The 60,882-nt window shown below is 43.2% G+C and overlaps 2 protein-coding genes across 30 annotated transcripts; one reads left to right on the forward strand and one right to left on the reverse strand.

The window, feature by feature from the left end:
• The first annotated feature begins 2,843 nt into the window (after positions 1–2,843).
• LOC137125800 (fibronectin type III domain-containing protein 5-like) lies at positions 2,844–18,844 on the forward strand. Of its 2 annotated transcripts, XM_067501855.1 has the most exons (7): positions 2,853–3,678; positions 10,336–10,451; positions 14,261–14,362; positions 15,561–15,663; positions 15,757–15,846; positions 16,718–16,884; positions 18,189–18,844. In XM_067501855.1, the coding sequence occupies exons 1-7, from the start codon at positions 3,588–3,590 to the stop codon at positions 18,228–18,230; spliced, it is 711 nt and encodes a 236-aa protein (XP_067357956.1). In that variant the 5' UTR covers positions 2,853–3,587; the 3' UTR covers positions 18,231–18,844. The 2 variants fall into 2 exon arrangements, with proteins under 2 accessions (XP_067357957.1, XP_067357956.1); XM_067501856.1 differs by lacking the exons at positions 16,718–16,884; positions 18,189–18,844 and adding an exon at positions 16,362–16,711 and having other exon boundaries at positions 2,844–3,678.
• Positions 18,845–19,834: 990 nt separating this feature from the next.
• Positions 19,835–60,607, reverse strand: LOC137125799 (protein unc-80 homolog). 28 transcript variants are annotated; one of them, XM_067501834.1, is made up of 67 exons: positions 60,121–60,604; positions 59,553–59,601; positions 59,054–59,210; positions 58,021–58,361; positions 57,622–57,745; positions 57,456–57,520; positions 57,031–57,173; positions 54,318–54,591; positions 54,023–54,157; positions 53,576–53,876; positions 53,218–53,358; positions 52,076–52,344; positions 51,647–51,979; positions 51,422–51,553; positions 50,861–51,008; positions 49,657–49,707; positions 49,014–49,162; positions 48,025–48,188; positions 46,195–46,293; positions 45,720–45,928; positions 44,467–44,573; positions 44,008–44,101; positions 42,196–42,368; positions 41,900–42,112; positions 41,666–41,801; positions 41,301–41,434; positions 40,911–41,085; positions 40,593–40,832; positions 40,214–40,311; positions 39,924–40,127; positions 39,731–39,838; positions 39,378–39,516; positions 38,932–39,113; positions 38,638–38,769; positions 37,519–37,551; positions 36,586–36,772; positions 36,302–36,433; positions 36,046–36,189; positions 35,731–35,831; positions 34,202–34,288; positions 33,904–34,087; positions 33,609–33,703; positions 33,331–33,420; positions 33,126–33,227; positions 32,831–33,011; positions 32,440–32,705; positions 32,143–32,277; positions 31,893–32,031; positions 31,562–31,658; positions 31,273–31,443; positions 31,069–31,161; positions 30,723–30,941; positions 30,392–30,622; positions 29,192–29,315; positions 28,977–29,102; positions 28,764–28,887; positions 28,016–28,222; positions 27,753–27,937; positions 27,462–27,627; positions 27,124–27,303; positions 26,882–27,029; positions 26,038–26,094; positions 24,980–25,061; positions 24,541–24,646; positions 24,156–24,176; positions 23,710–23,924; positions 19,835–22,914 (listed from the first exon to the last, which is right to left on the reverse strand). In XM_067501834.1, exons 1-67 carry the CDS (start codon positions 60,210–60,212, stop codon positions 22,426–22,428), a joined length of 10,428 nt encoding a protein of 3,475 aa, XP_067357935.1. In that variant the 5' UTR covers positions 60,213–60,604; the 3' UTR covers positions 19,835–22,425. The 28 variants fall into 28 exon arrangements, with proteins under 28 accessions (XP_067357935.1, XP_067357930.1, XP_067357926.1 ...); XM_067501829.1 differs by having other exon boundaries at positions 40,593–40,802; positions 43,948–44,101; XM_067501825.1 differs by having other exon boundaries at positions 36,302–36,430; positions 43,948–44,101.
• Between the last annotated feature and the right edge of the window lie 275 nt (positions 60,608–60,882).

Raw genomic sequence — 60,882 nt, forward strand, 5'->3', positions numbered from 1 at the left:
TTTGCAGACAGTAAAACGTGCAAACCATCTATGAGACGATGTATTTCAGCACGGATTCCTACACGAGATCCTGCTTTTGAGCCTGTGTTCAGTGATTCAAATTGGAAGCCAATAAAAATAGAAACAAGCGCACCAGCGTCATTTCTCCTCCACTGTGTGCTACTCAAAGCAGACGCACCATTAATCCTGTTCCTCCGCATCGTGTCTTCGGGGCTTTGGCTTTGTGCTCTTCGTCAGCACCAAGCCATTTGCATAGTGCAGTAAACAGGGGGAAGTAAAACCTGATCGTTGCCAGCAAGTTGTACTGGGAGCAGAGGAAGTGGAACGTTGAGCACCGTTGTTCCTTCAGCCACAATCCAAATGTGGCTTCCTTTAACAAACCATTTAGCTTTTTGCAGGGTGGGATCCTGAGGCAATCCCACACCAGATGGGACACTGGAAACCTTCCGGCATGTTCTCGATCCCCCGCCCCCCCGCCCCACTCCCGTCTTCTCTTCCCAGTTGCTCAAAATAACCGCCACGGGGAGGCGTCCAGAGCAGATGCTTAAACCACAAGAAGTGGTCGTGGCAAACGGGGGACAGAGAGGCTCAGCAGCCGGCTCCCCCTGGTTAATTCATTTAATTTATCCAGTGACTTACTTATGGAGAGCAGCGTGCAAACTCAACGCCGCCCGAGTTTTGGGATGTGAGGCTGCGGCGCAGGACGAGCTGCTCACAGCTGCAGACAGCTGTGATGAGACGCCAATAAAAACGGCTTTGTGTGAATGGCAGCGATACGCCACCCTGCACCAGCTGTGTGTGCATTTAGCTTCTGATGTTTTGCTTCATAAACTGCGCAGAAAGTGAAACAGTACGTTCGGTGCAGAAGGCAAATGTGGAGCTTGGGCACAGCAACGTTTTTGTTTGCAGCCGGACTTTGGCAGCCCCAAGTGGCAGCAAGAAGGAATGGCTGCATTTGGGTTGTTTCATTTTTAGGACCTAATCTTATGAACCTTTTTTAAAAAAAATGGGACGGGAATATTGCAGGAGCGTGAACACTGAAGGAATCGTAAAAACATGTATTCCTGCACCAGTGGTTGCATTTTACTAGATTTCTGACTAATCCAGGCCGTTTCAAGTCTCTAAAGACTTGATAACAACCAGGAGACGTATACAGATGGTAGAGAGATTTATGTTGTGTCCCCGAGCCAAAATGCATTGGAAGCACTGGAAATCAGTAACCTGCAGCTGTCTCTCCTTTTAGTTTGTGGTTGTCTGGAGATACATTCATGATTATGCAGATGATATGAGCATTTATTATTAAAATAGGAAAAAAAGGGCCACTGACAAAATGTATGTGCGACATCTGAAATTCAAGATATATAAAAAAAAACTTCACATCTAAAACTTTAACCGGGATCTTGAATCAATATTTAGTGTCACGGGTGTCAAATCGATGCTTAAAATGGGTGAAAAGGGAATCGAAAGCTTCAACGCAAGATTGATGACAGGTGAAAACTGTCCCAGTCACTGCTGTCTAAAAGGTTTAAAGAAGGACTCTGTTACATGAGTGTCTTAATTTGACACCAGCACACAGCAGATGGCAGTTTATGCCGCTGAAAAGTTGCCATAAGAGCAAAGATGAAATAACACATTGGCCATTATGTTCACATAACTCCAGGACAAAAAAATAAATTTCAAAGAGTATCTTATTATTATTATTATTATTATTAGGCCTTGTGATGGGTCAATAATTGGCACCAACATTGATTTTCATGCATTGTTTTTTTTTTTTGGCAGTGTCAGATTTAAAAACAAAAACAAAAATTGTTACTAATGACTAAAACTGCTTGAAAAATATTCTATATTAATATTTTTTTCCTCCTTAAACAAGTCAATCTTTTAAAACCCCTTCAGCCTGAAATATACATATCAAATATTAAATACATTTGTTAACTTGGTACAAGCCATTATGTTGACATAACTGCTGACACAGTTTAAAAAAAAAAAATCAAAACAAATATGGTTTTCTAAGAAAAGAAAAAGTTTATTCGGACACACATGCGCACACACTACACACACACACACATTATGAATCCAACTTCAGCAGTGACACAGGTATCATTTCATTAGCAAGGCACCTTTGCTGAAAAGTTGCTGCATGCTGTGAATAGGACAACGTGGCGCCATCCGGTGGACAAATTTACAAATGAGTGCAGAAAGCCAGCAGTTCAAATACTGACGCTGCAATTCTAGACTTTTTCAAAATGTGTATCCTCTGGCAAATTTGAGATATGTTGATTCAAAACAGCCATAATGGCTTTAAAATGATGGGCTGATACTTAGCAGGTACAATGTTCGTCCATCTGTGTCTGAATGCAAAGTGCCACTGCGCGTAATGGAAACGTGGTCAGGGCCAATGGAAATGTCACCACTGTCATTAGGGTTTATCCTCTGGGGGACATGCACATCAGTGAATGATGTTTCTCGGGGGAGATTCCATAAAGTGGGCTCATATGTTTCGTGAACTATAAAGAACAATGTTTGCACCTCGCATGTAGCAGAGCATGCGGTGGTGAAGCTGTGGCGCTTCGCATTTCAACTGACCAAAGTGTAAAGTGTGTGAAAACAGTGAATTCACGTAATCCGCACGTCGCACTGAACGGTCTCACGCTGAGATTGACACGTTTTTGTTCACATGTGGTGTGTGAGATAAACAAGGCTCATTATTGCTGACATATGTAATCTGATTACATAACCAACAGTTGGCTCTGAAGAGTGAGGATCAGTGGCAACACGCAGGTAATTCAGTGATGAAATGCGCCCCCCCCCCCCCCCCCCCCCACTCCCTCCTCCTCCTTCCATCCATCCTTTGTGTAGTGACGGGTTTTGGAGCGTCAGTCTGGAAGAAGCAGCGTGCAGGTTCTCCTGTGTGAGTGCGGTTGCCTGGACTGAAGCTCCAGCGGGCTGTGACCTTTTCCGAGGGGCTTCCTAATAATCCGTCGGATAAACGCAGCCTGCGCGCTGGAGGAGACGGACCCCCTTTGCGCTCCACGCTCCCTTAAACATCACGTCGTGGTCTTGTCCTTCAGTTTTGATTCATCAAAAATCCTCAAATCAAAACGTCGTTTTCTTCCTTTTTCTTCTTGGCCGAAATGACAGCCGAGCTGTCTGAGCTCTGACCGCGGTGCTGAAACCACGGCGCGGCGAATTTCTCGGCGTCTCCGTTTGACGCAAAACCCGAGGCGGAGAGGGTCGAATTACCTGTTGGCGTCTCCTGGCTGCGGGATCATGCTGCACGTATGAAACCCAGGCAGCGATGAGTGTTGGTGGTGGTGGCGGCGGTGGTGGTGGGGGGCTGACACGTTTCATTTTTCATTGAGCATTTGCAGCTGCAATACCTACTGACCTAGTTGGTGCCAGGTGCAACCAGGAGCAGCGCGGTGCAGGTTCCGAAAATTGTCCCTGAGGGCGAAGATGGGAGTGAAAGCAGCGGTGACTCTGTGGGGAAACCTCCTGTAAAACGCAGCGGAGTTTTTGATTTTTTTTTTTTTTTCAAAGAGGGGGTTTTGAGAGGAAGAGGTGCCTGCGCTGACACGGAGAAGGTTATGATCGCGTTGCTTCACCTGGACCTCGGGCTGCTGCTGCTGCTGCTGCTGCTGCTGGCCTGCTGGCAAACACCGGGCATGGTGGAAGCAAGTGAGTGTCTGTTGACCCTTTTTCTGTCTCTGTCCAACCGTGTCCTCAGATTTAGTGTCTGTCCTTGCATGAAAGTTGAAGCACTGCACGCCGGGGACAGGGATCATATGAACCCTAAAAACACACTCAATGCTGCCAGGTGATCACTCCGTTTTCCCCTTGTCTCAAAGAAAAAAAAAAGCACAATTCCATTTTTGAAGATTTGAAAACCTTAAATCTTCATATTGGGTTGCGGACAAAAGCAGGTAATTCTGCTCATTTACAGTGTTCACAGAGCAACATACCTGGTTTTTATCTTCAAGTAAATGCAATTGTGTGTTTTCATCCTTTTTTTTTTGTTTGTTGTTTTCAAGCTTGATGATAGTAGCTTCTTAATATATTTGTAATACATGAAGAATCTACAGCGTTCGTACTATGTTTTGGACAAAACTTTGAATGTTCTCAGTTCATCTTTTGTGTTTCTCTTGTTGGGCCCAGGCAGGTTAAAAACCAGATATTGTTCAAACTTGTGGGTTGTCAAATGTTTGCAAATATACCAAATATGTCAAGCTGAACTTAGTGGAAGTATGTGTAAAATGTGATGCACAGGGGCAAAAAAAAAAAAAAAACATTCAAAAATCATCATGGCATCATGCAATGACTTGAAACGCACAACATGGCTGTGATGCTTCATCCTCGTGATCTGAGGTGAGTGGGGGTCGCTATGCTGTATTTACGCCTTTCCTGTCAACAAGACGGACAGCTGTTGTAAAAGCGTCAAGTAGAATTTCTGAGCCATCTTCACAGCTCACTCTCCGGCCTGTTTAATTAGCTGTAGTGGGAATTCGCTGGCACCTAAATCATCCACACGGCTGGTCAGGTTTGGGCCCCTCTGTTCCTTTTGCACACATCAACATCCTTCTCCCAGGCCGGAGACCAGGGGGGGCAGCCGGTGTGTGTTTACGAGCCTCCGCATTGATTTAGCTAATTAACTTTTCATACTTCTCCTGCTCATCTTTACAGGAGCTCATCAGCCACTCTGCAGCCGGCTGCTCTTTGCTGCATGAAGGCTTGTTCTTGCTAAGCGTTTGTAAAGTCAGTAGCTGGAGGAGCAATTCGCAGCGGTTCAGGGTCGGATTTTAAAAGTCTGGCTCGGCTTGGATCTGAGCTCCTAAGGTCCCAGTGCGACTATACTAACTGTTTTCTTTTTGTTTCCTTTTAATCATTCACGCTCGTCTTTAAGAGAGAAAAACTTGGCTGACAAAAAGTTTTTCTCAATTTTGGTCCATTTAGTAGCTGTTCTGAAAGTTGCCTGATGGTAAATCGGTCAATAATGAAGTTAAAAATCAACTTTTAAGCCAACACGAATCAGAAAATATGCTTCACCTTATATTTTAAATATAATAATTATTATTGTATATTTTGGGGGGGGGGGTCATTATGGAGAATTGGCAACGAACACGGGGCAAATAATGTTCACAGAGTTATTTCAATTTTTAAATCAAAGATTTTCTCAACATTGCTCATTTCTATCGAGATATGTGTTTGATTTTGATCATAGAATTAGTTTTAGAGCAGTTCGGACAAGTCTCACATCTGTTGCAGCTTTTGCAACCTGTGTAAAAAAAAAAACGAGTGTGTAGCTAACTCAGTGGGCCCTGCACTTAGAACATCTCCCTGCTGTGTGTGTGTGTGTGTGTGTGTGTGTGTGTGTGTGTGTGTGTGTTAACAAGGTCAAGAAGGATTCTCTGTGCTCAAGTAGTCGTCGTTTTTCACATCTGGTTTGACTGCTCCCTAATGAAATCCGTCCCAGTTTCAGGCTAAAGTTTCCGCAGAGATCCTCGCAAAAGGCGCCGTGCTTCTCTATCCATGCACGGGAGCCTCTATTCCTGCTCTTCACATCTCTACTCAGCTCTTTGTTGATTGTTACTGTTTATTGTCTTTGCTCAGATTTTTCCTGGCAACCGTTTTTATGATCTCTGTGTCTCATCTTTTGTTTCTCTCCCACCTGGGGTGCATTGTGTTTCTCTCTCATTCACTTTAATTAGCATCGTTTCCACGCTGCAGCTCAAAACATTAACTCAGTTTGATGTTTTCTTGCGCGACGTGAGCAGCTTGACCAACCACAGGCACATTGCACTTCTCACCCTACTGCTGGCATTTTGAGTCCGGTCGCAAAATGTTGGTGCATGATGTGGTCGTTTGTCAGGCGATGATTAGGGAGCTTTTAGTTCATGCGAGAAACAGTAAATCATCTCAACGATGTGCAAAATGACCACAGAGACAAATTAATGTAAAGGAGACAAAATGACCACAAATACACGCAAAGTGACCAGAAAGAGATCATCGCAGATCACAATTAGCACGAAGAGATGTCAAATGACTCAAAGAGAGACTAAATGAGTGCAAAGAAACAAAGTATCACCACGAATACATGCAAAATGACCACAAAGAGATGCAAAATGATCAAAGAGAAATCAAAAAACAGCAAAGGGATGTCAAATGATCACAAAGTGGGACACAATGAGCACAAAGAGAGACAAAATGTCCACAGAGATGCGCTAGGACCAGATAGGGATGCAAAATCACCACGGAGAGAAACCACCCCAAAGAGATGCTGTATGACTACAAAATGATCACAAAAAGAAAAAAAAGACCAAAACGCCACGAAGGCACTCAAACCGACCTCAAGGAGTCCAAATGAGGAGACGCACGCTGGGACACAATGTGGCTACAAGTTGATGCCGAATAACAACAGGGATGTAAAGCAGCTACAAAGACACGAAGAGAATTTGAACAAGTTAGCGGCAAAGGGAGAGAATAAAAGTCAAAGATCTGAATACGTGAGCCCATTGTTTGACAATCCACACATGACGATGCTGTATTGTAGTCAGCAAACAAAGGTTGTTAATGTGTCGAGAGCACACACACACACACACACACACACACACACACACACACACACAGTATAAATCACACAGCGTGCTAGAGAACCATTAGCCAGATTAGGATGAGTCTATCAGCAAACTGTTACTTGACTGTGATTTACAGTCGTACATCACGGGCCACTCCTGCACACGCACGCGGACACACACACACACACACACACGCACACACCCACACATGCACACGCGCAGTGTAAATGACTGTCACGAGGCTCGGCTTTGTTTCTGTTGCTGGTGGAGGCGCCGTCATTGGTGTTTCTCTGAAGCGCGGGGCAACACAACAGACTAGAAATGTGCTCCAAAGTGGATCAATGCATCCTGAAATATGAACGGGGCCCAAATAAATGAAGTCCAGCCTCAAACATGAAGGACAAACAAGGACACACGTGAGAACGTTGAATCAATAAGCTCCTTTTTACTTCTGTCTGCCCTCCACCCTCTCTCCACCTCTCACTTTTTCCTGCCACTCCCTCCATCAAGGATCTGTGTCTCACTTTGCCCTTTCGTCCATCTTTTCTCTCCGACTCTGTCTTCCTGACTCCATTTAAGCCCCCGTCCTCTCATCTCTTCTGTTGAGGGTGCAGAAGTCTGTTCACGGTGTGTGCGTGCACTCCATCAGAGCTGTGGCGGATGAAAGCGGTGGGGTTTTAGACGCCGTAACAAGGCGGGAGTCTCGTGAGGGTATGTGGGTGTAGGTGCATGAAGGGATTTTTATTGTTTGTTTTTATTAAAATAATACACATCCTGAACTCTCTTGTCATCTTCAGGGAAAAGTCCTTTGTAAATCTTTCTAAAAATAGTCCTGTGCTTCAAAGGTACGACACTATAGGGCCAAAACGTGCCTCCCTTTCCTGTTTGCGAATGAAAATGTCCTCAAATGTTGCTCGGTCAGAACTTCTGGTACTAATAATCATAAAAATGTAACTATAACTTTTGTCAAAGTCTGTCAGGACGTCACATTTCCCATTGCAGTTTCACAATAAGAGCTACCTGGCGGTTTAAAAATGGAACGCTTTTAGCGTGGAGGAAAATGAGGAACGTGTCCTCGTGTGGTGCTGTGCTCGGTGGGTGGGGCAGGGCAGCAGCTTGTCAACTCAGATGTGTGAATAAGCTGTCGATGTGCGGAGCTAACAACCAGTGACTGATCCCCACAGTCTGTCCACGATCCCCGTTCACCACAGTCTGTACAGCAACTTTCAGAAAAAAAAGGGTTTGGGGACATTTAGATGATGCAGCACTGGTTATAGGAAAAAAAGTTGGGCCAGCATTTTTGTTGGACCCACCCACCCAGTCTGTGGAGGGGTCTCTACAGGTGTGAGACTTGTCCGAACTGCTCTAAAACTAATTCTATGATCAAAATCAAACACATATCTCGATAGAAATGAGCAATGTTGAGAAAATCTTTGATTTAAAAATTGAAATAACTCTGTGAACATTATTTGCCCCGTGTTCGTTGCCAATTCTCCATAATGACCCCCCCCCCCAAAATATACAATAATAATTATTATATTTAAAATATAAGGTGAAGCATATTTTCTGATTCGTGTTGGCTTAAATGTTGATTTTTAACTTCATTATTGACCGATTTACCATCAGGCAACTTTCAGAACAGCTACTAAATGGACCAAAATTGAGAAAAACATTTTGTCGGCCAAGTTTTTCACTCTTAAAGACGAGCGTGAATGATTAAAAGGAAACAAAAGAAAACAGTTAGTAAGGTCTGTGGATGCATAAAGCCTTAACCTGGAGCTCTTGTCACATCCACCCATGTTTCCATTGACACTTATTAACTGATCGTGCCGTAAAGTTTTTGTGTTGCGTGGCCAAAAAGACTGTGTAAACTTGAGGTTTGGAGTCGCAGGGTGTCTTTCCGCGGCCCTCGCTTAGCACAGCTCGGTAATTACGCAGGCAGGAGGACTTTGCCAGGGAACAGTCACAGTGGCCAATTTTTACACCCACTGCATTCGGAAATGGACCAGCATGCATTGCAGCCTCAGGACAGGTTGGTGCTCAAATGCTGCTTCTTTTTCCTAACTCCCACCTGGCTGCACTCGCTATGCCTTCATTCAGTCCGCCTACGCACGCTGGATGGATTATTATGCTTCGCTGTGAGCTGTCAAAGGGCATTCTGGGAAATGTAGGAGGTCACAAAGTGAAGCAGAAACAACAGACTGAAGGGAGTCGACGCAATCCATCACAGCTCGACGAACCTTTTTGTATAACTGTGTTAACGTACACGTATCTTCCCTGTAAAAGCTCTGAGGCAGTTTTGGCAGATATGTACTGTGAAGAACAGGGATATCTGGATCGGATAATGAGCTGTGGTCGTCTTGTTAGTCGGAGATGGACCTCGACCTTCACACTCACACTCCACAGAGCCTTACTGGACGCCTTGAGTTTGAAATTATACTTTAATTACATTTTTGAAAAATCTGTCATATAATATTTGGAGAGCTGGTGTCGGAGCAGTTGGAAATGAGCTGTTTTCCTTTACTTTTACAGCCAAGAACAGGTGATACTGTCACTTCTGTTTCACTTGTCACTACTCCAAACTAAGTAACCAAGAACAATCAGGCCAAAAAATAAGACTGTAAAAAAGTGACAGTTATAGCACCATTTTAAAAATTTCATAATTAAGGGGGGGGAAGGACCCATGGTTTGAATAAAAAAAAGAAAACATTTTTGAATAATAATTTTTGAAAAGGCAGGATTATTCCAAAAGGTTGTTAAAAGTATTAAAGTGTTGAAACATGTAGTGGATTATATGTTAAAGCATAGAAAACATTATGGCTAATGATGCTAAAAGCTGTAGAAAAATGGCTAAAATTAGCCAAGAAAAATCTAGCTAAAGGTTATGGATAGTGTTGGAGTAATGGATGAAATACAGCAAAAAGTCATAATAATTATAACAAACTCAAGTGATGTAATTTCAAAAGGTCATGATTAATTACTAAAAGTCATTGAGAAATGGCTAGAAAACAGCAAAAGGTTGCGGGAATATCATAAAGTATAGGTAAAATGATCGAATATTGGCTCAAATCCAGGCTGATTGGCCTGCAGGTAACCAGAAGGACCAGGTTGGTGGTACCTGCTGTAGAACCTTCAGCACGAGGAGATCAGAGCCGATCTGAAGCTGAACGAAATCACTGTCACTCTCAATAGATGTGAATTCTTCTTCTTCTTCTTCTTCTTCTTCTTCTTCGTAGAAGGTTTCAGTTAACTGAACGTGAAGTTCCCCAGACTCGCAGCAAAAATCCAGTTATTGATTCCATTAGCTCTTAAATCGTTGCCCGAGAGAAAAGCTGTAAAAAGACGCCAGGCTCGTCTCTTTTTCGGCCTGTTTCTTTATCTCCGTCTCGTCTTATCAACACTCTCAACAAACGGCAGGACAGAAGACAAAAAAGGGAACTTATTGGTACCTTTGTGCTGCTGTTTCCTCTTCCTTTGCAGCTTTTACTGGTGGTTTAATGATATAAAAACACCTCTTTGACATGACAGTAGACGGGTTACGTGTCTTTAGCTGAACTAGATGAGTTTTTCCTCAGATACACGCAAATACCGGAAACGTTCCAGATTTTTGGAAATGCTAAAAGATAACATCATCCCGACTGCTGGGAAGCAGCAGATTAGCCCCAGTGTGTGTCTAACCTTGTAGTGTCCACATAATTGTGTCCATTTAGTCCAAAATGTAAAGGTTCTTGTGTCTGACATTAACACGTGTGCATATTTACAGCTGTGCCAGCAGCCCCAGTGAACGTGTCTGTGACCCAGCTGAGGGCGCACTCGGCCATGGTGACCTGGAACGTCCCCCAGGGAGACACCGTCATTGGATACGCCATCTCACAGCAGGTAGAGTACAGCATCTACTGCGTGTGTGTGTGTGTGTGTGTGTGTGTGTGTGTGTTCTGCAAATGCAGCTCAAAGATGGATTTTTCCTAATTGATTTAATCCTCAAAAGAAAAAAAAAGAGCTCGAAAAATCCTTTCTCAGCGTCGCCATTAAACTGAGTCAATCTGTCTCACGTCACGTTTAACCTGCTCCAACCCTTCCCCCGCCCGCGCTCTCATTTGGTTGACGGCCAATTAATTTTGCAGGGATGCAAATTGAAGGGGTATAAATTACGAAAAGCCTGGATCGCTGCCATGAGCGGGGCTAAAAGCGAGCTCATCTTTACTCTCTCGAGGAGTCCAATCCATTTTTTATTTATAACCCTCGTTTCCTCCTACATGGTTTGTCGCTCGTGTGCCGTTCAGGCGACGCCTCCTTACAAAGCTTTGCAGATGTCAGGGCTGTCTGCTGGCTCGCGTAGGTACTTTTAAATGAAAAAAAAAAAGCCAAAACAAATCTCCTGATTACAAACGTGTCCAGCCAAAAAAGTCTTGGACCTAAATGTCCAACGAGCAAGAAAAAGCTGACTAATTATAATGGAAGCCGTCCATTCAGGTTCCAAATTTGTTAGCCCTAATTGAATTTAAACTGGATGTTATTGAGCTCTATTCATTACACGAAACCTTTCAAGCGTTTTCACGGAGTCCAGTGTTTAAGGATTTTGAGATGCTCGATGCAACACTGCATCTGATGACCCTCCGGTGGATTGGATCGACTCTTCTCAGGCTCATCCTGACTTGCAGACTTGTTAGTTGTTCACCATTGTGATGGGGTTCCATTTAATTTGCACATCTTACAATTTGAGCTTTAGCTACTACTACTGTACTGCAGCAGTTGCCACTGCTTGAACATTCATATCTGTATCAGTACTTTCCTCTGCTGATATGTGCTTTGCTCCACATGTCTCATCCCTTCTGCTCATCTCTCACCACATTTTGTCCGTCTCACATGCTGTGAAACCTCGGGCTGCAAACTCTGCTCGCCTCCCTCTAATCACTTCTCACCGCCCACAAGTTTGGCAAAGAGGAGAGTCAGACATGAGGTGAGCCCTGAGTGGGAGCCGGCTCCATTAGAGCAAATTATTTTGGCTGGGACTCGTCTCGTGGCGAGAACATCCACGGTGGCGGCGCTGCCAAACGAGTCTGGTATCTGACTCAGAATCAATCAAGCGCGTGGCATTTTCAGGGAAATGGAGTCACCTGCTGTAACCTCACAAATGCTCTTATGAAAACGTTGTCCCAGCATTAACGAGAAGGGGGAGCAGGTAGGTGTTTTTTTTCCGCTGTTAATCAGCAAAAGTAAGAAAAAAAAGAGAAGCACAAATGCAGTGAAATATGATTCTGTCACCGGCAGTTGTTCCAGACCCCAGAGGTGACTTAATTAAGACCACACGCCTGATATTCCCAATATGTGAATTGGTGATAAATGTATAAATGAGTATTGTGAGCCTGAGGTTTGTTTCTCAATTGGGCCGCAAACACCGTCCTTTTTGTGTTATATTGTGAAATTATAGTGAAAACTCAATAAAACCAAATATAAAACAAAGAACAAAGAAATAAATTTGCTTTTGCTTTTTGAATCAACAGAATATTTTAAATAATGCGACCAATGCCAAACCAAACAGCACTTTTCTCCGATTTAGATGGACCCAAACAAATTGTGATGTGTTTGTTTTATTATTGTGTAAAATGTAATAATAATAATGAAATAGAATTTCCGAGAAACTTCTTCGGAAGTTCGCTGAGAGAATGGCTGAAATTGCAAACGTCACTGTCCAGGGCTGAGACGCACACTTCACCTCCTGTGCAAACAAAAGTTTTTGGCTTTTTGTGCTCTCAGTTTCCAGACAGCAGTTTGTTTTGGCAGCGTTTTTTTCTACATTTGTACAAAAAAGAATCTGATAATCTTGCAGTCTTGTATCGATCAACTAGCCCTTTAAACCCCATAACAGATCTTGTGAGTTTTGGTCATAAAGTACTGACCCTGTTGCCTGTGGCCTGCCGGACGGGCAGAAGGCACCGCCTTGGCTGTGATTCAGTCTCTGATTCAGACGTCTGAAGTAACCTCTAGTGTCCTGCCAGCCTCCCATTTATTGACATTTCCTCAGTTTTCTTCAGCTTTACAGCCACATTCACTCACTGGGAAGCTGATCTCATACTAAAGGGGACTTTAACACCGACAGTTGGCTCGATAATGGACTTAAATCCAGAGGCAAAACAGTTTGTGGAGATTTACGTCGTGCTTACCAAGCAGCAGTTGAACACTTTTGCATTTAAATGCAATAAACGTGAAAGAATTGACTGGAGCCACATATAATAGTGTGCACTGACAGGCTTGCTGTATATTACCGGCTGTACACTGTTGTCACACTCAAACTATGAGAAAGGTTGCGTTGTTGGTCATTTGAGAACTATTTTTTATACGGGTTCTCACGGTTTTTGAACACTTTGCGTCAGTCTTTGTCGTATTCTGTCTCTTGTCTGGACATTTTGTGTCAGTTTATGCGGATTTTGAGCCTCATTGGGATGTTGTTTCATGTTGTCCATAATTTGTGAGTCCTTTTGCAACATGCCTACATATAGAAGACCTCATAGTAACATATCATCCCAGTAGACCACTTTGATCCCACAATGCAGGCCTACTTGTGGTTCCCAGAATTTCCAAAGGTAGAATGGGAGGCAGAGCCTTTAGCTATCAAGCTCCTCTACTGTGGAACCAGCTCCCAGTTCAGATTCAGGAAGCAGACGCCCTCTCTACTTTTATGTCTCGGCTTAAAACCCTCTCTTTAATAAAGCTTATAGTTAGTTATAGTTATGCTGCTATAGGCTTAGACTGCTGATAGACCCACCCCCCCATGCACTGAGCTCCTTTCCTCCTCTTATCACTCTCTCCTCTCCTCTCACCCCACACTTGTAACAAATGCAAAATTAACTGTGTGTTTTCTCCCGTAGTTGTCTTTCTCCTCCTTGTCCCCCTCTCTCTGTCCCTTTCTGCAGGTGTCCCCGGCATTTGGAGCTGTGTGTTTTCCAGTGTGCAGCTACTGGTGCAGCAACCTGCCCGATGTTTTGTTGTTGCTTTTTGTTGTTCTTTTTCTTTTATCTCTCCACTTTCCACTCACCCCAACCGATCAAGGCAGATGGCCGCCCACCCTGAGCCTGGTTCTGCTGGAAGTTTCTTCCGTTAAAGGGAGTTTTCACTCTCCAGTGTTGCCTAGGGATTGCTTAAGGGGGAATCGTTGGGTTTTCTCTATACATCTTTATAGTCTTGACTTTATTCTGTAAAGTGCCTTGAGATGACTTTGTTGTGAATTGGCTCTATATAAATAAAGTTGAATTAAAACTGATCCTTCCTATTCTGGGTGAGCACAGTGATGCCCTGAGGACACATGGTTTGCAGCTTTGTTATCAATGTAGCTCCTCAGCTCGAACACTTTTTACTTATTGTGGCGCATGCATGGGGGTAACTACACATAACAATTGTATGAGCATGAACCCGGAAGGCAGTATTAGTACATGTAGTCTCTCTTTGAGGCAATTGTTTTGCAGTATCTGCCTGCACATGGCTTTTCCCTCAGCAGTGGGACAAGAAGCATTTGAATTTATACGAGGTGCAGCTGCTTGTTACGGCAGCAAAGTTATTTGGTTTTACAGTTGATACCGTGTTGATATAAAGACGCATCGATTTGACAAATATATTCTGCAGCGATTTAGTTGGTTAGTAGAAGACACTATGGGCTGTCCGTCACGCGTTTGAATGTGTCTTGTCTCCAGAGGCAAGACGGCCTGATGCAGCGCTCCATCCGAGAGGTGAACACGTCCAGCCGCTGGTGTGTCCTGTGGGACCTGGACGAGGACACGCACTACAGCGTCCAGGTGAGAACGACACACAAACACTCCGATGTTGTAAAAGTACACAGAGTCAGCCCTCTAAAGTCCAAGTATTTGTCTAAAAATACTCCAGTGCGAGTAGTACTCAAAGTAAATCAGAAATACTTGGATTGTAGTAATATTTCAAAGGAAAAAAATATATTCATCAACATACATGAGAACTTGTTTTGTAACACATCCGTCCTACAATCACACTGCATTTATTAACAGATACACATGTCTCGTGCAGCTGCAAATGACCAACATTGTCGAAGAACTCTGGTCACGCTTTCTTTAGCCGATTACTCATTACAGTCCGAAGTCGCTTAAATCAAAAGCCTCTCGTCTAATGTGACTCTATTAAAGTTTTTCTAATCCATTACAGCTTAATAGACGGATGCAGATTGTCCTTCAGTTAGAGGACACTGCTAAATGTGCTCGTCAGCAAGCAGATGCCCTGCGGAAGTGTCACTGAGCAAAGCACGGGAGTGTGACCTCTCCTACGAGGGCAGGGAAAGTTTGGGGAGGGGGGGTTGAAAAACGGTGAATTTCCCTGTGGAGTCTGGTGAAGAGTTTTATCATTAGTGGACAGATTAGGGCCTTTTTGCTCGAGGACAGTTTGAAGAGACCAGCTAATCCGAGGACTGATTTTACAAAGAAGAGCTGTGATTAACTTTTGCACTGGACCAACGTCTGCTCTCATTCTTCCTTTGAATGACTTGCAACAAACTCCGCTGAAAACTTTGTGCGGCAAACTTTGAGGTTCAGTGTGTGGGCGGAGACGGCGCTGTCTCAAGCCCAGTGAGACCTCTCGGTTGCCTCTGTGGCGGATGTTTCTGTTATGTCAAGCTCCACTGTAGCTCAGTTTGAGAAATTTATTGCAAAAATGATTCATTTTTCTGTGGGCTGCAACTGAAAATATTCCAAATCAAGGGTTTAGCTCCTGTCTGAATTCCCTCTGTTGTCTTCATTTACAGCACAATTTGTCCCGCAGTGATCGCTCGGGAGCCCGGCCGAAAGCCAAAGCACCATTTCGCTCACTAAATACACCCTCGCCAGCCAGTTTCTTCTCGTGGTTACATAATGTCAGGCTGGGAACGCACCCAGTGCTTATTCTGCTGATGTGGATTCAGTATATCTTTTTAAAAAATTTGACATCTAGATCCAAGTTTCTTTCTACTTTCTCGTCTCCTTCGGGTTGCAGGTGCAGTCCGTGGGGCTGCACGGCGACAGCCAGCCCAGCCGCGTCGTTCACTTCAGGACTCTGGAGAGGACGGACCACTATCCCGCCGGAGTCCTGGACCACCGTAAGAAAATGAGAATAAGATGCGCTTAAATGTCATGTTGTGCGTGTGGACGTTCACAAAAAGTTTCCTGACGCCGCTGAATCTTGTCCTCAGACGAACCAGCCATGGAAGGTCTAGGGATGACTCCTCATCTCCAGACGGGAGAGCTTCTCATTATCACCACAGTGCTGCTGCTGTGGGCGGGTAAGCCTGGATGTGCGTGTCCGTGTGTGTGTGTTTGTGTGTGTTTGTGCTGATGTGTGGGTGGATAGGGATCTGAGACAGTGGGACCCTGGGGACAGACATGGAGAAGGTGCAGGAGCAAGAGCTGCAGATTAAAAAAAAAAAAACACTGAATCCTCGAGTGGTTACTTTATATCTTCTGTTGTGTTTTGCATCATTTTATAGTCATTTTGCATCTTCTTTGTTTTGCTTGACTTGCGTTTTGTGTGTCTTTCTGTTAATTTAGCCTCAATTTTGGCCTTTTTTTCCCATCTCTTATTGGACATTTTGTGGTCATATTAACACTACTCTGTCTTTGTGATGGTGTTTTTTTACATGTCTTTGTCATAATTTTACATTTTAATATTTGTTTCATTCATGAGTCATTGTGTTTTGGTTATTATTCATACACTTATTTTAGTTTCGTGGTCCGTTTTTAACCATATTGTGTGTCTTTGTTTCCATTAAGTGGTAAAGTGCTTTATTTGTCATACAAGGTGTCCAACAAAATTGCGTCAAATGGTCAGATGGAGGGTTAGTCCTGAGCCGCTGCGACCGAGCGCGTCGCCGAGCGCGTCGCCGCTAAGGCACACATGTTTTTAGCGGTAGGGACCCGGAGGAACCCTACGCAAACACTGGTCCGGGGATTGAACCCACGACCTTCTTGCTGTGAGGCAAGAGTGCTAACCACTCTGCCACCGTGCTACCTAAGGTGTCTTTCTTCTTGATATAAATTTGTTTCAGGTCTCAACAACAGATCGGTCCATCCATGATTGTTCTGAATGTCGACGTAATAACCTCTCTTGCATGTTTGACGTTGTCTTCTCTGAATTCTCCTCCCACCGCACGCCAGCCGTCATCGCCCTCTTCTGCCGACAGTACGACATCATAAAAGACAATGACTCCAACAGCACTAAGGACAAAGCCAAGAGGCCGCTGGTCCGCACAGCTTCCCCATACTACAACGCCTCAGCCGACAGCTCACCCATCTACCACAACGGAGCCGTGCGCAGCAGCAGGGTGACTCATTTCTCCTCCAACTGATAAACTTCATTTAGCAAACTTCTTCCTCATCCTCCCCCGCCTTAGCCCTCATTTTGTTGCGGCACATCTCTATAATGCATGATCATTCTTGGCTGCCAAGAATATTTAGTTTCCTCTGAAGAGCCTTTGTAGTTGCATCAGGGATCTCCTAGCAACCAGAGCTGCTGCCATCACGGCTAAATATAAAACAGCCAGAGAGCTATTTTTTTTTTTTTTTTTTTTTTTTTTTTTTAATTGCACCTATTCGGTGACTTGCTCAGTAAAAGTGAGCAGTCTGATAGTGTAGATTTGTTTCCAAATGCAAATGAAAAAGTGACAATAAACTGGAGTTTTAATCTTGACTATGGGAGGCAGCCAGCTGGAGCTTATACAAACATCAAACTGCAAAATTCCACTGCGTTATTCAGTTGTCATGCTTTGTTGGTTTTGCGTTACCTTGAGAAGTTAAGGAAGAAGGGAAGTATCACTTTCTGTCATGTTGTGTTTTGTTATCCTTTCCTCTTGCACGGACAGGGCTCATCCAAAGCCACAAAGAGCCTGATTTTACATAGTTTTGTGTAGCAATTTTAGACAATTCTTCAAACAATATTTCATTAAGTATCTCGTTTAAGGCAAATTGAATAAACACTTTAACCCAGGATGGCAAACAGTTTATTATTAACATCGTCCATTAACCATCATAAAAGGGGAAACTTGCATGTACACACTGTCTTTCTCATGCTCTGATTCAAAACCCCCTTTTGCTGCACATGTATGTCCCAGAATCAGCATCAAATTAATTATCTCCCTTAACAATAAGTGGAACTTTTATTTTGTTTTTTGTTTTTTCTGGAATGTTTGTTTGTGCACTTTTTTTTTTAATACTTTTTCTCAAAAAAATACACTGAAACGTGAAATATGTTTAAGTGTACTGTGGGTATTTGGTATTTGCTGTGGGACAGAGACAAGTTGTAAGTATCAAGACAATGATTTTGTTTTTTTGACATTTTGTAGCAAAAACACAACCCCAAACTTGAGGGCAGTTAAATGAGAACTTCAGGTGAACCTGACCTGAACCCGCTGGGAGCAGCTAGGAACCATTAGATTTGCATATTAAATGTCAGACTCATACATGTTGGTGGAACAGCTCATTGATTAGTACGTAAATCTCTGACAGGCACGTGGCAGCGCACGTGAACCCCGTGTGCTGCTCGTTCATGTCTCTTTCTGTTTATGACTCATGTGTTTAAGCATCCATCTCACTGTTTTGTGTTGTGTGTTTTTTTTTTTTTTTTTTCCAGCTCCACAGAGCCTCCTCCTCCATCAGCATCATTAGAGTGTGAGTTTGGATGCAGAGTCTTGCTGTACAGCAGCACAGCACAAGACAGGAGTGGAGCCAGTGATGTGGGAGACATTTGCCTGAGGAACATCAGTTGGATTATTTATTGTAAATATGGGCAAACTGAAAGCGCTGTAAGCAGATGAACTGTGACACTGTGAATGTAATGGATGACTACTGCCCTATAGTGGCAGAAAGACTTTAGTGTTTGTACAACTGTGCATCGGCCTCTTGTTGTGTTGTACAATTCCCAGCTGCCTGGATGAGCTGATATGAACTAGCCTGGCGCAAGAACATACATGTTGACTAGCTTCCAGTTGTACTGCGTTTTCTGTCAAAGATTACTTGTGAATATTTGCCAGCATGACAGCCAAGTCCCGTCTGCCTCAAATGTATTCATTTTTCCCAACATGTCTATGTTAAAGACAACATGCTTTAATTCGTTTGTGTAATTAAAATATGAGCAGAAACGGAGAGCAGGTCAGTTAAAGGTAAAAGTCGTTTAAATGTAATTTAAATATGTTTGAATGTATGTGATGATGAAAACTCTGAATTTACCAAGTGTCATTATTTTATTTGTTTTATTCCTTTCTCACAATAAATTGTTTTTGATTCTTAGGAGACCTTATTAGCAACTCCCATACAACCATGAACCACAAATACACTATGTAGTATTAATGTAGTCAAAATATGACATTCTAACTTTATAACACTATAATTACATTATGGTATTATGCATTCATACTATATAAAAAAACTATATAGCTTTACTATAATTTAAAAACATGAAATGACTACATATGATATGTAGTTAAAACTACAGTTTCAACCGTATAGTATATGTAATAGCATCTGTAATAACAATTATGTAATAGCACGTGTAATAATGTGTGTAATGAGATGCAAATTTTATGCACTTTTACTGTACTTTTTTCTGCATTTCATTACACGCGTGTTATTACATGGTTATAAATGCACTATTACACGTGTTATTACAATGTAATAATAGAGTAATAACATGTGCGTAATGAGATGCGAAAAAAAAGTCCACCATCTCATAAAAATTGCATAAAATTTGCATCTCATTACGCCCGTGTTATTACGTGGTTATAAATGTGCTATTACACAAGTTATTACATTGTAATAATAGAGTAATAACATGTGTGTAATGCGATGCGAAAAAAAAAGTCCACTATCTCAATTAAAATTGCATAAAATTTGCATCTCATTACGCTCGTGTTATTACCTGTTTATAAATGCGCTATTAGATGTGTTATTACATTCTAATAATAGAGTAATAAATTATGCGTAACGATATGCGAAAAAGTACAGTAAAATTGCATATCATTTGCATCTAATTACACGTGTTATTACATGCTTGTTATAGGTGGTGTGTCTGTGTTTTCACATCCTTTATTACAAGGGACAAAAAAACAGAGGAAATATTTGTAGACAATATCCATTTATTTATGTTTCTGAAATATTCTGATATACTGTAGCTGTATTGTAACTTTACACAAACACATAATTTGACACAGACATGTTACACATTTGAAACGTTTGACTTTGTTTTGTATATCTTATTAAGAGAAGAAAAGGAAACTGATGCAGAGGTATAATTTGTGTTTTATAACATTAAAAAAAAAAAACCAAAAAAACTCAACAAGACAACAGGGACACAATGCATTGCAGAAACATTGTCCAACGTGTGCACATCTACTGCACTCTATCAGCTAAGACTTATCCAACAGGGAGAACAGTTACTTGTATTCTCAGTCTATGCGATGCAGTAATTTAACAGAGCACTAACAGGTGTTTTTCTTAAACCAATTAACACTTTTAGCACTGTGTTGGACTTCAAGCACTAAAACACCACTGTTTTCTCTACACTCCCCCAAAGAATAGTGACAAACAGAGACATAATTAAAATACAGCAGAAGCTAATAAGAACACACTCACAGTGCATTGGTGTGAATTATGGCACGTATCATCGGCTTTCACGTACAGCAATCGTTATTATAGATAATATTTAATGTCTGTTTGACTGTGGGGCCAAGTGAACAGCTGTGTACGAGCAGGGCAGATAAAAGCAAAATCAGTATGTTTTACATACAAAACGTGTTTTATCCTAACAAACGCGTTAGAATACCGGGAATCCAGACCTGTTCACAATTTCCCACAGTTGTAGTTTCGGCTCCATTAAACAGCTAATAAATCAGTAAAAGCTCAATAAAGCAATATGCATATCTTAATCCTGGTATCGAAAAAAGTTTCCAATCGCTGTTTTAAAGAAGCTTTAAATGTGGGCAAGCTGTTGGTGGATCTGGATACAGGTAAACGTTTTAGAGGTATGGAGTTTTCACTAGACACAATAAGCTCATGTAAACTGACACATTAATATAGACAAATATCTTAATGTCTCCGTTAAGGCATGGAATGAGCAATGAGGTACTGTAACCGCTATCTACCGCATCATTTCATTACAGGAAAAAAAATAAAGTAAAAATCTCTTTGTCCCACTGTTGTGTACATTAGACATCACAAACAGAACAACACAGAAACATCATGACAAGTGACCGAGTCTTTTAGAAATGTTGTAGATGCGCTTGGCTGATATAACTGGAGATCACAGAAATACAAGATAAAGAAACTTTTTGGTCACAAAATAATCTGCAGACACACAGAGCGGCACAAGACACGCTGCAGAATCAGTTATTGGATATATTTATATATATATATATATATATGTTTGAGATGATTGCACACTGAGAGCTGTCAGCTATAGAAACACTCAGGACAGAGCTACCATTGAAGTCAGAAAGCAGAGCTGCACTCAAATGTACTTTGAACATTTCAGGTGTTCAAATCCTTCTTTTCTCAACAGGGTGATGTCATTTCATACGCTTTTTTAAATGTAATTAAATTTTGTCTGATTTATTATTTTTTTTAAAGTGCAAAACTCATTTAAACGTAACTTAATGGAGTATTCCAGCATTTTGTATATTTTTTAAAATTTTGTCTGTGTCTTCAGGTTTCTGTCTGCTATAAATACTCCCATTGAAATGAAAGTGACAGTTTAATTTATACACTCATAATTTAAATATACAAGATGCTACTTAAATTCAATTTATACAAATGTCACTAGAGATTTAAGATACTGGTTGCTGCTGCTCTAATAATGTAGTAATCTTTAGGATAGGTTTCCCCCCCTCCCCCCGTAGTTGATTTAGCTTATAGTTACAGTATGCGTAATAAATCATTTCCGGACACCAGGTATTTAAAAATATCATTAGATAAATGTTTGCTTTAGCTATTGCTCCCTCACTACTGAAACGTTAATTTCAAATGTTCTCCACTTGTACCAAGCACATTTTTAAATTGTGATTTAATAAAGTGAAAAACTCTTATTTACTCTTATTACGCTATTTTCTAAAATATAAAATATCACATTTTTTGGCTCACTTTCCATGACATATCTTTAAAATAGATATTGTATTTCCTTTACTTAGTTAATACAAATGCCATAATTTCACCCATAGATTTAGAATTGCTTTTAATATAGTGTTTATATAACTGCACTTCCTGTTTTATAAACTGTTTGTACAAGTTAGGCTATATATTGTTTGTCTATAATATATATTTATTCAATTTAAATATATTTATATTTAACAATTTCTGGTCCTTAATTCTATTATTAATACAATTATAATTGTATTATAATACAATATATGACAAGAAACATAACATGGCATAGTCCCACTTAAAATCCAGCCTTTAAATGTACTGTTTCTATTGTTGAAAGGAGCAATAAAGTAATTTAGTTGCAATGATATACATTCAATTTTTCATGTTGATATAGCTGGAACATATACTATAGGAGACCAACAGGGACATTTTGGAAATGACGCTCTAGGTCAAAATGAATAACCACAGACTGAGGAGTGAGCAGGTATGTTTCAGGGCAGAGCAATGGCTTTTAGGATGCGGGTAAACACAGAGGGGCTGAAATCAGGTCGTAGGTGTGGACAGAAAAGCGCAAACATTTGTTGTCTGTACATAGTAGTTTTAGATTGTATGTGCAACAAATCTAAACGATTTTTCTGTGTTTTCTTTTTGAAATTTATTCCCCTGTACCCTGCATGTATCTGTGTGGCATTTGGCTTGAATTCCAGATGGAAGCACAATCCGCCTTAAACCCGTCACACGTGGGACTCATCCAGGTCTAGATCGACAGGGGAGAGGGGCAACGGCGAGCGGCGGGGCGTCCTGCGGGGCGAAGGTGGGCACAGTAACGGGGTGAGGAGGGGGTTCTCCGTCCCGTCGTCCTCACTGAGCTGCAGCAGGGTGTCGTTGCGCGGCAGAAGTGCCGTTGTGTCCTCGTCCCCAGGGCTCTCTCTGATCCTGGATGGTCCCGGCGGAGGTGGAGGGAGAAGCGGAGTTGGCGGCAGCAGTGGCGGCGGCGGGGGGCCTGGGGCGGGCGCCGAGCTGAGTATTGGGAGTGGCGGAGGGAGAGGGGAGGAGGTGCGGGATAAGGGGAGAGGGGAGCAGGTTCGGGAGAGAGGCAATGGGGAGCAGGTCCCAGATGGGGGAGTGGGAGTGGAGGGGCGGGAGATGGAGGGAGGAGGAGAGAGGCTGCTACGTAGACCCCACTGCTCTCTCTTCTCCTTGCTGCTTATCGCTGGAGATACCTGGGAGAGAAAAAACAAATGTTCTGTAGTTTCATCTTGTACATTTTGCCTTCACAGAGTTTCTATTTTTCACATTTTGGAGATATGCATTGTTATGTTTTGGGATCTTTGAGCCCTTATGCACATTGGCAAATCCAAAGTTTTTGCATAGCTACATACCACCAGAGCAAGTGCATTGGAATTTTAACTTTTTAGAACTTGGATGAACTTGTATCTTGTAATACTTCAGTGTTTCCAACTTTCGAACACTTTCTCGATAGTAACCATGAGACAGAGTCTCGAGTCTCCATCCAGTGCAGTTCTGAAGTCTTAACACGTCTAACATGGATTTATATCCTCCTGTTGCTGGGCAGAATACTTTTTACATGCCCATACAACATCCTGCACAAGCATAATGAGCACATTCCATGAGTACAACTAAACTAATGAGCAACATTGAAAGTAAACATGCTTGATTTTCTCACTGAACATATGGAAACATCAACTGTTAAACAAGACATTATGAAATGTTTACATAAATATATTGTAGCAGCTCATATACACATAGTGTATATGAATGTAAATACTTTCAAACTAAGTATGTTAAATTGTATTTAATTCTGGTGCTTAGTGATCAAAAACAAAACAGATATGATCTTACAGCTTCACGGACATGCTACATATTGGGTCCATAGGAACAGAGTACTTCAAAACACTTCAAAAACACAAGTACAGTTCAGCTAGTAATTAGCCAAATTTGCCTTCTTTCAAAAGTTACATACCCATCGGTGCTTTTGTTCTCTCAGCTGCTCGTACCTGTTCGTTAGCAGAGCTGTGGAGATCGGCAGTGACCGTCGCCGAGGAGGCAGGAGGCACCTCCAGCGTGGGGGACTTTGAAGGGACAGAGCTGGCCTTCCTGCCCTCGGCCGGTGCGTCCACAGCGCTGGGAGTTGGGGGCTTGCTGACCCCTGCAGACACCTGCTGGCCTTGATTCTCTGTAAAGGTAACGGACCTCTTTTGGTCTCCGTGTGCTGTGGACACACACACACGCAAGGTTAAAACGGAGACAGCTGTGGCGGCTAGCGACTCGCTTACACATCAGCACCACCAAAGAGTGGAGGCAGGGATGGGACAGGGAAGGCTAGGCAGGGACCAGGAGGGGATGCAAGACAGACATGCAGAGCGTCCTATTGGGTGAGGTTGCAGATAAAAGGGGTGGGCCGTTGCAGGGTGGAGAGGAAGGGTTAAGTCTTGTCTCTCACCTTCACAGTCCAATAAAGTTTCTTTATTTCGAAAACACAGGGCGTGAGACAGAACAGAGTGAGAACAGTCAGTTTGGAGACAGGTGGTACAACAAACAGCACTGGAACAAAGAGGTTGTGAATGGGGAAGGTGGGTCAGTTCAAGGGAGCACACACACAATATATATTGAATTTTAAATGACAAAATATATCTTTTCTATGTGTTATGTATATGCTTGATCTGAAGTGCAGAGTGAGCCTGACCTTTTTTTTTTTTTTTTTTTAAGTTTAATAAACTCATTGTCAGTCATTTACAAAGATATACTCACACCCACCTCCCTCACCCCTGATGCTCACGTACCCTCACACACACACACACACACAAATGAAGGCACTGTGCTGTTACCCAGGGGTTTGTTCTTGGGCTGGATGCTCCTGCGGGTTGTAGAAAGCCTCGCTCCAGATCGACCGCGTGGTTCATTCTTTGGAATGGACAGCAGGGGGCGCCGCAGCTGCAGGAAAGTGCAACCCAGTACTGTCCTGAATCTAATCTTTCCAATTTATCCAATAAGACAAATGCTACTGTACTTTACCTGGGCTCGATAAGGATATGATCAGGCTTTGTGCTTTTTCTAAACATTAAAAAAGACCTAAAAAAACTTTAAATACGTTTTTAAAACTCTTACTACCAGTTCACCCTCCTTGCATTTGAACTAAAATCCCTTCTTTTGCACTGCACATAGTTTGCATAGTTTCAATGTGTAAAAATTCAAATTGCTTACATTTATTAGAAATTATGTAAAATATTGTTACAGCGTGTATGTAAGAGAAAAAAAAAAACACACCTGTCTGAGGCCACGCTTCCTTCCTAATGGAGGTTGTATAAGGAGGTTTTGCTGGCCTGGTTCACTCTGCACACTGGCAACCCTGGTTCAGTCAGTCAATCAGAGGGGTCACACACACACACACACACACACACACAGGACACAGAAATATATCACCATGAAGGAACCAAAACAACCACCAGCTGTGCTTGTTTACGCGCTACTGACCATGAGATGTCGCTGCTATTCTACCCATTTACTACACAACACACACAGTATGTTACAAGACATCAAATCACAGTGCAGAGAGAAATAGTGCTGCCATGATTCATACACTAAGTGCAGGGGACAGTAAGGGCTGGAGTAGCAACACTGGCGAAAGAAATGTGTGCTCATTTTCAAACTCCGGGTTTACCACTTCTAACTTTTAATCACCGCCTTTCACCAAGTGTGTAATAGGGCTAGATCAGCCAAAGCAGGACTAGACATACCCGGACAAAAAAAATATACCTGTGTGTGTGTGTGTTATGGTTGCCACCCCAGTTCCCCCTTGCCCCTGCAGATTGGTATCCAGAGCAGGACGCCCAATTTGATCAGCAAGAAGCCTTATAGACATGTAAACAGTATGAAACGCCAATGGGAGAGAGGCTGATTTAGGTGAAGTACCACAGCTACAGTAACAGAGGAGAGCGAGAGGCAGAGCTCCCTTGCCCCAGGGCTGAGGGAGGGGCCCTCATTTTTTTTTTTTTTTTTTTTTTAAAAGAGGGTAAGGGCCTGGTTAGGACAGCACAGCAGATGAGCTGAGAAGATGAGGGTCAGTGTGGAACTCAAAGGGAAGTGGGGGAGGGGGGGGAGACAGAGACACACTAGACCCACACAGAAAGAGAGAGAGAGGTAGGTAAGTAGGGGGGGCGGGTGGGGGTAGGTGTGGTGGGCCAAGGCGACACGATTGGATGTGGATGAGTGATCAACGGTGAGGCGGCCAATAGAGGAGGCTGTCCCGAGGCGATGCCCCTCCTACTGGCGAACAGATGCAAGAACGCACTAACGGGACACACACAGAGAGAGGGCCACTGTACCTAGAGAGGTTACCCTCCTGCAGAAGGCCCTGGGACTCATCTAGCACATTGGGTTCACTGTAAAAAGGGGGGCGAAGGGGGAGAATGGGAGTTTAGGGTAGTGCAGTCGAGATGCATCAGCACCCAAGTCCCTGAGCCCCTTCCTTATGAGGGTGGGTTCCTGGGGTGTTTTGCTCTGACCACAATTAGCTAATGCTGAAACAGAATGTTTTAAACATTTTTACCAAGACACAAAGAAAACTCAGAGCAGCATTCTGAAGTAGCTCAATAAAAAACATTATAAATCGACAGAGATATACACAGAAACAATGACCGTGGTTGTGGGATATGACTGGTTGATCCCTTTCAAATTATAACTCTACATATCACAAACAGGCCATAATTGGAATCACACAAAACATTTCTTGACATGGAAACAAATAATCTCACCGGGTGAAGCCAATTTCAAAAGTAACGAACGAAAGCTGCATAGAAAAGAGCAACCGTGTTGCTCGTGGTTTTCTCAGTCAGTTCGATCAGATGAGACAGTGTTGATCATCAGCTTTTTCGAAACATAAATACAATATATTCCAACTAAATTTGAATTTTACTCGGTGGCGCTTCCTTACACAATCGGGATCTGGATATGTGACAGAACATTTTGTCTTTTCACTGTATTACAACAGAAACGTAGAGAAAACTTGGCTCCACTTATTGACATAACCCCCCCAGTGAGATTATATGTGTAGTCAACAATTTGTCTTCAGTTTTTGTAAATAGATTTATATATGCACATAACTGAGCTTTGGAAAGACATTCAAATTTTTGTACGTGTGTACATGCGCATGTTTCTAAGAAATGCTACCTGTGGCTGGGCAGCATGGTGCTGAGGGGGGCCTCAGGCTGCTGGGCCGCTGAGCCGGTGGCATGGCTGGAGAAACGGCGCTGTGATATCAGTCTGGGCAGGAAGGCCTCGTGCTCGCTCATCACACTGGGAATGCTAATGGAGTCATCTAGGGAGAGAAAGATGGACTTCAGTTCTGATATCAACAAAAGTCTGATGTGAGAGAAAAATAGCGAGTAAAATGTATTTATATTTTTTTTAACTCTCTTCATCGTCCTCATCAGTGCGGCTGAGTGTGTCTTGGGAGGGCTGGCGTGACGGTTGGCTGTCCTGTTCCCAAACTGTGCCAGTGCCTGTGTTGGAGCGTGACATTGTGGCCAGGCTGAGTCGATACGCAGATGTAGAGGTGCCCACTGTGCTTATAGACGTCTTGCCTTGGTAAGCTGTTGAGTGATGGTAAATAAAATGGAAACCAGACGTTATTGTACACGAGTGTACAATTTTCACACAGTAGCATAGACTCATGACGAGATGATGATGATACAGTATGAAAGGACGACAGAACTCTTAGAAAGTTTTGGCTTCAGTGTAAATGTCTGACCTGAGCCACTGTGCACGGCCTCCTTGAGGATCTTGAGTTCATTATTAAACTCTGCAAAGAGCGAGCTCTTGCAGAGCGGTCGAGGGATAAAGCGTCGCTCCAGCTGATCGGCGATGTGGTGTCGTGCCGTTATCTCCTCCTGGGATTCAGCTGGCTGGGTCAACAACTACAAAGCACCAATGTGACAAAACCATATTCCAGTGAGGATAAACAAAAAATACTGCACCAAGACCAAGAGAAACTATAGGAGCTTTACTATAGTAAGACAGACTATTGTCACTGGTGTTTTACCTTGCACTGTATGAAAGGTCTCAGCAGGACGAAAATAGGGATGCGAGTTCGCACAATAAAATCTATGAAGTCCCAGAAGGCAAGGCCGCCCACCTTCCTCAGAGCCATCTCTTTTACCTGCAGGCTTAGCCGGTACCACTGGTTTCCCAACGAGCGCTCAAAGCAAACCAGCACCACCTTCAGAGCTGGAGAGGGAAAAGCTTGAGAAGGGACAGTGGCAGGAACAAGACAAGATATAAAGTGGGGTCAGTTCTCCTTCATACCGAGATATGCAGCCTGGCTGGTGGACTCTGCTAAACCTTCCCGGCGCAGATCTTTCCCAGTGTCGCCCGGGGTAGAGCAGTGGGCGGGGGAAGCGTCCAGCATGAAGTTTTTAGTCCGGGAGGTGGAGATGATCCGAGGAGGCAGAAGGATATTGATGACTGTCTGAAGGAGCAGGAAGATCTCCGGCGGCTCAAGGTGGGGGCTGTCTGCAAAGGGAAGCACACAGACATTACAAACAACCAAGCACACAATACAGACAGAAATTAAGAAAACGATTAAAGATCCACCGTTTACTTGTCAACCCAAGTAATTTTTAATAAAAAAAAGAATTTGATTTATGTTTTCATTTTAACAACAGTGAGTTCCAGACTTATGTTACAAAACTTGTAGCACAATGTAATTAGAGAGCGTTTAATGCTATTAAGCAACAATGTGACACAGTGCATTCGGAAGGTTTTTTTTGTTTTTGTTCTTTATTTTTTGGTAAATTACAAAGATTTTAAACAAACTTCTTTCACGTTGTTTGTAGATTTGGGGAAAAATAATGAATTTGATACATTTTTGAATAAGGCTGTAACATAGCAAAATATGGATGTTAAGCACTGTGAATAGTTTCTGGATGCACTGTAAATTGAAAAAAAAAAAAAAGGCAGATAAAGTAGCGGACATAAAAGAGGTTTGGTAAGTAACCCAGGTAAACTGATTCCTGGGAGAAGGGGACACAAATCCACCCACGCAGGTTTCTACCTTTGCTTCCAGAGCCCACTGTAAGGACAAAGGGAATGAGCAGGTTGAGCAGCATCCCCTCTCGCCTCTCCTGATTGGTGAAAGGCGAGATCACATGACTGAGAGGGAAATCCTCCTTCAAGGCCTAAGGGGGGGTTAAAATTGAGGAAGCAAAACTTAGACATTTTGAGTGGACCATCGATGAGCAGTCGAAAGAGTACGAGTAAGGCTTACCTGAATCTGCAGAGCAACTAGCCGGACCACTGCTGTGCTGAAGGGCAGTGGGGGAGAGAGGTAGGGGCTGAGGTGGAGCAGTGGTAGCCCATCTGCCACGCTGGAAGGTCCAACCACACCCATCACCTGACAAGACGAAAACATACACGCTCAGATACACTGACAGAACAAGAGTGACAACATATTAGTTTGCAGCCCGTTGTGTGTTTCCGTACCAGGTTCACACAGACGTTGATCAGCGAACGAAGGTGTGGGAGAAAAGAAATGATGGGCTGCCGTTGAAGGGTCAGGCAGATCCCCTCGATCAGGTTGCTGGCTGCCTCCCACTCCACCTGTCTCCTGGTGAGCACGCAACCGTACAAAACCACCCCACACCCAAATTTTAAAAAATTGTCACGACTTAAAAAACCAACAAAACATTCATGTCATATACGATTGGAAAAGGCCGTCTCATTTCTATCACATCAGCTTCTTTTGAAATGACTCCAAAGTGGCACAAGATCATCAATAAAAGTCCCCCCCAACCCCCCACCCATTTAATCATCACCTTGATGAATGTAATAAACACCATAGTGACAGCGAATATTGCAAAGCTCACAAACATAGCACACTCAACAGTAACCGGTCCCTGTGGGAATCACACCTGCGTACCCCTCTGAGCCAGCGAGAGCCGATCTTACATCGTGGAAGAGGAGGCAGGTTTGCCGATTTTGGCCATCGTTGTCCTGTTCATCTCACGCACAAGATTTCTTAGGTAGTAAAAATGAGTCGACGGATTTATCTAAAGCAATAAAGCTAAAACAGAAGCTTCGTGTAACTAGAATAACAAAAAAATATAAACAAGCACATTCAATGTTCTTGTGGTGCCCATCGATGTCCGACATGCAACATTTTTCTATGTGCAATTAATGTAAAGCTCTGCATAAAATAATGCTGTTTATCTGTTTGCTATTACACTGCAACAATGCTCCTTGGTAAAAGCATTAAAAAAAGAATCGCAGTACAAGCTATGAGTGTACAATTTAAAAGAAAATATTAGCAAGTAAAAGATATCAGAAGTGACACTGCGTTAGTCTGTGGACATAGTGCGTGTTGATTTATTCTCAAATGAAAGTCTCCGTCATCTCTCGAGACACAAGACTGGACACTCTTGGCTTAGAGGGAACACCGTTGTTAGTGCACACATCATCACACACACGAATGAATGAATTTACCTCCTCACACACACACACACACCCTGACGTGACTGCGCAATTACACACACCACAGCAGCACTTACGGTACATCACCCATGAAGGCAGCGCTACAGAGGACAGTGCCAAGAAGCCGTCTATCTACTGTACACACCACGGCACTGGTACAGCACGATACACTCACAGGGAGACAGAGAAAAAGGGGGGTTGTAGTCAACAGACCTGGTGCATAGTGCCTGTGGGCGAGCGCACCTGAGCGTAGGCATCTTGTGGATTTTGTTGAACATGCGGTCCAGCCTCTTGAGAATGAGGATGAGCGCGGGGCGAACAGCTTCAGATGACCAGTCGGTGATTGGCAGCATCTCCATGATGTAGCGCCGCAGCCCTCGGCTCTCCATGGTCAGGGTGTCATAGGGTGCCAGCTTCAGCAGGGCGTGGGCGATCTCAGCCAGCCTGCGAAAGGGACACATCGGGACGCGCTGTCAGTGCGACTTTTGCAAATTTTTACGAATGCTGTTGTGTTTTTGTGACGCGTATGAGTAAACCTCATCACCTCATGTGGGACTTGATGTCCAGCAGCTCTAGTGCCGTAACCCTGGGCTCACCAGCAACATTCTGCAGGATTTTGAGTCGTGGGCCACAGTGTTTGTAAAACTCAGTGCAGATGTTTAAGAGGGACTCCCTTGGCCGGCGGAACTCCTCTCTGGCAATGCGCTCGTCCAGCTCCTCCCTTGGCATGCCCTGCCCCTCTTCCAACAGGTGAAGGTTGTCCCTGGAAACACAAACAGGACTTCAGGCTCAGGCCGTAAACTCGAGAACTGCGCTCTAGCCATCTATTCGGAGACTGTCTCACGGGCAGCTAAATTATCTCTTACAAATGGACATGGTATCGTCCTGACCTGGTGTTGACCCCTCCTGACATGGCGTGGTTGGCTGTAGTGCCTCCCTTATGGCCCTGATCACAGCGGGATATCTGTGGGGCTGTCATGGGCCTGTGGAGAAGATGTAGAGAAAAGGACTGAAAGCATCTGAATGAATGACCTTCTCTTTTAGACTTGTTACAGTGTTGCCTTTGCTTTCGCTGGCACTGGTGAGAGTCAGACCTTGTGAGGGCCTCAGAGCTGTAGAGTAGCGCCTGCAGTGACGTGGCCAGAGCAGCGATCGCTGCGATCTCATCTCTGGCTACAGACGCCGACTCCATTGTAACTGTGTTGCTCTTTAGTTTTTGGAGGAAGCAGGGGACCAAGGCCTCCAGCACCATGAGCATCTGCAGACTTAAAAGATGAATGGAGACACATGGACATACACAAAAACAGAGAAGGACTGTTGTTAAAAAAAAAAAAACAGAGGCAGAAAAAACAACAACATATGATGCAAAGTATATTTTCATACCTCCTGAAGGATTCAGGGGCGTAGGCAACCACAGTAACACACAGCTTGATGGCCTCACTGATAGAAAAGGCCAAGTCCTCATTACCATAACAAAAATCTGAAAAACAAATTACCAAATAACATTTTGACATTTGGTTAACATACAGGCTTTTGATAACAACATTTGAATGACTGGTTTCTGAGTTTTCAAGACTAATTAAAGCTTTGTAAAGTAACCTAAGAGTAACATGAGGGACCTCCACGTTTATACTATACAAAGTCCATCCATGCAGTTTTAATAAACACGGAGAAAAAGACCACAGCGCATGTGTGAAGGTATCTGCCACTTCACCTAGAGATCGTAGAGGTTTCTCTGCCTTGACCAGCTCCAAAGCATCAAGAGCATCTTGGGTCTCACCCTCCAGAGAGACCAGCAGGTCAAAGAGACACTGTGCTGACACTCCTTTAGACAGCCCAGTACTGGTGCTAGTCTGGAATGGGAGAAAAATAAAATGAGAATTGCAGGCACCCAGGAATCTCAAAACTAATTCTTAACTAATTGAACCTATTTGTTTGGAGATATGTGTTCTCAGAATTCTCACGGTGAATTCCAGGAGAGGAGCCACGCTTGCAAACAGCTGAAGGATAAAGGGCTTCCGGTGAAGGATGTAGAACTGCCGGCAGCAAAACTCGATCCCCTGCCTCAGTAAGGGATTGCTCTCGTAGTCGGCATAAACCTGTCACAACAGTACAGAGAGGTCAAACTGTGGCTTTGTAGGAAAGGAGGCAGGTATCCTCTGACCGGTGGTGCGAACTAAAACTAACGCACCATTAAATAACACAAGGAACCAACTACCTGCAGTACTTTAAGAAATTAACCGTGGGACACGTGTCTGTACCTGTAGCATGGTGGGGAGGATCCACTGGTAACCACTCAGAGAGAAGAGGTGGTTGAAGTGAACGGCGGTGTTGATAGCAGTGGCCGTGTACTGCCTGAGGAGGGAGCTGTCCTCTGGATGCAGCAGCAAGGCCCCGTTGAAGACATTGAGGAAGAGCATCATCTCGTCCCCCCACGGGTACTCACTGGGCATTCCCAGAAACATCTCCTCCAGCAGCTTGATCCACAGCACCTTGTGAAGGGTGTCCAACCCAAACAGCTCCTTGCCTGGGAGAGGAGGGAGAGGTCAACAAGAAGGGAGGAAATACTCAGTGTCATTAAAAAAAAACGAAAAAAATTTGTGTACATTTACAAATAACAAGTAGGAAAACAGAAGTATATGTTGATACAACCTTGTGGTTCATTAAACAGGGAGAACTCGGCGTCGATGGCAGTTCGTGGGAACGATGGCAGACGCAGGAGGTCTTCTTGGAGCAGGGAAACATGGGATTGCTTGTGCACTGCTGGCATGTGTTGGGTGAGGGAGATGAGGAAGAGGACCCGACCGACCTCTTCTAGTTTACGAGAAAACACCTTGAAACAAAGAAGGAAATGCAAACAATCGAAGATAAATCCTATTTCTTCTTCTTCCTTTTTTTGCAAGCTAATTTCATCGCGATGTAGCTGTCAGTTTTTAAGTGTCTGTACCTGTTTCTGGATAAGCTCCTGTCCTTTCTCAGGCAACATATGGACCAGGTTCAGTTGAGGAGACACTGACCTCCGGAAAGGGTATATATCTCTTACATACGTCTATACAAAAGTACAAAATACACAAAATATTGCCAAGAGCTGTTTACAACGTAATGAAAATCTGAATCAATCAGCTGTAATTGAATGGTTTCATGGTGTCTACCTTGTTGTAGTGGATGAGGTTCCACCGTTTGTCCATTAGGAAGTAGTGTGCTGATCTGGCTTCAGGGATGTTGAAGAATTCTAGACACTCCTTTGGTTGGAGAAACAGGAGACATCACAAACATCTTCTATTTGCTATATTGAGTCTACTTAAATTAATATTTAGGTTTTTTTTGGCAACTTTCATTAGGGATCATTTGAATTTAGAGCAACAGGAGATAACTTTTAGATGACTAAATCTTCAGAGAATGAGAGACATCATCTGTAGAGTGTGATTACTTTCAATAGGGCTTCAAATTGAGTGTCTTCATGGACCGGCAGCTGTGTTGGGATGTCACATTCATTCTGCCCATGCACCACAAGTGTCTTGGTCCCTGCATCAACAACACGAGGAAAATATTTGTTATATTATTTATTTAACCTGATTTAATTATGCTTGGTTTTTTAAAAGCAGTTGTCTCAGTACGTGTACATGTGATTGGGATATTAAGTTTAACTAATACCATCATTTACAATATGCAGTATTACCACACACAGTGTCATTATTACGATCAGGCAAAGTCGGTAAGTGTACCTGGCATGGATGCAGTGACCAGCAGTTTGACCTCACACTGCTCCTTCTTCATGGTCTGCTTGAGGTCCTTGAAGAACAGCCCCTCCACATAACCCACCACCTCCCATAGGAAGGTTAGTGTGGCCGAGATGGCGTCCATACCCCACTCACATGGAGTTCGCACAAAGTACATGATCAGTCCCACCTGATAGAGCCAGATTTGATGGAGAAAACTGATGGGTAATAGGAAGCTTACAGACTACTGAAGACAAATAAAATAAAAAAACAGAAAGGTCAGTAAAGGTTATGGTTTTCTCACCAGGTAGTTGAAGAGGATATGAGAGGTCTGGGCTGGCAGGTCTCCGATGTTGAGCAGGAGCTTTCTTAGCATGTACATCAGCTCATCCTGACAACACAAGCGCCACAAGTCATTGCTCAGGTGCTTTTTTTGTTTCACAAAATGAGCTTTTAGCATGTGCACTTATCTTCAATCACATATAGCAGAGGTACAACCGTGAACAAAATTGTTGGTAGCGTTCCGTTAAAGAAAGAAAAACCCACAATGGTCACTGAAATGACTTGAAACTGACAAAAGTAATAACAAATTTACTAAAATTGTACTTAAAATCAGAGATTGCTTTTGAATTGTGGTTAAACAGAATCATAAAAAAAAAAAAAAACTATTGAAGTTGGGCCTTTACAGAACTGATGGGGCCCTTAAGTTAATATTTCGTTGCCCTAATAATAATAATAATAATAATAATAATAATAATAATAATAATAATAATAATAATAATAATACTAATACTACTACATTTGCCTTCTCCAAACTGCATGTTTCAGCTCTTTCCACAGACATTTAATAGACTTTGATCAGGGCTCATTGAGGGCCACTTCAGAATCGTCTAATGTTTCGCATCTTAAGCTGTGTGTTTTGGGTCATTGTCCTGCGACTGAGACTAAGCTTTCTGACACTGGGCAGCACATTTTGCTCCATAATGCTTTGATAGTCATGAGATTTCATTGTACCCTACACAGATTGAAGACACCCTGTGACAGACGCAGCAAAGCAGCCTCACAACATAACCGAGCCTCCTCCATGTTTCACAGCAAGTACACTGTTCTTTTCTTTCTGTGCTTCATTTTTGGATCTGTGGACATAGAGCAGATGTGCCTTGCCAAACAGTTCTGGTTAATGGAAGAGTCCTCCTCTTCCATTAAGTCCACTTTAGCTCAAACCGTGACGCACGGTGCAATCTGACACTGATGTTATCTTGACCTTGGAGTTCATCACTAATCTCTTTGAAAGCTGTTCTGGGCTCTTTGGTTACCGTTCCCATTATCCATCTCTTCAATTTGTTAGCAATTTGTCTCTTGCGGCCACATCCAGGGAAGATGGCTACAGTTCCTTGGACCTTAAACTTCTGAATAATATGTGCGACTGTGGTCACAGGAACATCACGCTGCTTGAAGATGGTCTTATAGCCTTTACCTGTAATATGTTTGTTTATACTTTTCTTTCTAATTTTCCTGAAACAACTCTCTCTCCTGAGCTTTCTGTGGTTCGTGTTCAGTGCGGTACACACCATAATACATAACAGCACAGCGATTACTTTTCACCTTCTCAATAGCCAGACGGACTGATTGCAAGTTTGAAGACACCTGTGATGCCAAAGCACAGGACACACTTTAGTTTGTCAGTTTCATCAGTTTTTTTTTTTTTTTTTAATGCTTTTTCAAAACTAATGTCTGATTTTTAGTCAATTTTAAGTTAATCACTTTCGTCAGTTTCAAGTTATTTCATTGACCATTGTGGGGTTTTCACAACTGAAGCTGAGTTTGCTTTACCTGTCTGTTGCTCACGGTTAGTTTTTCCAGGAAGTGACGGAGAACTAGGGCTGGATCTTCAATCAGACAGTTCCAAAGGATTTGTTGGGCAACAGCACTCACTGAAGAAACATTGAAATCAATATTCATAATTGTAAACACAAATATTTCTAAATTAAAAATTGTTCAAATGCTAATTTTTTTTTATGACTGTTGACTATGTAGAAAAATATTATTGAAAATCATTTTCGTTGAATATTTAGGTCCAGTGTGTGTTGGTTTAACATATTACTTTTAAATCTATACGCAAACCGCTCCTTGTACAATGGCACCTACCAGCCACGCCATCTTCTCGAACCTCTCCGTCCTCCATGAGGTGCACTATGGGTAGTACTGCAGCACAGATGCAGGCTGGGAAAACAGCTTGGGGTGGCTGTAGCATGTGGTGAGTTGGAGTGTGTTCTGTTGTGTTCTCTTCATCTAACAAAAAACCCACACGAAACAATACTTTTTAAGCGTGAGCTATATTTAAAAAAAGAAAAAAGGCAGATGTAATATTTCTATGATAAAGTCAGAGTATTGGCTTTTATACCTTCAGCACTGGCCATTGAGCGAACAGACCACACAGAGCCTCGACGGAAGGAGTAGTTTCTGTGAGAGTTGCTGGAGGCACAGGATGGGCTGACAGACAGACGCCGTGACGTCAGGTTCGCCACTTCTTCTGCTGGCGGGATCAATGTCAGACATGGCCGGCGTCGATACAAAGCAAAAAACATGCCATCAGGGTACAGAGCCGAAAAGTAGCTCGCCCTTTCCTTATCTAATGTTTCCAGTACTTGTTTAGAATTGTACTACATGTGCTTTTGATGGCCCCACCTTCTTCCTCCTGCTCGGGAGGCGGACTGCATGTGGGCTCATAGCAGGCCTCCTGAGCCACGGGGATGGCCGTGATGATGCTGGCCTCACGGCCCAGACGCCTCTTCTCCTCTTCCTGCTGCAGATTCTTTAGAATATGCTCGGCCCGCTGGTGGGAACGTGATACTGCACGCGCTGAGAAGGATTTCTGGAACGGGGGCATTGCATCAAGAAGCACAGAGGAAAAACAGCATTTGCAGACAAACAGACAATTCAAAATGAGGGAATACACATTTTCAACAACACTAAACACTTTAAATGTTCCAGTAATGTGTGTGCACAGCTATTCTAGGCTTACATTTACATGTAAATAGCATATCGTAATGTAGACTGGACAACACATTAATACAGTAACTCTCCTCCAGCACACTAATCTCATGCTCGAAGACCATCCCCAGTATCATGAGAAACACAGTTAAAATGGCAAATAGGAAAGATTTCAATCATAACAAATTGTGACACAAAACAAATCTAGACTGGAATTTGGAGAATTTACTGTATCTTGTGTACAGTAAATGCCTCACAGCATTCGCACAAGTGCTCATACACATAACATACCCTAATAGGCTCAACGCATGGTATGAAAAACATACACAGCAAAGTCATTCTCATCCAATGACCATGCATCCACAGTACGAAACATACAAAATGTCTGAATGTCCGATGCATGCTGTTAGTGTTTTATTTCAGCAGCCACACCAAGTGCTAGGACACTTTAAGTGTGGTGTGTATCACTAACCAAGATGCAACTGTCTCAAACTGCCCCAGCTTGTGATCCAGAATAAAATCCTGCACCTCCCACCACTTAATGGAGACAAATTTCCCTTCTGTCATTAATGATCTGAGGTAACAAGATGCATCAGCACAAACATCCGGACAGAAATACCAACTTACTATGGTATGGACTGACTGAATTAATGTGGGGTACTAAAAACAAAGACAGTCGATAGATAAATTATAGAACATGTGCTCACAGATCATCAAAGTCTCTAAAACACATTTTGAGAAATCATGCTTTTTAACAGAAAAGACAAGGAAAAAAAATGAAACACCAAGAAATCGCTTTTACGACTTAAAATAATCAGTTAAAACCTTAGAACTGTATTAGATTTATTTTTCTCAAATCTGCAGATTTCTTGGTGCACTTATATCGTACTTGCACAGCAAAAACAACAATTGCTTTTGAAGCAGTCAAAACTACATTATTTCTCTATTTTTACTACAATGCGAGCTTAAGCAGGAAATAATCAAAATATGTTTCATTGTTAAAAAGCAACAAGTACTTTCCTTACTTGCCCCTAACCACGATGACAGCTGATTGAATCTAGCCTCACTTTAAAATATAAGTGAGATGTCTATCTCCCGAAAATACAAAGGCTTTCATAGGAAGTGAATTAGTGACACAGTTTAAATTACAAAGGCAGGACTTAAACTATTAGTTTTAAACAAGACAAAGACACGACCGTATAGGCCTGTTAAGGGTTGTACTGAAGGGCAGCAGTGCTTGCAGCCAAATGCAAACATGGTCACTATACCAACATACCGATGATCACAAACACTGCCCTAATAAAACCGCTAGAGACGATTTCACGTAAAATAAGAAAAGTTAACATTATGGTGGCACACGACCAACAGCTATCAGGACAAGTGAACTGATACTGGCATCCCTGAAGCCACACTTTTAGTGGGCCTCCAAATTATACTAACGTGTCTTTCCGGAAAATACAACGGGCTGCACGTACAGATACCGCAAGTATCTGAGATAGGCCAGTAATGAAATATTTTTTCTATTGCAATTTGAAAGAAAAAACTCTGCGCTCACACATATTTTGGCAGGTGTACAGTAAATATAAAGCTACCTGTAAAGTTTGTGTGTGCATTTAAAAAAGTAAATTTACAAATTATGTAGACAACATAAACAGATGGTACCGCTTACTAATTTTCTATTAGTATTAGTAAGTATGTACTGTATGGATGATTAGGCAACAGATCTAAAGCGGAGCTGATACTTACAGACTGGTCTTCATTAATCGGATCCTGGACACTGCCAGTGTTCTGGGGCACCCAGGGGGGGTCGAATATGGGGACACAGGGCATGCCCAGTATAGGAGATGGCAGGGTGAAGTTGATGCTCGGTGGAGGGATCTGAAACACGAAAAAGAAAAAAAACATCACGTTCTTTGAGATGATATGTCTAAATTAAATAGCACCAAAATTGCTTAAATTGAGCTAGCGCGAAGTCTGCAGTTTCACTTCGGGAACAGTATAGAGATCCTAATCTCTATACTAATATGTATTACTCTGTACCTTAAAGATCTGCTGTGCTCCTTCCTCCATGCGAGGCCACACCTGGTAGCGGAACCGCCACAGCGTGTAAAACTTCAGGACGGAGTTAATACGCTGGCAGGCCTCCTGATGCTGAAACTCTGCCGTCATCATTTCGGTCACCGCATCTGGTACCTTGACCGCACACAGAAGGAACATGGCAGCTGGAGGGGATTCAGGAGGAGGAGTGAGGAGAGACAGAAATAAAATGGACGAGGGAGGTGAGAAGGCAAGAGAGACAAAGAAAAAGGGGCAGAGATAGAAAAGATGTTAGTGATAGAGGGCAGAGTAAACAAGAAGGAAACTATACAACGACTGAATGTCCAGGACGAAATGTTTTCCACACTACAGTGGTGTAATAATCTGATCTTTATAAACTATCGGGTTGACCCACAGAGCACTGACGCCCAGCCTGATGGTCGACTCACCAGCAGCAGCTGCCATATGTTCATCCACACTGAGCAAGAGTTCCCAGGCTGCAGGCTGAATGTCTCCATACATGTCGTCAGTCAAGATAGGAGCTGCCTTGATGAGCAGTGACAGGGGAGCAGGTGACAAACTCATCACCTGGAAGAAACACAGGCAAGTGTAGAATGCGTTAAAAGGTAAATCTTAAAAATGCTTTAATTCGTGCCTGAGGTTGTGCTATAGAACTATAGAACAAGTGGCTTAATGTCCCTGTAGCAGTGATAGAACATCATAAGTCTTCCCATCATCTAGTAAGACCTAAACCTGACAAATATTAGAAGTTAGAGTAGTAAAGATGTAAAAGCTTGTTCACCTGGTTGCGAATATACTTGAGCATGCCCGTATCCTTCTTCCCTTCTGTGTTGGAGTCAGTGGGTCTTCTCTTCATGGATGGGGTCCTCAGGCAAGACTTATCTGAGCACTAAAAAGGCACAAGATTTTTCAAGACTGCCAGCCAAGACGCATCGGTTTAGTCAATCGGGGGCCCTGTCACAATAAACACCCACCTCTTTATGTTTTTTAGCGCGTAACCCTGTGTAACCAGAGGAGGCAGTGTCCTCCCTCAGGCTGTCCACAGTCTCACCATATACGAGTTTGATGGCACGCACCAGGCGGGCGCACGAGCGGCTGTGATGCTGGTAGCAGCGTGGGTGGCAGAAGTCTATATGGGTACAGATGAAACTCTGCTGGTTGCACAGCAGGATCATAATCTGAGGCCAGAGAGGGGGAGGGGGGGGGGGGGTCAGTATATAAGAGGGAACACAGAGACCCACCATAAACGTACAGTTCGACATACGTGAAGCCACGACATGTTGCGGTGGTAGTTGTCCTCTGTTCCCCCACTGCTCGGGCCCTCTGGCTCTATGCTGGGTTCACTCGTGCTGAAGGGACTGCCTGCAACAGGCACAAGGAGCACCGAGAACAGCTACGACAAACATCTCTTGAATAACAAATGTATAAGGTCTTCATCACACACACACACAAAATGCTGCTTCAAAGTGGTCGTCGTCACTTCTGAAGATTGTTAATTGACAGTTACTGGCACGTATTACTTTAATAGTCTCTCCTCCATTAACCCAGAAATATGCCCAGAATGCACGTGTAATTAAAAATGCATTCACAAGAAATGACAAATCCCATAAGTTCATGAGAAATTCATTTCAGCTAAGCCTTACCTATATCTGTAACAGTGTCCCTGCTATGTGTTTGTGACAGCAGCCCTTCTTCGTTCTCTGATTCAGAGTCCTGTCGGGACAGTTTGGTGCTCTTGAGGCTTCCTGCTCTGCGTACGGAGGACAGAGAGCCACCTTTTTTTACACGGAAACTGCGAGCGCCTTTGATCTGAAGCAGGCGGGAGCCTCCGATACGAATTTTGCGGATGGGTGCTGGAGGTGTTCGAAGTGGGGAGAGATGGTCTATAATTATCAGTGAGTAAGCAGCACGCGTCACAATAATAAACCAAGCGGCCCAGTCGCCATGGCGCCAGATCTTACCTTGGGGCTCCTGGGTCTTTTTATCATCACAGGTCGTGTCGGACTTCAGAGTATGGCTGCTGCTGTTGAGTGAATCGTGTCCATCTTCGTCATCAAGGATGCCAGCGAAGCTTATCTTTCTCTCGTAGCGGTGTCGACCTTCCGGGTCTAAACGCAGACGGCAGCTCTCCAGATCCTGCATTTGAGCACTGTTCACGTCACTTTACATAAATTCTGTTACTTTATTAGTGCATTTATTCTGAACTTGTTCACTTTCTATTGCATTTTATTTTCTTAACACCATAGCTATCTACCTTTACAAAGACCAAATGTCCTTGAATAAACTTTATCATTCATCATTACACACAATGAATGCATACATATTGTTCCACAGAAGATTTAACTACTGACCACAAGTGGTTCAGTGCGTGGTCGCGGTAAGCAGGGAAAGGTCTCTCGTAGGAAAGTAGTGATTTCCAACAAAAGCTGGCAGGCAGCCATCTTCAGAGCAAAAGGGCAGCCACATTTTGTAGGATTGACTGTGTCTTGGGTTGAATTGATAGATAAAAAAAAAAATATAAAAACCAAACAAACGAAAAACACACAAACACACATTAGGCTCTATGCTTTTTGTGTTGATGTGGTGTTGAAAACAAAGAAAAATGGTTCTGTTGTTTTAAATATTTTTTTTTTTTTAAGTACAAATTGATTTTTTTTATAAAACCACATCCACCAAAACCATGCAGCTAAGGCACCAAACACATCTCGTGACTCACTGTCATCTAAATAGTCCTCTTCCTCATCTTCTTTTCTCATTCTCCGTTTCGTCTCCTCATCATAAATGTAACCCAGGATGTTAGCAGGGCTCTCGCTGTCAGAGTGACAAAGTTCGCTGAGCCTTGTGCCAATTGCCTGATTAGATTAAACACACAAAAAAAACACCTTCTTACAGTAAAGCTTTATTATTAGGAGCCCCTATAAAAAAAAATGTAAATAAATCTTTAACTCACATCTCCCCATTGGCAGAAATGTTTAGCAGCGTTCCACTGGAGTTTCTGGTTTCTCTTGTTGCCCACAATAGGTGATCGGCCCCTTGACAGTCCTTTTTTTGTGATATTAACATGGTGGCCCTTCATCCACTCTGGCCAGTTGCCCCGGTTGCAGCGGTGGACAAATCTGGCACATTCAAGGAACAGGGATGCCCGGGCCACAACCGGAGCTTCCTAAAAGAACCAGGCAGTGCAAACACATTGTAAAATCACAGACTTTAGCGAGTGACCGGTTTTTCGTCCAAAATTAAACATACCAGGTCCAGGGCAGCAGCAAGGATGGAGGCGTCAGGTATGGTTCCCGGCTCACAGCAGTTCAGGAGAAACTGGAAGCGTTTCATACCCTGTCGGATTCCGCCCAAGTTCACAACGTTCTTGTTCTTCATTGCCTCCTGAGAGGCTGCTAGACGCTCCTGAAAACCATGGGGATCTGGAGGAGAAGATGAAGAGAAGCGCAGGACAGACGAGAGAGGATGACAAGAGGAGAAGAATATGAAGAGAGCAGCAGTTGCCAGAGAACAGAAAAACAGAGCAGGTGGATGGAAATTTTCAGACAACAGGAGCACTTAAGGTTACATTCAGACATTGCAGGAAGCAACATCACCATCCATGACATTTCAAAGAGAAAGCGCTGAAGAGCCACTGACAAACTGAGCTGATTGAGAGATGAACACACAGCCACTGGCGGAGGTTACACTTGGATTTTCAATTCTATGTTATGTTAGCAAAACAAAATCAAACAAACAAAAAAAACAATTACATTGAGTTGAAATGATTTAATATAATCTATGCCACATAACGTGAGCTCATAAATCACACAGAAATGACAAGTGTAACTGAGCCGTACAGAAGAAAGCCGTCTGTGGACCCCATCACTTCACTGATCATCAGGCATTGGGAAATACCACCAGACATCACCACAGAAGAGACACGAAAGCACTGACTGCATCATGCTTGAGGTGCCACAGAGATGTGCTCAATGGCAGAAAGATGGTTTCATAGACATAATACACCACCATTCCTCTCTTTCCTCCGTAATGAGAAAGAAAGAGGGAAGGGTTCATTGTGAAGAGGACGTGCATAGGGAATGTAGAATTAGTAGTACGGGACGTAGTTGCCATGTGGGTGTGTGTTTGTAGTTCTACTTTTTTTTATTGCTATGGAGAAATCTGCTTCTCTGGATGTGTTGTCTTGGGATCGTACATACATACGACGACCGCTCACTGCACAGTTCATGTTTGGGGAATTTGGTGCGTTTTAAAAAGTCAATGAAAAACACTGAACCGATGGCACTTCTGGCTTCTATATGCAGGGAAAGGCCAAACTATTAACAGGGCCTGAGGCAAAGCCACAGCCCTAGACCTCCATCGACCTTACAATGTTTATAAGCTGAATTCATGCATATTTATACTGAGGAAAATACACCAAGTACCCTCTGTAATACCTACAATATTCAAAGTAGACTTTTCCCCACTAACAGGACCTGGAGCTTAGGTACAAATTCAAACGTTGCCAAAAGCCCTTTGAAGTGGAATCAAGAAATGCAAATGCATTTAAGTTTGTTTTCCGGAAGTACACAGGAAATATTCACTCTCGTTCATTCTTTCTGGTCATTATATAAATGTCTGACATAATTGTCTATTTTAGTGGCTTGCAGACATCATCATTAGATAATGTGAATGAAAGCAAATGGTACCTGTGATAGGAACCATAATCTTTGAAGCACCACAACTGCATTGTTTTTCATGAACTTTTGAAGTTTGGAGCAGTTGTCAATCAAACTTTGTGGATTGAAAATAATGCATTCAGGCTAATAGTGTCCCAAGCAGCCTTCTGGCGATGAATAATGGCTTACGAACGAACTGGCAGAAGAGAACAGACCACAACTTGTGAGGCGAGACAAGACACAACATGGACATACAGAGGCAGGGACAGACAGAGAGAAAGAACTAGACACAGCACGATGGTCTGTGGTGGGCGAGGGGCACCCTGGGGTGGGGGAGGTCTACCATCTTTCTCTTCTGTGTGGTGAAGCTTGGATGGATTCCTCCTGCCAGACCTCCATTTACCGAGCCGCTTGAAGAAATTCTCCTCCTCATCCCTGCCGTACTCAGGCCCTGCAGCACCTCCTTCTGACAACTTAACTGCACTGGTGAACTTCACCTAAGACACACACACACACACACACACACACACAACATTTATGTATTTCATTTCATTGATCTATTGTGTTTTCTGTACAAAGCACATCAAATATAAATTAAAAAAAAGACTAGTAAAGCTACTACAACCAGATCAAAAAAGCTGGTTAATGACGTCTTGATCACTTTTCCCAGTAGAAAAAAAAAAAAAAAAAAACTAAAACAAAACAAGGACAAAACCAAGAACACGTCTTGGGTAGCAGCTACAGCCCTGACCATTACTCTGTTCCTATTGTAGTATAATACAACATTAAGGAAGAAAAACAGTCATTGTGCAAAGCTGGTCGTGACATGTTCAGCATCAGTAAGCTGTTAACTGCCACTGACTTTTGAACTCTGTCGTATGAAGGAGAGTCGATCCACTGAGCTGATGTCTAGCAAGTCCTCAACACCGTCAGTCAGTCCCGAAAGAGAGGAACGCTTTAGCCAGTTACCTGCAGACAAAAGAATAAATAAATGCACATGAACTATAAATGCTAAATATCTTAAGGTATTTATTAATAAAAAATAAAAATTAAAATTAAAAAGACATTTAAAAGATGTGTCCATGCAGGTCCGAGGGGGGAGGTCCACATGCACAAAGGTTGCACAAAAGAAAATGAGGGGGACACAGTGGCAGCGAATTCGTTCGCCATTATTTTACGCTCACATTTAGGTTAACGATTTACAAAGAAGAATTCATTAATGCCACAAAAAACAAAAAACAAAAAGGTGCTTTCTCCTACTGTCTCTTAGTATTTGGAAGGAGTATTGGTAAATGCACTGTTACGTCTATCTGACGTAATTTGCAAACACAATTTAACCGAGGTCTGGAACAACATGCACCCTGGGAGAGATGGAACAACACAAACATGACATGACAGTGTGTGAAGATGGGTTCACATCCACATACGTAAGACAGAGAGAGTGAGAGGAGCAGTCCCACGGCATGCTAGGGCACAAGAAGGAACACAAAACAGACCAAAGAGATGAAGTGACTTGGCCTCGTGGCAGTTCCGATGGTAGACATACAAAACACATCATTTTAGAGTGAAGCATGTGTAGGTACATGAAGTATGGTCATGAAAATGCATACTGATACCAGGTCTCATTACAAAATCTGAATTATTCATACACTTTGTTAAGCACTGAGAACAAATCTTCCCTGTATGTTGTACAGCATTTCTTCCACCTATGGTTTCAAAAGTGCCGCAGAATATGTGTAGAATATTTGCTTTATTATGGTGACAAAATGTGAAGAAAAACCTCGTGTTTGCGCATCAAACTGACCAAAAAAACAAAACAAACAAACAAAAAAAATATGGTCATACATTTTATCCCAAATTACTGTTGCTAAAATCTTTCTATTACAGTTATGATTCAGGTCTGTTTGTGCTTTCAAACTAATTTGTCAAGGTTGAGTTAGTTATGTCAGACCCATAGTTTTTAGTAGAATCAGACGTTTTATCAGTTGAAATAAAACTTGATAAGCAAGTGTGAATAATAACTACTCTCTCACTGCCTTTTCACCACACTTCTCTAAAAGAGAAGAATGAACAGAAACTTTTAGAGGCAGACTTGTTCCTTGTTGGTACCCTTACCAATTGGTAGCTTCAGTTTCTTGCGAAGTGAAATGCGGCGGGATCTGGATCGAGAGCGCCGGTCGGTGGTGGTGCCAGAATGGGCTGTGGTGCACTCTGAAGTGTCTTGTTCTGACTGGCTGCTGGTGTCACTGGCAGCGCTCTGCGACTTGAACATCTTCCTCCAAAAATCCTTCCTGCCCAGCAGAGCCCCTGGGATCTGTTCTTCACTGCAGGTACACAAAGGAACACAGAAGGGGAAGGGGGATTTGAGCGTTTACATAGGAGAAACACCAAATAAAATGTAACTTTAGCTTCTGCAAAGTTGTAAATCTTTCAAAGTCAATTTAGTGTTTAACACTGTGGCCTGTCTTATTGAAGGCAGAGGAGGAGCAACAGGAAGAGTTTTAAAAGTTTGTCTTTTTTGAGCAGAGAAATGGCAGCTGGGCTTGACATAGATGGTGCTATATGGAGATGCTGTGAGGTGGAGACTCACTGTTCGGGTGTCTGGGGGGGTCTACTGGAGATGTAGCTGCGACACTCATCTGCAGCACTGGACACCTGACCCTTCTCCCCGGACACACCCGCCTCCGACCTGCGCACACACACCCCGACACACAGACAGAGCGCTAAGGCCACCTCATTCAGACACCAACTGAATTCTCCTGATGCAACAAAGCCCACGTGAATCTCTTACTAAATCCTAAAGTGATATTTCTAACCCGTGGTAACGGTCTGTTCCATACTGACCTGTGACTGCTCTGTGAAAGCAGTTTTTTTGCTTGCCATACGTCATTTATCCCTGTGGGGAAATCAGCCATTACATTTCTTATCTGTTGTGTAATGGTCTGAATTTCTGGCTCGCTTGTTTACATTATTATGCATTTACTTTTCAGTGAAGTATTTAAGGTGTTACCATATCTTTGTTATGTTTGCACGTGCCCATGTTAAATTATGTATTCTTCTTTGCTTCTTTGCCAGCAGAAACTTTTATTTTAACTTCTAAAACTGTAGGATATTAATCTTAAATTTTCAACTTGCTTTCTGTCCACTCAGTTTAGGGTATAAATGCACACTCATGAAAAAAAACTCCATGATTTAACCATGATTACAATTTCTATAGTATATGCAACGAGATGACATAATGTGAACTGAAGGTTCCTCCAATTGATGTCATCTGGAGGCATTTTTTTTAGCAAGAACAAGAGAAATATTTTAGTATAGGTAGGTCAGAGGGAAGTTTAGTGGCATTTATTCACATGTACTACCCAGACTAGATCCAAAGGAAGCAAGTTCTTCAAGTTCTACTTAAAATTGAGTTAAATTTTTTTAAATGATGGTAATTCCCATTTCTGAATGCTACATCCTAAATTCTGTGGGATAACGTTAGATATAAACCACCTGAACTACTTTAAACACAGGCTATTGACTACAGAATACAGAAACCTAACAAGTACTGCTTTTGGAGAGGAAACCAGAGCCCATTGAGGAAACTCATGCTAAGCATGCTAATTTTACATGCAAGACCAGCCCAGTGCAAATTTTATAAATATTGCTGTGATGTCCGATGGCGTCTTAACCGACCGAACTGATGTTTGTATTTGGTGTCTTGTCGTAAACCAGTGCCTTTAACTGCCTCCAACTCACTATTGGGATACCACAAATAAAAATATCACATCCTCCGAACAAACAGATGTCTCTTTTTTATTAGTGCACATATAACTAGGCTAAAACTCGCCCGACAAATCAATTTGATTATAGTCCACGTCCTGCCAGTGGATCTGGACAACTGCACAACATGGATGCGACACACTGGGCACCTCTACTTGAGGGTTAAAGGTCATGTCACATAACCTCAAAGCAAAGATTTAAAATCTATTCAAACTAAAATTGAACTGCAGTCAATCAAGTCAGAGGTAGTTTTATCTTTCGGTGGTGTCGTGTGACTTCCACTTCTACTGTGGCGGGCGAATGATGTGAAAACCACAGAGGTGCATGTTGGCAGAGCTGCCCATTGTGCTACGGCCACACAATTTTGAAAAGAGGAACATCAAATCAGTCACTCAAGCAGAGAAATAGATGCAGACAGTACAACAAACAAACATAAAAAAGCCAAGCCGTGATGAGAAGCGTAGCTCTGATTTGTCAGAAAAGTCAGAGTAAAACATCGCACACTCAATTAGGGTGATTACATTATTTCTCATCGCTTGTAAGAGGTACGGTTTTTTGCTCTAGGGCATAGAAAGTGGACACATGGTCACGTTTAGTTTAGTTAGAAAAATCATAATCTGATTCAGACAATTTCCAGCCACTGATTAGCCAGTACCTCCTGGGTCCAGGTTGTTTGGTCTCCTCCTTCTCTTCAGGTTTCTTGGTGGCAGTGACCTTCTCTGCACTGTCCAGGAGTGCACTCAGGGCCACTCTGCGGAACACATTTCCATGGGCCTCCTTAATAAACTGCACTAGCTGGCGGATGTCACAGTACAGACCCTGGAAAGTGAGAGGGTGACAAAGTGAGAGCCCAAGTATGTGCCGAAGTGAAATGCTGTGTGAACGAGAACGTGTGTCAGTGGAGGAAAAAGATGTAGCACAGCTAGGATCTAAAATCAAGCTGATATTGTTTTGCTGCTAGCATCTAACAGTACATACGTTTGGAAATGCACAGACGCTTAAACGTTGAGCAGGAGCAAGCTTGAGTGTGTCAAGGCACCAGATCCAGCTTGTGAGTGGGTGGTATCTGATTCCGTGCCATAATAAAGCCTGCCTTGAAAAGGGTGTCATCTCCCGCCAACGTTCACAAGTCATGCCAGACTTGAGGCTTTTTAGGCACCATATAGTGGCCATGTTACATAAGTGCTCTTAGAGGAGGGATCCACAGACACAGGAATGATGGGAAGAACTAATCAGCATTTCACTGGTTATAACACGATGACCTTTCCAGGCTACAAAAATGTAGGAGAGCAGTAAACTTGAGGGCCTTGGGCCTTTATGCACTGGTGGCTCTGCTATAACAGTGATCAGTAATTACATTCTCACAATTTTGTTGTTACTCACAGAAAAAAATAAAGTACAGCTCAGGTCAAATACATCATGTATGACGAAGCCTTAACAAAGGCGGCTCAAGTTAACTCAGTACAAAATGAGCCATTCATAATTCAACTGCTACATCCTGCAAAATGAAGTTAGAGTGTCTGAATCGTGTGGCTGCACAACTGATTTGTGAAACACGAAAGGGAGGGAGCCAGAGACTGGGAAGACATAAAGCAGAGATGTGAAAGACGGAGAGGGGCACATCACAAAATAATCTTCACCCACCAGGTTTTCGGGGCTGTGCAGTTCATGTGTGGTCGAGGCACAGCGCGTTATGAGGGACTTGAACATGCAGCCCACCACCACCGCCTCCATATTCTGGGCCACAGACTTGTTGTCCCCCGTGGTGAAGTTGTTCCCGAAGCCCGCCTTGTCTGGAAGCAACAGGGAGGCAGGAAAGACCCGGATCACACAGGGGGTGGTTTAGTAAGCGGGGGAAGAGATCAATGGTGACTGACCAGCTTGAGTAATAAACACTGAGCCCGTACAACAGGGAAAGGGTGGGGGGCGGGTGGGGGGGCAACGGAAAAGGGTTCATAAAGCATATGGGAAAGAAGCAAACTGAAAAGGATTCGGGGAGGGGATAAGGAATACATGCAAGTGACTAAGGCCTGCTAAAAATCATATACTAAGGGGCCTATTCCCCAGGTCCAGTTGATAGAAATGATCCTCTATGCAAAATAATATTTCTATATGATCAGATTTAATTGTGCTAGTCTAACGTTTGAAGTTGCAGGCGAGTTTTGTCACTTTTGGAAACAGTGAGGGGTGCAGCAATGTAAGCGGTGCCTAGGGAAGGGTCTGACCAGGTGAGCATCGTAATGCTAATAGAATCAATTGTTATTGATTATTGATCATGTGTATCTACCGATGTTTCTTTTTTTCGCCCTCCTGGACCTCTCACCTGCACTGCCGTACTCTGCAAGAGAAAAGAGGCGGGGCACAAGTTGATTGACATCAGGCCAGCACAGACACGTACGCGATGTCACAAAGGACGTGGCACCCCACCTCTGGATAGAGGTGAACTCAAGAAGCATAAACACAGACTGCCACGTGTAAAAATAATACACACACACACACCATAAAACTAAACAAAGTGCCCTGTTCACTTTCAGAATTAAAACACTCATCAGTTCGGTAACTTGCCAATGGCACACTACTGCATTTGATACGATTGTGATGCTTGTAGTTACAAAATGTTTCCTCATTTTAGTGCAAAACTGAATTGGCATGTACAATGTGTCTCAATGCTCAGCAATAAAGCCACTGATTGAGCAGAGATGTAATGGGCAAAGCTTTGGATTGGCAAGTGTACAGAATGGATGAGTGAGTAAAGAAGGCAGGAATAAACTCATTAAAGTGGATGACGAAAAAGAGGGAAGATGGAAGCGGTAGGACAATGACAATAGGGGACACGGACAAGCAGAGAAAGGGAAAGACACATATAAACACAGAGAGCGCTGGAATGCAGAGTCAAAGTGCAAGGTGAGACAGTGGTAGTGCAATTCAGCTTTGTCGACTACACTAAAACACGATGCAATTTATTTTAATTTGATCCCTAATGTAGCATCCACCTTAGACGCATATAGTAAAAAAATACCGTCCCAAAAAGATGTGTGTAAATATATATATATATATATATATATATGCAAAGTAGTGCTGAAATTATTCGTTGACTATATATTTGTTGACAATATGTTGAAAGTCGATCAATCGCTTAGGCCATTTATCAAGAAACTCTAGGAATGTAACCACTTTTAGCTTTTCTGTTTTATAACATCGCAAACTGGAAATGTTAGAATTTTCCCCCATTCCTAAGCTAAAACAAGAGATTTAATGATTAGGCGATTGTTTGAAATAAATAATTGTCAACAATAATTGTTATTAGTGAATAATAAAAGTAATTACCTGCAGTCTTAGTGAACAGAATATTAACTTTCTGCTTTCAAAACCAATACTTCCCCCTGTTTTTATGTCTAATCAGTGCTTTAATTTTTCTGTGTCACAGAAAACTGCTGGCTCCCCCCCCTCCCCCCCCCCCACACACACACACACACACACACCATACTTACTGTCAGTAATGGGCTCCATGCAGAAGCCCAGCAGTGCATGAAGAAAGTCCACAATGTTATTGAGTGAGTCTTTGTTGACATACTCTCGCATTGTCTGGCGAAACTGCAGCTTGTCCAGCTTATACAGGCTGGTCAGGCAGTTCTGGGCCTGAAAGGAAAGGTATACATTAAAAATAAAAATAAAAAAATAGTATGCATTACTTCATTTGAATGAATAATAATTATGGAAGCTATTATAGGCACTTTTCATTGATCCTCATGAAATACATAACTAGTCGAGACAGCATCATTATTCTTCCTACTAATACTACTTTTTCTAAAACTTAAGAAAAATAAAATGATCAAATTCCGAACAGAACCACAGCTTTTAATCTGTGAGGTTACAAACCCATGCCCGTGCCTTTGCAGGATTCATTTCACTTTTATGAAACTTTTATTACTCCAAGCGAGCAATATGGTTAATAATTAATAAAAAGTCGGGCTCCGCAAAGTGTGCTGATTTTTGGAAACTGTACACATGCACTAAGAAGCGTCGGCTGAGGTTGAGAAAAGGAGCGTGACCTGCATCCTGAGGCGATCTCCTGAGAGTCCGCGGTGTCCCTCGCCGCAGCCATAGGCGCAGCCCAGAGACTTGACTATCTTTATCAGCATGGTCAGAGCCAGGCGGTGAGTGCTGAGGCTGGATCCTTCTTCCTGTTCAAATAAAAAGACACAGGGCTTTTGTGCAGGTCTATCCTCTAGATTTACAGTTTCTACACTCCACTTAAATATGACGTTTGAACGCACCTTTTTATCATTATCTTTGTTATTCTTCACGTCATCCTTGCTCCCAGGCCCACTCCCTCCGCCACTTCCTTCTCCTCCACCTCCATCTCCCCCACCACCTGCTCCTGCACCTGGAACTGCCCCGCCGCCCTGCACGCCTCCTCCAATACACTGACCACTTGCATCTTTGCCTCGCGCTTCCTGGTTCTCCTTGTTGTCAGGTTTGTACATCTTCTTGCCCATGCCAGGCACCACACCCAGCTGCAGCAGGCAGTCGATAATGCTGAGGGACACATCGCATATCCTTGAGCTGATGTCATGTGTGAGAACAGCATACAGAGCCCGCAGAACAGCCTGGAATACGTGAAGTTGGCGTGTTTAAAATTAGAGTTATGCATTTGTAAAAGCAAAAAAACCATTGTCTGTCTCATTAAATGACTGGACACTCACAGAGAGGTCCAACATGCCATTCTTTAGCACAAAGTTATTGGTCCCCTCGATGTTCTCTCCTTCCTCCAGGCAAGAGTAATTGATGCAGGAGTCAGTGAGGCTGCGTGGCAGGTTGGCACAGGCGAGAGGTTCTACAGGTATCTCAGGAGCTGCCACAGGGTTGCACAGTTTCTTCATGTGCTCTGTAAAAAAGTCGGCGTAGCCCACATTGAAGGACGCCACTGTTGTATTGAATGCTGCCATGGTGATAGTGGAGATCTGAGATCGAACTGTAAACAGGAGAGAGAAGAATGTGATCATTTAATGATTAAAGTGATTAGCAAAATGTCCTACTATTTCAATCTACGTACTGGATGTTTTCTGACTATAACTGCAATAGGTTTTAGTAAACCGTTACTAAAAACTAAAATTACTAAAAGCCTTCAGACGATGACGGCGTGTTGGTTGAAATTTTTTGTTCCACTCCCTGTAATATTATCTTCTGTCAGTAAATAATATGTCTTTCATGCTGCAAAGAGCCTATGAGATGGTGTGGAGCAGACTCTATAGCCAGCACTGTTTATTTGCATGTAAATTATCGTTGTCACAACAATATTACTGTTATATAATCCTGTCCTATTTCTGTTCTGCTCAGCAGGCCACAGTGGAGCCAGCAGTATCTGCTCTGACTTTATTAAAGCTGATAGATGACAATGTCTGTGGTCATCTCATGTTCATTAAAAAATAAAAAACAAAGTGTATGTTTAATATTTACTCTAGTTGCTCCTTCACCTTGGTTTTGACTTTCATATTACTGCGACATGTTGACATGACCTTTTTTTCTGAACAAATCATTTTGCAAGTGAAGAACATAACATACAAGGTAAAAGTGAGCAGCAAATGCCGTGTTCACACAACATGCATCCCGTCACTTTGGTCAATTGCTGGCTCTCCCTCATTATCATGGTTCATATGTTAGGTCAGTGAAAGAGGCATTCATGTGCCAAACAAAACGTAGGTCAGTGCAAAGTTTCATAAGAATGTTCACCGCGCATTTGTTTGTTTGATTCTATCGCTATGGTTACATAATGGTCCCCTTTTGGTCACAACGTGATTAAACTAGGGGAGCATCACAATGGACCCTATTTCTGCCTTCTCCTTACCCTCTTTGACGGTGTTATCGCTGTGGCTGTTGGAGTGGTCAGGCATGTCTCTGAGCAGAGAGTGGTGGGAATGAGAGTGTTTGGCGCTCAGGCTGTCTGCGTCCGCAGCTGTGTCTGTGCTGCCCCTCCGTGTGAATTTGCCTGGAAGTGGATTAAAAAGATAACTCTATCAGGTGTCCAATAAAAAAACAAAAAAACTCACAGATCCAAACACACACCTAAAAAAAATGCTGGCTGAGCGTATTTTAAAAAGGACTTGGCTTCAGGTGCTGTTTTTGTGTGACAACGTCATGAGTGTTAATGAACTGACCTAATTCACTAGCTGACAGTTAGATCCAGACAGAATCCTCTGACTCACCAAATGGGAGCTTAGGGGAGAGGAAGTGAAACCGCCTACTGAGGACATACGATCTCTTTTCATTATGAACAGCAATCTGCGTACCCATGATGGTGGCCTGCCAGCCCCCCCGGTCCAGAGCCCGCCGATCATCACCCAGGCCAGAGAAACTGCCAAAGGAAAAGGTGCTGCGGGTAGGTGAGACATCCAGGTGGTCATCGTGAAGCAGGAAAGGAACCCCCATACGACGCTGACGCTTCTTTCCTGTGTGATGGAATGGGATGGAGCCCTTTCTCTCCCGGTCCTCACGCCGGTTCTTAAACTAAAATTAAAAGAAAAAGAAAAGCATTTGTTTCTTAAGTAAATTTGACATTGAGCATCAGCTTCCTTTGTCACGTTCATTTAACATATATTAAAAAGAAACTGATTAAGTGTACGCATGTACAAAAGACCATCTGGATGTCTGACCTTTTTAAAGATGTTCATGCCGAGGTCAGAGGAGAGGTCTGGGACTGCCTGTCGGCGGAGGTTGGTCAGAGACACCTTTGCAAAGGTCTCCGTGCTCAATGATTTGCCCTCTTCATTGCATTTCAGACTCATATCCTTTAAAACACATACGGCTTCAGTGATGTGTTCCATTAGTTGAAATTATGTCCACTGGACCCACATAGAAAAAAACTACCATATATCATCCACTTAACTAACATATGAAGATCTGCTCGACAAAGTTACTATTCTTACCACATAGTCCTCCTGCTAATACCTGAGTTTTGTGAGTGTTGACCAGTGAAGGTGTTGCAGCCACCATGGAGCTGCTGCGTGGACGGGGCAGAGGCGTGATTAGGGGTTCAGGGGTGCGTTCGGGTCTCTCCTCCAGGATCTGCCTCAAGCGGTGCAGGTAGTACATCAAGGCCCAGTGTATGCCTTCCTCTGTCCAGTGTGGCTGGAGCAGACAACGCAGCACTGCCACATCAAAGTAGGTGGCATAGCGTGCTCGCTGGGCCAGAGAGGCTGGCAGGCCGGCAGGGGCTGAGGTCCTGGAAGAAGGAAGACACAGGGGTATTTTCACTTGTTAGAGTATGTATGCAAAAAAAAAAACAAAAAAAAAGAGCAATTTGGAGCAATTTGAGTCTAGTTAGTCACAACTTACACCAAACACAGCAATTATGCTACATCATGGCCTTTTACTGTTATATCACCCTATCATCAACTCCTACTACTTTGCTTCATTAGAAGTGTGTCAAAGGAGGATGGTAAACAAGGGCAAAGCCCCCCCTCCGGCACCACTGGAGGAGCAGCAAGGAGAGAGAGGACCTTAGCCTACGTGAGTCCACTATAAATAAGCTGGAATGAAGGTCAGTGGTTAGTGAGCTGCAGTTTTTAGGGCGCTCCACACTGTGGAGAAACATATTGATACCATGACAGAGAAAGAGACAGACAGAGGAAGGCATTTAATCGTCGCTGTTGTAAAAAACGAAGCAGGAAGGGGTGGTCGATGGCGACATGAATCACTTTGAGAACAGAGAGCAGAGGAGGCTATATCATGTTTCACCGTCTGGCCCACACACTTTGCCTACTGCTGTTGTCAGGTTGCCATGGTAACCAAGTGACGACAGCCACCCCAGGCACCTACGAGAGGCAGCGGCCCAGCCCCCGGCTCCATGCGGCAGGAGAGATGCAGCAACCAGCGGTTGCCATGGAAACTGCCTCAGCATCAGCAGTGCTCTGAGTGGTGCGTGATGCAGCAACACAGGATGAGTAAACTGCATTAATCACCAGATGGTGGAAATTACACCTGGGAGGCGTGGTACAAAAGGGCTGAGGAGCAGACACAAATAGAACCTCTGATGGGGCCTCCGAGTCCAAAAAGACTTTGTGGCCATTTTGATTATCGCCTTGGACTAAAATTGGTCCAACAGTACAGCACGACCCCTTTGTGGATCCATAAGTCCAATAACTTCAAAACCTAAAAAATATTTAGTCCTATAATTGATGCCCCTCATCTTTTGCTCCATTTCCAATTTACATTCATGTCACTTTTCTCCTTAATCCTTCTTATATCCTTTTCAGCACAGACCAGATTAACATTCTCACCAATAACACATTCAGAAAGCAATTAATCTGTCTTTGTTGAGTGTGCAATGCAAAAAGATAGAGGAATAAATAAATCTCTCCCTTCCTGCATTACCATTTGATTATTCAAAAACCCTCAGTGTTTGTCTGTACGAGGATATAACCATATTGGGGGGGGGGGGGGGGGGGGGGTTGGATTCATTTTCATTCCCAGTCAGTTGCTGGCTGTCAGAGAGATTGCAAGAACCGTTGGAGTGATTGGTTGACTGTATAAGCTGAGACGACCAGCGGATGGCTTATCAACGTCTCTACGCCTTTTCCCACAGTACTCTCATTCTCTCAGGCCACTCGTTGGGTGATTCAGGATGCTGACAGACCTGCCATGATGAACTTTAAAAAAATAATAATAATTACCCAGATAAGGGTTTGCAGGATGCACATGTTTTGTGGAAAGGTCTGGGGAGACCACGCAGAACATCATTTTTGTTTTGCAGTAACACACTGTATGACATTTATAGAAGAATTCATAAATATTTAAATAATCTTGTTAAAAAAATTTGCTATTTTAAGCTCACTGACACACAGATGAAATGGATAAGGAGGGGGTTTTACACAAAACTTCTGCATGATTTAGGGAATTTTGGTAAACAATGTCAGTCAAGTCAGTTACGGTCAACCAAGTCGGTCAAAACTGCCTCATGCAAGTCAAGGGGATCACAGGTTGAGCCCCAGTCTGGCAGCGCAAACTGAAAAACGGCAGACTGGCCTTGGGCAGACCAAATCAGGCCAGGACATGTTATGCCAGGCCAGGGACACGGCCAGCATTAGAGTCTCTCTCCCACATGTAGCACATTACTTCAGCATAATTACCCTGGTTATGTGGGCAAATGTCAGACGGGTCTGCTACTGTTCAAGCAGGACAAGGCTGTGTATGTGAGTGTGTGTGTGCTGATGAAGGAGACAGCACTGCTTAGAACAGGACATTACACTGGGGAAGGAGGAGCTAATCATCTGTGCTAGGTCTTCACAAGCTAGTGGAACGAGCTGTGCCGTGCAGTGTTCAGCAAACATCCCAAAGGGAAACAAGGTTTAGCCATCAACAAGATATTGGCACCAGCTCTGTCAGCACAGGTCACACACAGCACACACAGAAAGAGCCGTTTAACTTGTTTCCAATTCCCATGAATCATATAGAACTTTAAATTGCAGCATCATAGGTTGCCGAAGCCCAACAGACAGCAATGTAGCTATTAATTACTTGCTGGAAACTAAATCAAATTATGGATATAAAATTCTGGGTCAAAATAGTTGACGTCAATGGATTTGTGAGTTTAGAATGTGCACATGGCCAAATGCTAACTACCCCACTTCTTCTTGGAGGCGAATTCATTAATGACGCTCACTTTTTCTTCGAAGGCCCTTTGACCAGTGGGGGTTGTTGAGAAGGGCCACCTTTCTCAACCGAGTTACCACGACGACAGCTCCGCTCTCCTGATGCGGGGGAGGAGGTATCAGATTGGGCGGCTTCGCAGACCACCTGGAAGCCCTGTGTGTGGGAGAGAGACAGACAGATACTGTAGATAGGTAGATAAGACAGACAGAGGAGACAGAGAGACAGATTCTGATCATTAAAGGCTCCGAGGTTTATGTCATGACCCTGGCTAACCACACTGATGCTCCCGGATGGCTGGTGCTAATGAATATTAGCAGCCAGCCCCAGAGAGAAGATTGAAAGGGGGAGGGGAGAAGCCGTATAGACTCTTGCCTGAACACATTCAATCAACATGGGAAGCAAATTCTGACAAGATCTCAGCTAAAGCTCACTTACCATGGGACCAGGGTTGCCAGATCCACAGGGGCTGCACTGGTTGTTAACTGGAGAATTCCTCTTTGCTGTTGAGACAGGCAAAGCAGATTACATTTCTTAATTAAGAGCCCCAAAAAAAATGAAATGTAGTTTTATATGTGGGTGTGTTGGTGAGGATTTCTTTCACCTGTCACAATGTTTCTGACAGGTTTTATAAGAGCTGTAAAGGCAGGGATGTCTGGCTGGCGATGCTCCCACATTGGTTGCCAAATTACCAAACCACTGGCCAATCGGAAGGTCAGGTCTGATTCCTTAAAAAGTGACATATTTATAGACAAAACAATCTATAAAAGGCTTCCAAAATCCTTTATGCTGTGAGATTCTTTCAGTTCAGTATTATAGTAAGACTATTTACCTGATAATAGATGCAGCATGATTTATTGTTTAGCTCGGTGTAACACTGAGACTATTGTAACATGATTCCGATTTGATTTAAAAACCCTGTGTCAAGCAAGTTATTAATACTTGGTATTCTACCATAATAGTGTCATCCAAGGAAGTACGAGTTGTACCGAAACCTACACACCTTTATCCTATGAATAAGCGGAGCAAACAGGAACACAAAGAGCTCCACGGTGGCCATGCTCTTGTGGAACAACTTGGTGCGTGCATGTTCATCATCCTCCAGCAAAGAACTGCTGTGCTGGGGCCCTGACCCCCCTAGGGCAGAACCGGAACAGGAGCCAGGGGCTCCGGGGGAGGAACCCTGATTCCCAACAGGCTGGAGGAAGGCACTGCTGCTGCTGCCTGCAGACCAGCCATGGCCCAGACTAGGCTCGTGGTTGCACTCCTGGGCAGCGTCCAGCAGCATCCAATGAAGTGTGTGGAGTAGCTTGGTCTCAGCTACACCCAGTTTGTCCTGGTGACCTGGTAGAGGTTAAAGGTCATCAGGTTAATTTTAAGTGCTACTTAGGGAGGTGATGAATGGACAGCATGAGAAATGTGATACTACGTATCTTAAGCATTTTAGACCAAAATTATTTTACTCATTCAATGGAATATTTAATCATTTAGACAGTTGTGCGTTCAATGACATTTTGAAGAATCAAGATGTCAACAAAATAAGAATGTTCTATAAAATTACATTATCCTTTGTTTGCCGCTTGTTCCTTTATGCGCTTATTGCAAAAGCAAAGCATCTGTTATCAATTAGAGCTGGAAAAGTAAGTTAAAGGATGAGCAAATAAATAATAGTTTCTTGCTGCAGTCCCATTAACAATTTTACTAGACCAATTCACATTTTTTTGATATTTCGTTCTTCTCTAATTATTACATTAGCTTGAAAGTTATTATATTAGCTGGTATATTAATCTACTAGTTGCCTTTCTGTGTATTTAGATGATGACATGATCCAGAAAGACATTTTGTTCAAATAATCATGTTAATTATTTAGTTATTTCCTTCCCATCAGCCAGAATTGTCAGGGGCTGCGAGATCAGGCTGTTCTGTATCTGTCTAAATGAACATCCATTATGTGTTTTTTTTTTTTTTTTTGTGAATGAGGATAACCTGGATAAAATGCCTAAAGCGGTGGCAATGCATGTCCTGCGTGTCCTCACCCAGCTTGTTCCTGTTAGACAGCAGGATGGACGTGCAGTGGAGTACATGAGGCAGGGCTGCCTGGACGAGCTCCCAGCGTGAGATGCTTTGGATGGCCTCTGACAGGGCCGGCGACAGCCCGTGGAGCTTGTTCTCCACCAGTACCCGCTCAAAAGACTGGGGAGGCAGCCAGAAACAAGGAGAGAAAGGACATCAGCCAGAAACTAAAGCTTCTTTCTCTGACTAACGTCTCTTATGGCCCCAAGCAAGGCAATGCCTCTGGGAGAGATGGTGGTAGCTCTGTTTAGATCTGAAGGGATCTGGAGAAGTGCCATTATGGATATGAGTTTCCAAAGGTCTGGCTTCTGGGTAATAGGAAGAAGCAAAGGGCAAAACTAATTTTCTAAATGTAAAATCAAGAGCCCACTTGATTTAGGTGATTAAGGTATAAACAGATTACTGCAGAGGGGGAGTGAATATTTCCCATCATCATACACATGGCATTATGAAATGACTTACCACACAAGATGCTTCATACTGTTTACCCAACTTTGGACGTAGAAATGCACTGAAAAATATAATACAAACGTGCTTGTAAGTAATACAAATACAAATGCAGGTTATGATTTGAAATCCCTTTAAGTCAAAATATATTTTAAGACTGTAACTAAGATTTTGCACAACCACGACCAATAATTCCACTGTAGCAACTATAGGGACCGCTCATTTTCTTTAGCCCACTTTCTATGTAAATTTGTTTTACAGGTGTGACATCACACGATCTGCATCCGTCTCCATTCACAGTTGACATCTTACCAAAAAAAAAACATGTAGCCCACCTCCGTTTATATCGGTCAGTGAAACCGGTGAACTGACACGCTCACTGACACTAACACGGTTTCCCATTGACGTGGTGAATTATAATAAAGCAATCCAATATTTTTCTTTTTTTTTTTTTTGGGAATATGTCACCACTGCGTGTGGATCGGACCGCGTCTTCTCCGCGGCTGCTGTCAAAACCTTGATCCTGCTTATTTTCGCCAATGACAAACACCTGTTATCCGTTGCCACAGATGCACACGCTAACCTGGTTTGCCGCCACAGGAAGGTCTGGATTGGGAACGGTATTCCCTTCCCGCACTCCGGCTCGTTATCATCCAAGCTTTTCCTCTTCACCATCTTGACCGGACCTGCCTGCTTGCGACCACCGGGACGCACAGCGGCTGCCGGCTCTGCCCAGGTAACCAGCGAGCTTCCCCTCACGACATGATTGGGTTCGTCCTGCGTAAAATGGCTGCAAGTGTCTGTGTCGACCGGTCGGAGGCAACAGAGACGGAGAAAGAGAGAACGAGAGAGAGAGAGAAGGAGAGAGCGCAGGGGGGCTGGAGGGTGGGTGGGGGCGAGGGAGACTGAGAGAGAGCTCTGATTTCATCACCTCCCTCGCCGGGCAGCGACAGTTGATCGGCGGCGGAGCTTAAAGACGCAGCGAGCAGCTGGGCCAGATGTTTCCCTCATCGGTCCTAGTAAAAGGGCCCAAAATGTGACGGGAACCCCAGCTGCTGTAAAAACACTGAACTGGTGGCTGTTGTGGTGGAGGTGCAGTCCCCGCCATCATCTACCCCTTCAGCTGAGCATCAACAGGTAGTTTTTTGTTTTGTTTTTTTAAATATATATAAAGGTTGAAGTGTAAACTAACATACCAGACATTTTTACATTTTTACACTATGGTTTAATGTTCACTTGTCAACATTCACAGTGTGATCAAGATTTATTTGTTCAGTCAGATTTTGAAAAGCTTGCTTTTTGAGTCGCACAGTGTTTCGAACGCTTAAACTTCAGCGAAATGAAG

This window comes from Channa argus, chromosome 4 (genome assembly GCF_033026475.1).
Source record: "Channa argus isolate prfri chromosome 4, Channa argus male v1.0, whole genome shotgun sequence".
Taxonomy (NCBI): domain Eukaryota; kingdom Metazoa; phylum Chordata; class Actinopteri; order Anabantiformes; family Channidae; genus Channa; species Channa argus.

What these genes read in the sequence shown, in the direction of transcription:
- LOC137125800 (XM_067501855.1), top strand. Translation starts at nt 3,588, where the DNA reads ATGATCGCGTTGCTTCACCTGGACCTCGGGCTGCTGCTGCTGCTGCTG. An exon ending in ACCGGGCATGGTGGAAGCAA is followed by an intron (nt 3,679 to 10,335) that starts GTGAGTGTCTGT and finishes GCATATTTACAG; the next exon opens with CTGTGCCAGCAGCCCCAGTG. An exon ending in GAGCCGTGCGCAGCAGCAGG is followed by an intron (nt 16,885 to 18,188) that starts GTGACTCATTTC and finishes TTTTTTTTCCAG; the next exon opens with CTCCACAGAGCCTCCTCCTC.
- LOC137125799 (XM_067501824.1), bottom strand. Translation starts at nt 60,212, where the DNA reads ATGGTGAAGAGGAAAAGCTTGGATGATAACGAGCCGGAGTGCGGGAAG. An exon ending in GGCGAAAAAAAGAAACATCG is followed by an intron (nt 49,163 to 49,656) that starts GTAGATACACAT and finishes TGTTGCTTCCAG; the next exon opens with ACAAGGCGGGCTTCGGGAAC. An exon ending in GGAAGCGTGGCCTCAGACAG is followed by an intron (nt 24,647 to 24,979) that starts GTGTGTTTTTTT and finishes ACTTTCCTGCAG; the next exon opens with CTGCGGCGCCCCCTGCTGTC.